The sequence below is a fragment of the Capra hircus genome, chromosome 11, assembly GCF_001704415.2.
Source record: "Capra hircus breed San Clemente chromosome 11, ASM170441v1, whole genome shotgun sequence".
NCBI lineage: Eukaryota > Metazoa > Chordata > Mammalia > Artiodactyla > Bovidae > Capra > Capra hircus.
This window is the reverse complement of record NC_030818.1, coordinates 102,479,564-102,535,409: the sequence shown is the minus strand read 5'-3', so window position 1 is coordinate 102,535,409 and position 55,846 is coordinate 102,479,564. Positions and strand designations below refer to the sequence as shown.

The 55,846-nt window shown below is 51.8% G+C and overlaps 2 protein-coding genes across 5 annotated transcripts; both read right to left on the bottom strand.

Moving 5' to 3' along the window:
• Positions 19,605-28,929, bottom strand: CEL (carboxyl ester lipase). Its single transcript, XM_005687291.3, has 11 exons — positions 28,848-28,929; positions 26,738-26,888; positions 26,538-26,660; positions 26,132-26,329; positions 25,459-25,589; positions 25,198-25,305; positions 24,979-25,096; positions 22,393-22,579; positions 21,698-21,901; positions 20,296-20,493; positions 19,605-20,005 (listed from the first exon to the last, which is right to left on the bottom strand). The coding sequence occupies exons 1-11, from the start codon at positions 28,911-28,913 to the stop codon at positions 19,690-19,692; spliced, it is 1,800 nt and encodes a 599-aa protein (XP_005687348.3). The 5' UTR covers positions 28,914-28,929; the 3' UTR covers positions 19,605-19,689.
• On the bottom strand, positions 31,544-52,002 carry GTF3C5 (general transcription factor IIIC subunit 5). Of its 4 annotated transcripts, none has more exons than XM_018056047.1 (12): positions 51,605-52,002; positions 43,377-43,596; positions 41,986-42,184; positions 37,912-38,107; positions 36,990-37,094; positions 35,678-35,792; positions 35,406-35,465; positions 35,157-35,237; positions 34,867-34,988; positions 33,780-33,862; positions 32,847-32,989; positions 31,544-32,133 (listed from the first exon to the last, which is right to left on the bottom strand). In XM_018056047.1, exons 1-12 carry the CDS (start codon positions 51,755-51,757, stop codon positions 31,973-31,975), a joined length of 1,638 nt encoding a protein of 545 aa, XP_017911536.1. In that variant the 5' UTR covers positions 51,758-52,002; the 3' UTR covers positions 31,544-31,972. The 4 variants fall into 4 exon arrangements, with proteins under 4 accessions (XP_017911536.1, XP_017911537.1, XP_017911538.1 ...); XM_018056048.1 differs by having other exon boundaries at positions 34,867-34,964; XM_018056049.1 differs by lacking the exon at positions 35,406-35,465.

The following is a 55,846-nucleotide window of genomic DNA, read 5'->3' as shown; positions in this document are numbered from 1 at the left end:
AGAGGACAATGTAAGAATATGTGGGGATTTAGTAAAAAGGTAGAAATGATAGGGACTTCCCTGGTGGTACAGTGGGTAAGAGTCCGCCTGCTGATGCAGAGGACACAGGTTTGATCCCTGACCCAGGAAGCTCCCACGTGCTGCGGAGCAACCAAGTTCATGTGCTACAACTGCCGAGGCCACGCTCTGGAGCCCACAAGTCGCAGCCACAGAGCCTGTGTGCCGAAACCCCCGCGCCCCTGTGCTGAAGCCCACACTCCTAGAGTCTGTGCTCGGCAACGGGCGCAGCTGCTGCAGTGGGTGGCTCGAGCCCCACAGCGGACAGGAACCCAAGCTCGCCACAGTGGGAGAAAGGCCCAAGCAAGCGAAGAAGGCCCAGCGCAGCCAAAAATTAAATGCATGCAATTTTACAGTAGAAATTCCAAAGAGAAACCAGATGGAGATTCTGGAGCTGAAAAGTACAGTAACTGAAGGAGATCGGCCCTGGGGTTTCTTTGGAAGGAATGATGCTAAAGCTGAAACTTCCGTACTTTGACCACCTCATGCGAAGAGTTGACTCATTGGAAAAGACTCACTAGAGGGGTTCACTGGCAGATTTGAGCAGGCAGAAGAAAGAGTCCGTGAGCTTGAAGTCAACAACTTGTGACCAGAGAAGTATTCATATATTTTTTGTTACCTGAACATTTATTGACCGGAGACATTTCAGTACACACTTACATGACAAGTCGCCGGCCAAGGGTGTTCATTTCGGCAAAAATCGCCTGGTCAGTAATGTGTTACCGCAATTGAAGTTATTCTGTCTGAGGAGCAGAAAGGAGAAAGAGGGAAGAAAATGGAACAGACTCAAAGGACTTTGGCAACGCCATCAAATGTAACAACATATGCATAATGAGAGTCCCAGAATAAGAGATTATTTGAAGAAATAACGGCTGAAAACATCTCAGATTTAATGAAAGACGTAAATCTACACACTAAGAAGCTCAGTGAACTCCAAGCAAGATAAACTCAGCCACACAAAACATATCACAACACAGTTGTTGAAAGACAAAGAGGAGATCTTGAAAGCAGCAAGAAAGAAAACAGTCCTGTGGAAGGGCTGTCCCCAGTAAGATTAACAGCTGATTTTTTTTTCATCAGAAACCATGGCAACCAGGTGGCAGTGAAATCGTTGGGGTCCTTTAATGGACCGGAACCTGGCGGTCCGGAGTCGACAGTAAGAAAGTGAAAGAGAGAGAGAGAAAGAAAGAAAGACACGGGGACCCAAGCTCTGATGGAGCAGAGGTATTTTATTAGCAGAAATGCAGGCATATATCTTTAGTAAGATGATTACTCAGCTGTTACACAGGATGAAATTTTATCTATAGCCACAATATGGATAGTCTAATACATACAAGGTCGCTGACGCTGAAAAGAGTCATTGAAGGGAGTTACTGAAAGGAATCCAAGTAGATACTGTTTCTCATGATCTCAGTCCCGAGAGCTGCGTGCAGCTCTACTTGTTCTTGGAATAGGAATTGATAAGGAACAGAGAATTTATAAGAAACAGCACATAGGAATCCTCCTGTTAAACATTCCCTGACAGTTCCCCCTTATTTATTTATAATATTTGTAAAAAAACAGTTCTGACCATTTGAGTTTGTTTTAACAATCTTTGCATGAAGGCAATGGTAAACGACAAATATAGTTGTCGAGACAATCACCAAAATTACAGTTCCAGACCCGATGCTGTGAGTGCTGTTTTGAAACCATCCTCATGGGTCTAGCCTAGATAATTGATCAGCTAGTTGTTCAGCTAAAGTTTTCAAATTAGTGGAAGAGGACAGATTTTTAGAAAAGGTTTCAGATATTTCTTTTTGTAAGCATTGTACATTCAGAAAGGCATTATCATATATGCTTTGTAAATGAGATTTGATTTCTTCCCAGCTGTAGGCACTATTATTGAATTGAACAGGAGACACACAAAACTGAGTTGAACTCCAATCACATTTTACATCACCTGTTTTTGTACATCTATTAATTGATCTCCAACCCATTTGATGGCTGTTTTTAGTTCCTGTATTTCATCTTGAATACCCTCATCTATTGGAGCCTGAGAGGCCCGCATAGTATGAGCATCTTTAGTCCAATTTTGGATAAAATTATGTGTTTGGATTTAGGTTTGTAAAGCAACGCCAGTGACGGCAGCAGTGGTGCAAATAGTTATTAATCCCAAAATGCCAAGAACCAGCCATCCAACGAATCGTTTAGATCACCGGAGCAGTTTAGTAAGTAACTCGGAAGCAAGTCCAGCCGTGGGGCCTTCTTCCCAGGGCCGCTGGAGATTTATTGGTAACCACAGACTACGTCGAGACTGAAGAATCAAAAGGGAATCATTTCTTAAGGAAACAGAAGAGTTAAGTATATAATTTGCAATTTATACAAGTTACAGAACGTAAAGTCTTATTGAATTATAAACTTCCTATAGCTAGAACAAAAGCAAGTGGAACATAGGCATGTATAAAATATGATTGATTATAGCGAAAGAAATAATGACGACGATTGGTCCCTGTGAAATGTCCGGGCCAAGTCCCAAGTTCTTTGGTGCTCGCAGCAAGTTTCCAGGTGTCCCATTGTTCAGGCCCAATCTGTTTATCTAGGACGATTCGAGGATGAGGGGGGCCATTCCACCATCAAGCCACCCAAGAAGTCCTCTGTCACGGTAATGCTCCATTGTAGTGTTAGTAACCTTCTATGCTATTTGAGTAGCATAGTCACACACTGTGCTGTTAATATCATCTGAGCAGTTAGATAACCACATACCATGGGCTCCCCAATCGACAACTGTATGATTAGCCACAAACGTTAATTTTCCTGATTTGGCCTGACATTTGTCCCAAAGAACAGGAGTATATTTAAAGTTCTCATTAGTAAACCCTCTGCATACTGTTCTTTGCTCTTTCCCTAATTCTTTCCCTAAAGTTTCAGTAGCATAAACATGGTTCACGGACAAAGAAAGGGCAATAGATAATCCAAGCAATGTGTGGAAGTTCCTTTTTGGAGGCAGGACGAAAGCTCATGTTTGTCGACTGACATGAATACATCATTTTTTTGGGCCAGTGCATAAAGGAAGGATTCCGTAGCCTACAGAAATGTTAATTAGTCTTCCTTCTTCCTCAGGATGAGAGGGGCCCTCCAAGCTCCAAGGAGCGGGCGTATATGTTGAGTCATGAGTGGATATGATTGGTCCTCTATCTGTCCATTCTATAACCTGCAATAGAAGGGAGGGGGGTTAGGTATATAAGCCCAATAAGTGTGATCAATCACATCAGCCTGAGCGGGGGACGCAAAAGCAAGCAAAGCAAGCGTAGCGACAAAAATGTTTTCAGGATTCTGAGGCATTCCCTGTTGAGAAATCAGATTTTCGGCTTGATTAGTAAGGGTTTTTATCTGTCCCCAAGTAGGGGGATCATGAGGTCGAGGACACTGAGTGCGGCGTTTTTTGGAAATTTTTAAAGTCGCCACGGCTTGTATTGGAATTTCTCCCTCTTGGGGTTTTTGTTGTTTCGTCTCTAGTTTGAACACCGGGGGCCCCCTTAGGTCAAATCTTCCAAAGAGGAAGCCGCGTGAGTCCGTTGGATCCACCTGGAGAAATACAAGCATACCCTTTTCCCTGAAAGATTAGTTTCCTAGATTTCCATTGATTAGTTAACCCTTCTTGATACCAAATGGGCAAAGGAAGGGAGGTGTCCTGCACTGTCTTGAAATGTTTTCCTGCTTTTGTCAAAATATCTCCTTGCGGTACGTTTAAAAAATTTTAAACAAATAAAGCTATATTAACAATAGTTATATGGAGAAGGAAGTGGCAGCCCACTCCAGTATTCTTGCCTGGAGAATCCCAGGGACAGAGGAGCCTGGTGGGCTGCCGTCTGTGGGGTCGCACAGAGTCAGACATGACCGAGCGACTTCGCAGCAGCAGCAGCAAGTCTCCCGTATTAGCAGTCGGGTTCTTTACCACTAGTGCCACCGAGGAAGCCCTCCTTCTAAGTGTTGTTCAGGTGCTCACTTGTGTCTCTTTGTGACCCCATGGAGTGCAGCGTGCCAGGCCTCCGTGTCCTTCACCATCTAGTATACTCTAAGATAATTTTATCTGATACAACCTAAATAAAATTGTACTGAAATTAAAAAAAAAACAATAGTTATAGGCTTAAAAAATATATTGTGTTAGAATCTAGTAAAGTCTGCTCTGGGTAAGGAAGATGAACATGTTCCTGGGCATTCCCCCGTATTTAATTTTTCATTTGTAGTTTCAGTGTGTAACGTGTTTGCTTAATTATGTCTTGTGTTTGTGGATTATAAGGAATGTCTATAATCTGTTTAATAGAGAATGAATATAAAAATTTTTTGAACTGCTTAGAAATATAGGCAGTGCCATTGTCTGTTTTTATAGAATTAGGTGTTCTCATTATTGCAAAGTAAGCTAACAGGTGGGTTATAACATATCGTGTAGTTTCACCTCGGAGAGGTGTGGCCCATTTACAAGAAGAATTTGTATCGACATGGAAGAAGGAAGAGGAAGAAAATTCAGGGCAATGAGTTACATCCATGTGCCATAAAATTTTCTCTCATTTGTTATAAACCTTTTTTATATTTTTGTATTTATCATTTTATTTGTTATACCTTATACCTTTTTATTAAAAATATACACCTTATTTTTCTTTAGCAACCATGAAGTGTCTTGTATATTAGCATTTTATAGATTGGTGAATATGTTTATTATATTATATATTTATTTTAATAAATATATTATATAAAATATAGTATATATTATATAATTTATTTATTAATAGTCTAAAATCTCTGTAAGAAAAACTTTCTGTAACAGGAAGTTAATGTTCAGTAATTAATGTTTTAAAATCTTATTTTATTTGGGAATGACCTAGCTATTTAATAAACATTTATTATTTAGTTTAGTACAATTCTAAAAATTTAAGTTACCCCAATCCTAAGAGATTATTTTAGATTATAATAATAGATTATAATAGATTATTTTATTAAAATATAATTATTTCTAATAGTTTATCTAAAGTTTTCATCTCATTTATATATTTATATATAAAGAGTTACCTTTTTGTTGACAAATTTAGTTTACCTTAGGTGAATAGGTGAAGTTGCTCAGTCGTGTCCGACTCTTTGCGATCCCATAGATTGTAGCCTACCAGGCTCCTCCGTCCATGGGATTTTCCAGGCAAGAGTGCTGGAATGGGTTGCCATTTCCTTCTCCAGAGGATCTTCCCAACCCAGGGATTGAACCTGGGTCTCCCACATTGTAGGCAGACGCTTTACCACCTGAGCCACCAGGGAAGCCTTAAGCTTACCTTAAACCTAGGCATAATAAAAGTAGTACATAATATTGATGACTTAAGACATGTCTTAATTAGATTAGTAAACAATTATATTTAAATATATTTATATTTAAATAAACATGCTAAAGCTGAAACTCCAGTACTTTGGCCACCTCATGTGAAGAGTTGACTCATTGGAAAAGACTCTGATGCTGGGAGGGATTGGGGGCAGGAGGAGAAGGGGCCGACAGAGGATGAGATGGCTGGATGGCATCACTGACTCGATGGATATGAGTCTGAGTGAACTCTGGGAGATGGTGATGGACAGGGAGGCGTGGCATGCTGCGATTCATGGGGTCGCAAAGAGTTGGACATGACTGAGCGACTGAACTGAACTGAACTGAAACATTGTATTTAATATTGAATATATTTCAGTTCACATGACCTGAATTTAAATAGAGCTCATTAATTTCATATTATTTAAAAACAAAGACAGACATTGAGACATAGATAAATTTAGATAGACAGGCATAGTTTTCCGCTTGAAATTTAAAATATCTTTTTGCCTTATTTTTGGAGTTGCACCAATTTGTTTAAGGCTGGAGTCCCAGATACAGTGGGCTGTGTATCCCAAGGACATGATAAGAGTTAACTTTAGGTCTTTTTCTTAGACCTGTTTTTGTTTCCCAGGGAGAATTGGAGCTCCAAAAAACTATTTTAACAAGTTAACCTTTTCCTAACTGCATGTGAAGAAGAACCGGTTTTGCAATTTCAAAAAAGATTTTATTTTGATCAGTTTTCTCTGGAGTCTAAAGAATATCATGGCCATTCAGGGTCAAAAATATCGTTTCTCCCATTTGTAGTCACAGTATATTAACGATACAAGCATAAGGGAATTGCCGTCACATTGGATGTAAAGCCTTGGCTACAAAATTTTGACGAAGAGTAGGACTGTTAAGCATACCTTGAGGTAACATAGTCTATTGAAATCTTTTATGAGGCCCGATATGATTAAGCAAAGGGAGAGAGAAAGTGAATCTCTCCCGGTCTAAAGGGTGTTCAGTTCAGTTCAGTTCAGTCACTCAGTCGTGTCCGACTCTGCGACCCCGTGAATCGCAGCACGCCAGGCCACCCTGTTCATCACCAACTCCCAGAGTTTACTCAAACTCATGTGTATCGAGTCGGTGATGCCATCCAGCCATCTCATCCTCTGTCGGCCCCTTCTCCTCCTGCCCCCAATCCCTCCCAGCATCAGAGTCTTTTCCAATGAGTCAACTCTTCACATGAGGTGGCCAAAGTACTGGAGTTTCAGCTTTAGCATCATTCCTTTCAAAGAACACCCAGGACTGATCTCCTTTAGAATGGACTGGTTGGATCTCCTTGCAGTCCAAGGGACTCTCAAGAGTCTTCTCCAACATCACAGTTCAAAAGCATCAATTCTTTGGTGCTCAGCTTTCTTCACAGTCCAACTCTCACATCCACACATGACCACTGGAAAAACCATAGCCTTGACTAGATGGACCTTTGTTGGCAAAGTAATGTCTCTGCTTTTCAATATGCTGTCTAGGTTGGTCATAACTTTCCTTCCAAAGAGTAAGCATATTTTAATTTCATGGCTAAAGGGTGTAAAGGTATATTTAAAAAGCAATCTTGTAAATCATTAATAATAATGTGCCAATTTTGAGGAATAGTAGTAGGTGATGGGATCCCTGGTTGTAATGCACCCATGGGTTTCATAGATGCGTTAATTTTTCTAAGGTCTGTTAAGAGATGCTATTTGTTAGATTTCTTTTTACAACACAAATAGAGTTCCAAGGAGAGCAAGATTCCTCAATATATTTTAATTCTAATTATGTGTCTATAAGTTCTTTCAGTTCAGTTCAGTCACTCAGTTGTGTCCGACTCTGCAACCCCATGAATTGCAGCATGCCAGGCCTCCCTGTCCATCACCAACTCCCAGAGTTTACTCAAATTCAAGTGCATCGAATCGGTGATGCCATCCAGCCATCTCATCCTCTGTCCGCCCCTTCTCCTCTGGCCCCAAATCCCTCCCAGCATCAGAGTCTTTTTCAATGAGTCAACTCTTTGCATGAGGTGGCTAAAGTACTGGAGTTTCAGCTTTAGCATCAGTCCTTTCAAAGAACACCCAGGACTGATCTCCTTTAGAATAGACTGGTTGGGTCTCCTTGCAGTCCAAGGGACTCTCAAGAGTCTTCTCCAACACCATAGTTCAAAAGCATCAATTCTTTGGTGCTCAGCTTTCTTCACAGTCCAATTCTCACATCCATACATGACTACTGGAAAAACCATAGCCTTGACTAGACGGACCTTTGTTGGCAAAGTAATGTCTCTGCTTTTCAATATGCTATTTAGGTTGGTCATAACTTTCCTTCCAAGGAGTAAGCGTCTTTTAATTTCATGGCTGCAATCACCGTCTGCAGTGATTTTGGAGCCCCCCAAAATAAAGTCTGACACTGTTTCCACTGTTTCCCCATCTATTTGCCATGAAGTGATGGGACCAGATGTTCTTTAGTAGCCTGTAATTTTTCTTTCATAAGGGGCCATTGCTCTGTCTAAATAGGCTCGTCATTCTTCTAAGTTATTTTAATCATTGCTTTGTTTGTTAAATGAGCAGTGGCCCCTAGAAAAATGTGGAGTGTATATCTGAATTTGCCATTGCATAGTAAGTTCTTACTGTTAAATTAAGGGGTGCATCTATCACATAAAGTCTTAATGTTGTAGGCTGGCCTTTTGGTCCTTCATATGGGTAGATTTGAGCATTTTGATAAATTTCTTGTACTTTGGTTTGAGAAATTTCTGCAATTTGGCAAGAGATTTTTTGTATAGGCCAGGATTTGGGCCATAAGTGTTTGGAAATAATAGTAATATTAGATCCAGTGCCGAGGAGACCAGACAATATTTTACCATCAATTTTGATAGCTGTGTTTGGTCGGGCATATTCAGACACCCACGATGTCCCTAAGGACTGGCTTTGATCTGTGCTGCTGAATCTGCCCGTGTGTGCATCATTAGAGGAGCTGATAGAAATGTAAGGCAGAAGTCACTGAGCGATTTTGTCCCCCTTTCTGAATTGCCATAGAATCTGAGATGACATCATGGTTTGAATCTTTCCTTTATAATCTGAATTAATTACTTCAGGGTGAACAGCAATTTCTTTAGAAGTCAAAATAGATTGGCCGAGTAAAAGACCGATGGTTTGTGGGGTCAGGGGCCCCAAAAGTCTGGTAGGTATTCTAGAAGGGACTGCTTGAGGGTAAAGGAAAAAATCATTTAGGGCTGGTATACCGACGGCAGCACTACCGGATGTTGAGGGTTTGAGGGAAAAGATAGAATCTGCCCCCGGTTTTTGTTGTAGGGTTCCTGGGGGCGTCCCCTGTTTGGAGTTTCCTGGAATAGGTTTTCCTTCAGTATCAAATTTAGATTTACAGTCTTTGGCCCAATGCATTCCTCTACATCAGCGAGGGCAGATTCTTGGAGGTTTTTTATTAGCCTTCTTAAATGGTTTTTATCTCCACATGTAAAGCATCCTTCATTTCCCTTTCTAAAGGCAATAGCCATTGTCTCAGCTAGCATTTGCATCTTTTGAGATTCTGATCCTAGATTGCGACAAGCCTTCAAATAATCAACAATAGTCCCAGTCTCACAAAGTGGAGCATAGCTCTTTGACATTCCTGATTTGCCTTCTCATAAGCAAGTAATTTCTCTAGCTGTTTTTTGGCTTCTTCTCCGATTACAGTACAGGAAATAGCAGTTTCTAATCTAGCTAAGAAACCAACATAACTTTTATTGCTGCTGCTGCTACTGCTGCTGCATCACTTCCGACTCTGTGCGACCCCATGGACTGCAGCCCACCAGGCTCCGCCATCCCTGGGATTCTCCGGGCAAGAACACTGGAGTGGGTTGCCATTTCCTTCTCCAATGCAGGAAAGTGAAAACCAGCATAACTTTCTTTGGGTCTTTGTGATACTTTAGTGTAGCTACCTGTAGGCTCTCCTTGAGGAGTAATTCGATCCCAAGCTTGAAGGGCCACTGTTTTTAATTGTTCATATAATAACAGAGGGCATTGGATTTGAGCTTCTTTGGTATCAAATTGCTTGGCACCAGGTAACGTTTCAAAAGTAATCTGGTTTGGGGGAGTGCCAGCTTGAGCATTCTTGTTAGCATGATCTCTGGCTTTATCATGAAACCACATGGTCCACTGAAGATATTCTCCTGGCTTAAGGGGAGCTTTGATTAAAGTTCGCCAATCATAGGGAGTAAAGTTTCCAATAGAAGATGCCACAGCATTTAGAAGCTCTTTAGTAAAAGGCGAATGTAGGCCATACATAATTATAGCCCTTTTCATTTGTTGCGTGTGAAGAAGATTAATACTGCCATATTGAGGTATTATGTGTCCTTGAGCATCAGGATTTCTTAAAACTGGAAAGGCAGAGAAACCATCGACTTCAGAGATTTGTGATTGCAAAGCCAGTAATTCAGGGAGCCTCTGCCATGGAGGAGAGTGAGTAAGTGCTGATTTTTTGGCAAATATGAGTCTGTGTTGAGGACTTCCTGTTATGTAAAAAAGTATTGCCGGTTTTGGTGTCAAAAGGTGTCTCAGGAGAGTTGTTATCAGAACTATTAGGTTCTAGCAAAGGAGAGACTTTTGGAGATGTGCTTGTTGGCAGAGGAGGAGAATTTGGAGTAGCCAGGATAGGATTAGTGAGAAAATTTTGAAATATTTTATGTTGTTTTAATTGGGCTTTTTGTAAAGTTTTATCATTTAAATTATATTCATGTAATAGGTGTTCTGTCTGTCGTTGAATATTGAGAGGGTTAGAATTTACCCTGAAATGGCAGAATTACAGCTTTAATGAGAGCCCATAGGGGCCAGAAATCAACTGGAATATTTTTTCCCTGTTTGGTGGCTCGTTCAACATTTCCTTTGACCCGGTGCCAAATTTCTAAATCAAAATTGACCACTGTTTGAAAGCAAGTCTCTATTCATTGGCACGAAACCAAGAGTCCCTGAGCTTTAAACAAATGGTGAAGTAAAGTAGAGAAATGATGGGGCTTTTCAGCCGTTTGACCCGTGTCTTAGTACTTAACGACCTCAATAGGTCGGTGAGTCACTCCGGCCAAAATGCCACGTATGCCAGGGTCCCTGTTTCTGGGTGCCACTTGTTGGGGTCCTTTAATGGACTGGAACCTGGCGGTCCGGAGTTGACAATAAGAAAGTGAAAGAGAGAGAGAGAGAGAAAGAAAGGCATGGGGACCCAAGCTCTGATGGAGCAGAGGTATTTTATTAGCAGAAATGCAGGCTTATATATCTTTAGTAAGATGATTACTCAGCTATTACACAGGATGAAATTTTATCAATAGCCACAATATGGATAGTCTAATACATACAAGGTCGCTGACGCTGAAAAGAGTCATTGAAGGGAGTTACTGAAAGGAATCCACGCAGATACTGTTTCTCATGATCTCAGTCCTGAGAGCTGCGAGCAGCTCTACTTGTTCTTGGAATAGGAACTGATAAGGAACAGAGAGTTTTTGAGAAACAGCACATAGGAATCCTTCTGTTAAACATTCCCTGACATAACATAACATATTTCAAATGTTGGAAGAAAAAGAATTCTATATCCAGTAAACTATCCTTTAAGGATGAAAGGAAATCAAGCTGTTGCCAGATAAACAAAGTTAAGGGAGTCTGTTATGAATAGTTGTGCCTACAAGAAATTCTGAAGGGAGCCCTTTAGGCCAAATGAAAAAGCCCTCGACGGTAACTCAAAGCCACGTGAAAAAGTAAAGAACACTAGGAGAAGTAACGGATTGGGAATTCTAAAAGCCTCTATTGTTGTACTTTTGTTTGTACCTTTTTTCCCTGCGTGACTTAAAATGCAAATTCAGAGACTTTCCTGGTGGTCCAGTGGTTAAGACTCCACGCTCGCAATGCAGGGGGTCCAGGTTTGATCCCTGGTCAGGGAGTTAGCTCCCACACATCTCAAGGGAAGATCAAAGAATCTGAGGGCTGCAGCCAAGACCTGGCACAGCCAAAGAAACAAATATTTTTTTAAAAAAGAAAGAAAATGCCTTGAGACAAATGAAAACAAGAGCAAAGCATAACAAAACTTACCGGATACAGAAAAAGTAGGGCAAAGAGGGAATTTTACAGCTTTCCACACCCACATTAAAAAATAAGTCTTCAAATCAGTAACCTGACTATACACTTAAAGAATTAGAAAAAGAGCAAACGAAACTCCAAGCTAACTGAAGGAAGAAAACGATAAAATGTCAGTGGAGAGAAACAAAATGGAACATAGGAAAATAGAGAAAAGTCAACAAAACCAAACCTTGATTCTTTGGGGAAAAAATTGACAAAATCGGCATTCAAATTACTAAAATCTGAAATGAAAGTGGGAATATCATCACTGACTTTACAGAAATAAGGGTTATAAGAGAATACTAGGACTTGCCCGGCAGTCCAGTGGTTAAGAATCTGCCTGCCAATGCCGGGGACATAGGTTCGATCCTCGGTCCAGGAAGATCCCACATGGCGCGGGGCAACTTAAGTTTTTGTGCTCCACCACTGCTAAGCCTGAGCTCCAGAGCACACAAGCTGCAACTTTGGAGCCCACGTGCTGCAACTGCTGAAGCCAGGTGTGCCTAGAGCCTGTGTTTGGCAACAAGAGAAGACACCGCAATGAGAAACCCACGCACCACAGCTGGAGAGTAGGCTCTGCTCTCTGCAACTAGAGAGAGCTCACGTGCAGCAACAGAAGACCCAGCACAGCCAAAAATAATCGATAAATCTTTAAAGAAGAAAGACTTGAAAAAAGAATTGCACGCACAATTGTATGCCAACAATATGCGTGGGAATATTATTCAGCGTAAAAAGGAATGGAGTTCTGACTCATGCTACAACATGGATGGGCCTTGAAAACACAGGTTCCACTTGTAAGAAACATCTGGAATAAGCAAATTGATTGGAACAGAAACGAGAATAGATTACTAAGGGTGGGGGCGGAGGGAAGATGGGGAGTTAATGCTTAATGAGTATAAAGTTTCTGTTCGGGGTGAGGGTTGCTCAACAGTGTGAGTGGAATTAATGGCACTGAATCATCCTTTTAAAAATATAATACTGATTTATTATCTAATTAATATTTCAATAAATGTCTATAAAATTAGCATTTTATGTTGTGAAAGTGATGTCATTCAGTAGTGTCCGACTCTTTGCGACCCCATGGACTGTAGCCTATAGGCTCCTCCATCCATGGGATTTTCCAGGAACAAATACTGGTGTGGGTTGCCTTTTCCTTCTCCAGGAGATCTTCCCAACCCAGGAACTGAACGCGGGTCTCCCACATTGTAGGCGGACGCTTTACCATCTGAGCCACCAGGGAAGTCACAAAACCATACCTTCCCTGACTGGGAATCGAACCTGGGCCACAGTGGTGAAAGTGACGAATCCTAGCCCCTAGACCACCAGGTCGTGGGGTAGCTCCTCTTGGCCGTTCCTGCACCATCACAGCTCCCTTCGGGCATGGGGTCCTCCCAGCTTCTGCCCCTGACCTCGGATGTGGGGTAGCTCCACTTGGCTGCAGCGGCTGGGAGGAGCTACCCCGCGTCTGAGGTCAGGGGTGGCAGCCAAGAGTGCCAGGCTGCAACAGCACAGGAGCAGCCAAGAGAAGCTACCCCCCACCCGAGGTCAGGGCCGGCGGCTGGGAGGAGCTACCCCCTGCCCGAGGCCAGGGTTGGTGGCCAGGAGGAGCTACCCCACGTCCAAGGAGTGGTGGCTGCGCGGGTGCAGGATGGCCTAGAGGAGCTATCCCAAGTTCAAGGTCAGAAGGGGCGGTGGTGAGGAGATACCCCTCGTCCAAGGTAAGGAGCAGCGGGTGTGCTTTGCTGGAGCAGCCTGGAGCAGCTGTGAAGAGATACCTCACGTCCAAGGTAAGAGAAACCCAAGTAAGATGGTAGGTGTTGCAAGAGGGCATCAGAGGGCAGACACACTGAAACCATACTCACAGAAAACTAATCACAGCCTTGTCAAGCTCAAAGAAACTAAGCCATGCCCGCGGGGCAACCCAAGATGGGTGGGTCATAAAGGGAATGGCAAGCCACTTCAGTATTCTTGCCTTGAGAACCCCATGAACAGTATGAAAAGGCAAAATGATGGGATTCTGAAAGAGGAACACCCCACATCAGTAGGTGCCCAGTATGCTACCGGAGATCAGTAGAGAAATAACTCCAGAAAGAATGAAGGGATGGAGCCAAAGCAAAAACAATACCCAGCTGTGGATGTGACTGGTGATAGAAGCAAGATCCGATGCTGTAAAGAGCAATATTGCATAGGAACCTGGAATGTCAGGTCCATGAATCAAGGCAAACTGGAAGTGGTCACACAGGAGATGGCAAGAGTGAATGTTGACATTCTAGGAATCAGCGAACTAAAATGGACTGGGATGGGTGAATTTAACTCAGATGACCATTATATCTACTACTGTGGGCAGGAATCCCTCAGAAGAAATGGAGTAGCCATCATGGTCAACAAGAGTCCAAAATGCAGTACTTGGATGCAATCTCAAAAATGACAGAATGATCTCTGTTTATCTCCAAGGCAAACCATTCAATATCACGGTAATCCAAGTCTATGCCCCAACCAGTAACGCTGAAGAAGCTGAAGTTGAACGGTTCTATGAAGACCTACAAGACCTTTTAGAACTAACACCCAAAAAAGATGTCTTTTTCATGATAGGGGACTGGAATGCAAAAGTAGGAAGTCAAGAAACACCTGGAGTAACAGGCAAATTTGGCCTTGGAACGCGGAATGAAGCAGGGCAAAGACTAATAGAGTTTTGCCAAAAAAATGCACTGGTCATAGCAAACACCCTCTTCCAACAACACAAGAGAAGACTCTACACATGAACTTCACCAGATGGTCAACACCGAAATCAGATTGATTATATTCTTTGCAGCCAAAGATGGAGAAGCTCTATACAGTCAGCAGAAGCAAGACCAGGAGCTAACTATGGCTCAGACCATGAACTCCTTATTGCCAAATTCAGACTTAAATTGAAGAAAGTAGGGGAAACCACTAGACCATTCAGGTATGATCTAAATCAAATCCCTTATGATTCTACAGTGGAAGAGAGAAATAAATTTAAGGGCCTAGATCTGATAGATAGAGTGCCTGATGGACTATGGAATGAGGTTCGTGACATTGTGCAGGAGACAGGGATCAAGACCATTCCCATGGAAAAGAAATGCAGAAAAGCAAAATGGCTGTCTGGGGAGGCCTTACAAATAGCTGTGAAAAGAAGAGAGGGGAAAAGCAAAGGAGAAAAGGAAAGATATAAGCATCTGAATGCAGAGTTCCAAAGAATAGCAAGATGAGATAAGAAACACTTCCTCAGCAATCAATGCAAAGAAATAGAGGAAAAGAACAGAATGGGAAAGACTAGAGATCTCCTCAAGAAAATTAGAGATACCAAAGGAACATTTCATGCAAAGATGGTCTTGATAAAGGACAGAAATGGTCTGGACCTAACAGAAGCAGAAGATATTAAGAAGAGGTGGCAAGAATACACAGAAGAATTGTACAAAAAGATCTTCATGACCCAGATAATCATGATGGTGTGATCACTCATCTAGAGCCAGACATCCTGGAATGTGAAGTCAAGTGGGCCTTAGAAAGCATCACTACGAACAAAGCTAGTGGAGGTGATGGAATTCCAGTTGAGCTGTTTCAAATCCTGAAAGATGATGCTGTGAAAGTGCTGCACTCAATATGCCAGCAAATTTGGAAGACTCAGCAGTGGCCACAGGACTGGAAAAGGTCAGTTTTCATTCCAATCCCAAAGAAAGGCAATGCCAAAGAATGCTCAAACTGCCACACAATTGCACTCATCTCACATGCTAATAAAGTAATACTCAAATTCTCCAAGCCAGGCTTCAGCAATACGTGAACTGTGAACTTCCTGATGTTCAAGCTGGTTTTAGTAAAGGCAGAGGAACCAGAGATCAAATTGCCAGCATCCACTGGATCATGGAAAAAGCAAGAGAGTTCCAGAAAAACATCTATTTCTGCTTTATTGATTATGCCAAAGCCTTTGACTGTGTGGATCACAATAAACTGTGGAAAATTCTTCAAGAAATGGGAATACCAGACCACCTGACCTGCCTCTTGAGAAACCTATATGCAGGTCAGGAAGCAACAGTTAGAACTGGACATGGAACAACAGACTGGTTCCAAATAGGAAAAGGAGTGTATCAAGGCTGTATCTTGTCACCCTGCTTATTTAACTTATATGCAAAGTATATCATGAGAAATGCTGGACTGGAAGAAACACAAACTGGAATCAAGATTGCCGGGAGAAATATCAAGAACCTCAGATATGCAGATGACACCACCCTTATGGCAGAAAGTGAAGACGAACTAAAAAGCCTCTTGATGAAAGTGAAAGAAGAGAGTCAAAAAGTTGGCTTAAAGCTCAACTTTCAGAAAACGAAGATCATGGCATCCGGTCCCATCACTTCATGGGAAATAGATGGGAAAACAGTGGAAACAGTGTCAGACTTTATTTTTTGAGGCTCCAAAATCACTGCAGATGGTGATTGAGCCATGAAATTAAAAGACGCTTACTCCTTGGAAGGAAAGTTATGACCAACCTAGACAGCATATTGAAAAGCAGAGACATTACTTTGCCAGCAAAGGTCGGTCTAGTCAAGGCTAAGGTTTTTCCAGTGGTTATGTATGGATGTGAGAGTTGGACTGTGAAGAAAGCTGAGCGCTGAAGAATTGATGCTTTTGAACTGTGGTGTTGGAGAAGACTCTTGAGAGTCCCTTGGACTGCAAGGAGACCCAACCAGTCCATTCTAAAGGAGATCAGTCCTGGGTGTTCTTTGAAAGGAATGATGCTAAAGCTGAAACTCCAATACTTTGGCCACCTCATGTGAAGAGCTGACTCCTTGGAAATGACTCTGATGCTGGGAGGGATTTGGGGTGGAGGAAAAGGAGACGACAGAGGATGAGATGGCTGGATGGCATCACTGACTTGATGCACGTGAATCTGAGTGAACTCCGGGAGTTGGTGTTGGACAGGGAGGCCTGGCGTGCTGCGATTCATGGGGTCACAAAGAGTCGGACACAACTAAGAGACTGAACTGAACTGAACTGAGGCCACCAGGAGACCATTTTATGTTATATGTATCCCAATTAAAAAATAGAAAACTTCCTCAAAAGCTGCTCTTCTACAGAGGAAGACAGAACATTTTATGCTTATCTCATTGGAGTTTCTTTTGACCAACAGTACAACTTGTTGATAAGTTGGATGGCATCACTGACTCAATGGACATGAGTTTGGGCAAGCTCTGGGAGATGGTGAAGGACAGGGAAGCCTGGTGTGCTGCAGTCCATGGGGTTGCAAAGAGTCAGACAAGATTTAGTGACTGAACCAGAACAATGGAAACCACTTGTAGATTTCCAGGTCAAAGTCTGGAATTCCATCAACACTAAGTGGGGAGAAATTGTAAACATCAAAAAGTGAGAGGAAGCAGGCCAGGGGGGCGATTATAAGCTAGGGAATATGGACAGGGGGAGATCTGCACTCACCCAATTCTGGGGCCCCATGATTGACCCTTGACCTCCTGGAATCCCTGTCTCTCACTTCGGAATTCCTTTTCCTGCTCACTTCACATCTGGGGCAAGTATTTATGATGCAGCTCTTAGAGCCACAGCTGGACCTTATTCCTTAAGCATTTTGGCTCCTTGTGAGCTGGGATTTCCAGCAACTCTAGGGTTTCTGCAACTTCGAAAATTTTTTTATTTATTTTTAATTGAAGGATAGTTGCTTTGCAATATTGCTTTGATTTCTGCCATACATCACCATGAATTAACCATAGATGTGCGTATGTCCTCTGCGACTCTTCAGACAATTGTTTTCACCTAGGATCTCGCTAGGAGGCCACGTGCCTCTCCATGTCAGGCACGTGCAGGCCACTCATCAAGGCTGTCATCTGACAAATCCCGGGTGAGCGCCGGTTCTCAAGGATAATGGGGCTCATTCCTGCCAGTGAAGGACCCCTGCGCTGCCCTTCTCTGGCTGAGACAGAGTCAGAGATCGTGTAGTTCAGAGGTCCACCGTCTCGCACAATCACCAGTTTACAAATGCTATCGTGTTGATACCAACTTTATCCTGAGGGGCAGTTGGACTGAAGCCCTTCGAGCTGCAGCCCCTAGGATGGCTGCATTCTTTGTCCAAGTCTGTGTTGTGGTTATGCCGCGGGGAGATGGGAGGCTTGACCCTTTTCTGTGGGGAAGACTGAAAGGTGAGGCATAGGGGGCAGGGGATGCCCCCGAGACTGCCGACAGACAGGCACGCTCGGGGACAGTCTTGCCCACGAGATATCGAAGCGCCGCGTCCCATCAGGGCGGTGCACAGGCTCTGACCGGAGCTGCCCCGCGTGCCCCCTCCAGGCTTCACCCTAACAGGAGCTAAAGGGTCCTCTCTTGGCCCAGCAGGGAGGCTCCAGGACCCGGGACTGGCCTCTAGCCTGCACTTCGGTAGGTATTTTCTGCTTCACGGCCTGGAAAAGGCCTGGAAAGCAAGAGCCCGATGAATTACAAGGTGTCCCCACGGCTGCAGGCGTGTCACCCAGACACATGGCCAGGCTCGCTTCTGCCTGGCCATGTCTGTGCAGCGCGGGGGCTGAGCACACACCCTGATGTGGCCCAGCCCTCCGGGAACGTGAGTTCCTGCACAACAGGCACAGCTGAGCTGTCCCCTAGCGAGGGAGGGAAGTGCCACGTCGCAGGAGCCCGACGAGGCTCCTGAGAACAGACCCCGCAGGTACAAACACTTTGTTTGTGGCAGAGGGCGGGTAGATGGCATCCTTGGCTCCATCGGCTGAGAGTAGGGACGGGCCTCAGGAGAGCCCATGCTGGGGGCATCTCAGTCTTTCATACCTGAGAGCCCTGGACTGACCAGGGAGCCCAGTGCAGACAAGGTGGTCACAGGCCAGGCTGGTGTGGCCCCTGCTCCTCGGGGGGCCAGGTTTGCCCCTTGTTCAGCTCTGCTGCCTGGGGCCACAGGACTCACAGCCCAGGCTCAGCCCGCCATCTGTGGCTGGCGAGTATTGAGGCGGTCTGAGCGCAGGTTGGAAAATAATTTCCCGACACAGAGCATTTCCGAAGGGAGTGGATTTATTAAGAACGAGGAGCAGAGATCAAGTGGGCACAGTGAGTGCAGTGACCTCCTGACAGATCAGGGAAGAGTCGACAGCTTTCCTGAGTTAATAGCCAATTCTTAGAGCCTCAAGACAAAATTCCTGCCGGAAGGTTGGCATTAGGTGGTTCTGGTGCTAAAGGGCTCTCACCGGAGAGGGCATCTTTGCCTAAGGGGGAGCCAGGAAGAAGCTTGTTAGCTCAGTCGGCTTCAGAGCTGATCTTGGTCCTGGGCTCCGCTTCTGTGGCCTCGATACAAGGTGTCGCACCTGTGGCCTCGGGGGCAGAACTCACCAGGGAAGGAGCCTGGGGCTGGCAGCTGGTCCTGCTGCCCCACACACCCGCCCAGTACCCTAGACCCGCTGGGCCCTCACCCCCACCCCACAGTGACCACAGAATGGTCGAGGGGAGGGGAGAGAGGGAGCCCCCGGCCTTGTTGCGAGCACTGGCTTTGGAGCCTCTGGGTGTGACTCTTGCTCTGATGTCCTCGGGCACGTACCCAGGCTGGATTCCCAGCGGCGGGGACGGCCCTGACCCTGCCCTCTGCCTCTCGCGCCCTCACGGGGCACAGCCCCACGTGGGCTCCTCTTGCAACCTTTGCTCCTGTCCTTCCAGTGCGATGCTCTGTCCTCGTGGACGTGGAGCCGCCTGGAGGCAGAATCCGATTCTCTCCCCCAGACTGTAGTTGGAACAGTGGTCTCTCCCCACGCCCCAGAGGACCTGGGCGTGGCTGGGCTCCCGGGGTCCAGAGGTGGCCGCCCCCTGCAGAACCCAGTTTTTCTCTTGGCTGCGGCCCTGCCCACCCTCAGTAGCAGAGCCCAGCATCTGGGAGCCGAGGGCCTTTCATGGGAGCGGTCCACACCTGAGTCCCAGTCCTAGCCTGACACTTCACTGCTATGGACCTGTTTCCTCCTCTTTAAAGAGGATGGTCCTGTTGGCTTCCTGGGCTTGAGGGCTGACGGATGGAGGGAAACACCTTGGGCTGGGCGCCTGGGGCTCGTGATAACTGAAGACCCCTTTTTCCACCAGCTGGGTCTTGGGAGCAAAAAGAGACCCCAGAGAGAGATGGTTGAGGCTTTATTCAGGAGGCACTTGGGAGGGAAGGTGGGTCCTGGGGTCTCCTGTGGCCCCTGGAGGCCAAGGACATTAGAAGCCAATGACGACAGGCATCTGAGCCACCTCAGAGTCACCCGCAGAGGGTTCAGTGGTGGCCTCAGAGCTGTCCGCGGGGGGCACGGGGCTGGCCTCAGAGCTGTCCGCGGGGGGCACCGAGCTGGCCCCCTCGCCGGTCACCGTGGGCAGTGCCTGGTAGGTCTGGGTCCAGAACTGCAGGTAGTTGGTCCTCAGGTGCAGCTTCATAGAGTTGCTATCCATCTGCTTGTTGATTTCCAGGTAGTTACCGTCTTCTAGGGTGTAGGGATCCCAGTTTGTGGGCACTGTCGAGTGGCCCGTGTTAGGGTCCCTGCAGAGTGAGAAAAAAGGCTGGGTGGCTAGGTGGGGTCAGGGGGCTCACAGGAGGCTGGAGACCCCCATCCCCTGCTCACCTGAGCAGTCTTCCACCCTCTGCCCCTTAGGCACTTCCACATCTCCCAGGCACTGGTTGGGCACATGAACATCCTAGGGCCCAGCCGGGAGCCCTTGGCCTCACACGGAGTGCTCAGGCTCAGGGAGGGTAAGTGTTTAAGGGAACAGGGACTGAACCCCCAGCCTGCAGGGTGATGTGGACAGAGGCCGTCCCCACCCCTGTCTTACCCAGTTCTGGCAAAGTTGGTCCAGTAGGCAATCATGGCCTTGGAGACAGTCCTGTCTTGGGCCCGGTAGCCCAGGGGGGTGGCGAAGGGCTTCCCAAAGACATACTGGAGGTCATCGGCATGGTCAGCCCCCATCCACTTGGGGTAAAGGGGCATCCGAGACGGTTGGGAGAACAGGTAGGTGTAGGTGTTGGCACTCCTGAGGAGGGAGGGATGACCGCCCAGGTTGGCAGGATGCCCACCTGGGGCTGCCCACTCCAGAGATGGGCCCCAGGGGAAGGCCATGGGGGAGTAGGGAAGGGTCTGGGCAATTCCCACAAGACTCAGGAAGGGGAATTCCCTGGCAGCCCAGTGGTTGGGAATCAGTGCTTTCACTACAAAGGGCACAGGTTCAATACCTGGTTGGGGAACTGAATCCCACAAACTATGCAGCAAGTTCAAAATAAATACATTAAAATAAAAAAAAGACTCAGGAAGGATCTGGATCTCTTCACCCAGGAGAAGGAAAACTGTGGCCAAATTTTTGACTTCATGGATTCTACAATTTCAAGTGCATTTACGCTTGGCCTCCACCAATGGTATAGAGGCATCTTCATAATTCAGTATCAAGAGACATTGTTTTTCTCTGCACATGAATCTGTATTCTTGATTTGATGGGACAAGGTAGTATGCATCCTCAGTTATTTCCTTTTGGCCTCGACTGACAGGAAGCTCCAACCAAATTTATTGCCGAATTTTCATCCTAGATTTCTGCGTGTGTGCTCAGTCACGTCTGACTCTGTGACCCCACGGACTCCTCTGTCCATGGGGATTCTGCAGGCAAGAATGCTGGAGAGGGTTGCCATTCTCTCCTCCCGGGGATCTTCCCGACCCAGGGATGGAACCTGTGTCTCCTGTATTGGCAGGGAGATTCTTTACCACTCTGCCACCTGGGTTCTAGGTGAAATTTTATCTTCCTACGTTTTAAGCATCCCTTGCTTATTTTTCATTTTCATTGGCTATTATCACATGGAAGGTTTGAAATTGGCTGCAGGCTTGTTCTGAAAGTTGTCAAATTTGAAACCCACTGCAGAGAATATCACCCAGTGGTGCCGCCTTCCAGACAGCTTGCGGATAGAAGGCCAACTCAAGGACTTTCTGACGGGGAGGGCCGAGGGGTGTGGGAGAGGGTGCAGGCCTGGCCTGGGCCGGGAGTCACAGGAGGGTTCAGTAAAGCCCCCGAGCTGAGGCTGGGAGGACGGGCCCTCTCAAGGCCCATCAGGCCTGGCAGACAGCGCAGACACAGGTGGGAACTGAGCCTGGCTTTCCCGGGCCTCCTGGACTCCTGGGAGCTGCCTGCCTCAAGGCCTCACTGGGAAGGTGTTTGGGATCCCTGGTGGGCCACCCCCGCCCGCCCTCCTCACTTGGCATGGCTCTTGTGCTGGGCCACAGCGATCTTCGTGGGGATCAGGAAGAGGATATCAGTTTCCAGGTCCACCATGGTCTTCTTCCTGGTCTCCTGGGATGAGTCCTGGGCCCAGGGCTCGGTGTACACCTCGTACGTGGCATTGGCACCTCTGAGCCCCTTGGTCACAGTGAGCCCGCTGACCAGCTTATAGAAGTCTTCCCTGCAGACACCAAAACGGGCACTGGACCCTCCACCCCCTGCCCACGGGAGGGTATCTGCCGCCCTGTGACTGCAAGATCAAACCAGTCAGGAAATCAACCCTGAATATTCACTGGAAGGACTGATGCTGAAGCTGAAGCTCCAGTACTTTGGCCACCTAAGGTGAAGAGCCGACTCACTGGCAAAGACCCTGATGCTGGGAAAGATCGAGAGCAGGAGGAGAAGGCAGCGACAGAGGATGAGATGATTGGATGGCATCACCGACACGATGGACATGCGTTTGAGCAAGCTCTGGGAGATGGTGAAGGACAGGGAAGCCTGGCGCGCAGCAGTCCATGGGGTTGCAAAGAGTCAGACGTGGCCGAGCAACCGAGCACCAGTAACACCGATGCAACAGACGGTCACGGACGACCCCTCACCGCCGTCATGGCGCCGACTTCCTCATTCGGCTGATGCCACCCCCTCCGCACCCCCTCCACTTCCCCAGCTTACTCCGTGACGTCCCGTTTGTTGCTGTTGATGGCTGGCACATCCAGCCCGACGAAGAGGTGGCCGTCCATGTCGTTGGTGCCGGCTATGTAGTCGATGTCCGCAGCGTTGGCGTACAGGTTGACGGGGTCATCAGGGATGAAGTCTCCATCGATGACGGGGACAAAGGACAGATAGTGCAGCTTGGGGTCTGGGGGCGAACAGCAGCATGTTCTCAAACCTTCTGGTACCCACCGGCGCCTCCCCCAGACCTCCGGGGCAGGAGCTGACTCCATCCTGAGGCCACCAAGGAGCTGCACCTCCTTTGATGGAGAGAGAGGTTCCTCGGCTTCAGCATTATTGACCTTCTGACCCCTTCATTCTATGTCGTGGGAGCGCCATCCTGCACAGTGTATAGTGTTAGCAGCCTCCCTGACCTCAACCCACTAGACTCCAGTGGTGCCCTGTCCCCGACTGCAACCACTAGAACCGCCTGCAACCACTAGAACCGCCTGCAGGCTCTGCCACGCATTCCCTGGGCGCAAAATCACCCAGGACGACAAGAACTGGTCCAGGTGCCAGACCTGCTCCCTCTCTGCAACCTGATGCCCTCTCCCTATTCTCTCTCTCTCTTTTTGTTTTTTGGTCCCTGTTCTCTTGCTCTCTTAAATCAAGGAGGAAAGTCTAGAAATCCTGGAGGGGACCGTTGGAGAAAGAGGTGCCCCCTCTCTGTTGGGGGGCACTGGAACCCACCTCTGTGGCGGATTCCAGTGTGTCAGCCAGAAATGGTGTGAGACCCCTGAACTGGCCCCAAAGGACCATATGCCCTGCCCCCATTAGGCCTGTCCCGTTTCCCCTCCAATTCAGCTCAAAACAAAACACAGTCACATTTCTGCAAATCCGTGACTGTTGCTACCAAGACACCAACATCCAAGTGCTCAAATCTCTTATATAAAATGGTGCACTATTTGCATACAACCTACCGACATCTCCCCATATACATATGCGTGTGTGGCTCCTCTGTCCCTGGGATTCACCAGGCAGGAATACTGGAGTGGGTTGCTATTTCCTTCTCCAGGGGACCTTCCCAACCCAGGGATTGAACCTGTCTCCTGCATTGGCACACAGATTCTTTACCAGTAAGCTACCTGGGAAACCCCCATCCTCCCATATACTTTAAATCATTTCTAGATGACTTTTAATACCTAGTGCAAAATAAATGCTATGTAAATAATTGTAAATGCTATACAAACATTATGTAAATAGTTACAGGGCATTCTAGCATAGTGATGGAGAAGGGTATGGCACCCCACCCCAGTACTCTTGCCTGGGAAATCCCATGGACGGCGGAGCCTGGAAGGCTGCAGTCCATGGGTTCACTGAATGTCGGGCATGACTAAGTGACTTCACTTTCACTTTTCATTTTCCTGCATTGGAGAAGGAAATGGCAACCCACTCCAGTGTTCTTGCCTGGAGAATCCCAGGGATGGGGGAGCCTGGTGGGCTGCCGTCTATGGGGTCGCACAGAGTTGGACAGGACTGAAGTGACTTAGCAGCTTAGCAGCTAGGGTAGTGAAAGTGAAAGTCTCTCAGTTGTGTACGACTCTGCGTGTCTGACCCTTTGCAACCCCATGGACTATACAGTCCATGGAATTCTCCAGGCCAGAATACTGGAGTGGGTAGCCGTTCCCTTCTCTAGCAGATCTGCCCAACCCAGGGATCGAACCCAAGGCTCCCACATCACGGGCAGATTCTTTACCAGCTGAGCCACCAGGGAAGCCCAAGAATGCTGGAGTGGGTAGTCTATCCCTCCTCCATCAGGTCTTCCTGACCCAGGAATCGAAGCAGGATCTCCTGCATTGCAGGCGGATTCTTTACTGAGCTATCAGGGAAGCCCTGCAGTGGGGTGGGGGGTGGGCAGGGCGTTTCGGGGAGGGCAAATTTTGCTTTTTGGAACTTCCTGGAATTTTTTTTTAATGTTTTCAATCTGCAGTTGCTCGACTCCCCAGATGCGGAACTCTCAGATATGAAGTTGGTCTGCGTCTTGGGCCAAGATGTTTACGTAGCACTTATGATTTACTTCACATTAGCTCCAGATGCAAACGATGGCGTTTGCATTGCACTTTGCCTTAGAAGGAGTGAGAGAGAATGATAGCTTCCTGCGTTGATGAAACTGACACCTGCAGGATTCTGCCAGTGGGCCCCTGGCCTTCCTGGGATACAGAGTAGCAGAGCTAGAAGGGGAACGCTGCTGCAGGTGTTCAGGAGATGTTTGCTGAACTCGTGAGCGGAGGAAAGAATGAATGCGTATCTATGTGCAGAGGCTTTCTTGATCTGGGGTCCATAAATCTGCTGAAAATCATGTACGAATGGTCGCCTAAGTGTGCGTGGTTGGGGATGGGGCCAAACTGTTCTCCAAGGGGTCATGACCCACCGAAGACAAGAGGAAAGACCCCTCCCCCACTTCCAGCTGTGGCCACAGAGGGCTGCCAGGGCAGGGCTGGCAACGAGCTGCCCGGGGATGCCAGCGAGCTGGCGACAGAGCCAGGATGAGATCCAGCGCCCAGTGGGGAGCCCCCGGGTCCCCAGCCCCCAGCAGCCCCTACTCACATTCCGTGCTTCCCAGGGGCAGCTTATAGGCCAGCGTCAGGGCACGGGGGTCGGTGATCTTCAGACACCCAGCCATCTTGCTGGTGTCGTCCACGGGGCATCCCACCTTCTCTGCAATCTGGGGGTTGGGGACAGAGAGGCAGTGCTCAGGGTGTCAGACACAGGGTCCAGAAGAGAGTGAAAAGGAGGGAGGCCCCGCCCCCTAGAGCCCCCCCTTACCCTTTTAGCCCAGAAAAGGGGATTCTCCTGGATGGCCCATGGGCACAGACCCACGCCACTCTGGCTGATGGCTCGCTTGATGAGGCCCTTGTTGTAGGGAGAGAGGGTCTGCAATACAGAGGTCCAGTCACCCCCTGCGCCCGCCTGTCTGCAGGGCTCAGCCAGGGACACCCCCACGGCGGCGCCTGTCAGCCTTGCTTCTCCCCATCACCATTGACTGCCTCCCACTCCTCTGAGCAACCCCTTTAGGGGCCCCCAGACCTGCAGAGAGACACTGGCACCTCCGGCCGACTCCCCAAAGAGGGTGATGTTGTTGGGGTCTCCTCCGAAGGCCTCAATGTTCCTCTTCACCCAGGCAATGGCCATGTGCTGATCCCAAAGGCCATAGTTACCTGTGGGCGGGGTGAGGGGGCTTCCTCAGGGGGCTTGGCCCACATTAGGCACACAGTCCATGTGAGTGGGATGAGATTGTCCCTGACAGCGTGGAGACCCTGTCCAGCCCCAGGGTGGTGCGTGGTGTGTCCCCGGGAGGCTGGGTGGGCGGGTGCTGGGGGAGGGGCATCTCAGGCTGGGGGAAGGGGAGCTGGAGGCCCTGGGCTCAGCTCTCTCCTGGCCAGAGTCCCTCCTGTCTGTCCAGGGACTTCTGTGTCCTTCCCCGCCCCGCCCCGAGGTGCCGCCTGGGTGTGCCAGCTCCTGTGTCTCTCAGTGGCTCCCACCCCCACGTCTTTTGGGGTCTGGCCAGCTGGCCGGCAGCCTCTTCTCTTTCGCTTCAGCTGCCAAGCGGCTCCTGTGTCTCACGGTCCAGCTCCAGCCCCCCTCATTTAGCAGATGGGAGGCTGGGCCCTTTCGGGGGGGCTGTAGGCAGCTATCTGGGGATGAGGGACGCTCAGGGGCCCGGCACACTGGCTCCCCCCGCCTGGTGCCCCCGGCAGACCTGGCAGGTTGGAGTCCCCAGTGCTGAGAAAGCCCAGGGGCCCAACGCGGTAGTTGAAAGTGACCACGATGACGTTGCCCCGCGTGGCGATCTCCTCCCCGTCGTAGAGGTAGTTGCTGAGAAAGTTGGCCCCCTGGCTGGACCCCATGAGGAAGGCACCTCCGTAGATCCAGATCATGACGGGCAGGTCGTGGGAGACTGAGGGGGAGGGGAGCAGGCTCCGTGATGCCAGATACACCCCTCCGACACGCCCACACCCCTCCCATGTCCTGCCCATCCCCCCCACCCCATCCGATCTGTGCTGATGTCAGGAAGTTCAGCTCTGGAGCCCCCAGACACAACCCAGGGGCCGGAGCCAGGCCTCTGGCTGTTTGGGGAGCTGGAGGGCGTAGGGGGGAAAACAGACCTTCCTTCCCGCCCTGGGGGACCCAGATGTTGAGGTAGAGGCAGTCCTCATTTCCGTAGGTGCTGTCCTGGGTGAGCGTGGCCTGCAGGCACCGTTTCTTGAAGCTTTTGGCCTTCAGGATCCCTGTGGGCGGCCGGAAGAGCTGGCGTGAGGGTGGGCCCCCCAGCCTCGGGACCTGGCCCATCCTCACCTGCTCCCACCTTGCCAGCCGGGGTGTCGCTCGGGCTTCTCCAGGGCCTTGGGGGCGGCGGCGAAGGGGATGCCCTTGAAGATGTCGACAGAGTCTCCAAAGAGGCTCAGCTTCTTGTTGACGCCCTCCACGAAGCCACCTTCGGTGTACACGGAGCCCAGCTGGGCAGGGAGGGGAGAGTTCAGGGGGGCTCTGGCTGGTGGGCCCCTGGAGGAGGAGAGCCCCCCTGCAGGCTCCGGGTTCCCAGAGGTTCCCCCGAGACAGCTCCAAGGAAGGGCCCACCTGCATCTGGGACTGAGACCCCTGCCACTTGCTCATATCACTGGAGGAGCCGGTTCAATCCCCATCCCACCCCACCTGTACCCCCAGGGTGTCCTGCTCCCTGAATCTCAGAGGGGGCTGGTTCAAGCCATGTGTCTGCACTCAGGGAAGCATTCCAAGAAGGCTGGGACAGGTGGGGTGGAGGTTTGGCTTCTCATCATGGCTGCCCGTGACCTTGAGCCTCAGTTTACCTGCCTGTAAGATGGGTGACAACACTATCCCCCTCGTGACCTGTTGGCTTGCCCAGCTGCTGGCAGTGGTTGGCGCCTGAGGGATGCCGAATTGTTCACGCCCAGCAGTGAGCTTCCTGATCAGCAGGCCCTTCTTCCTCCTCCCCTCATCTCCCCCTTGACTGAGTCCCCTCAAATCCTCACAACCCCTGTGCTCCAAGCCAGGACAGACCCCTGCTCACCCAAGGTTGCCAGAACTCCCACTGAGCTGGCGCCAGCTGGGCCCTTCTCTCCCAGAGCTTTGCCCCGCTGATCTGGGGGGAAAGCAGGTCCGGGCTTTCTGGATCTCTCCTGAGCTAGGTTCCAGGGGGGTTAGAGTGGGCCAGCCCCACATCCCAGGCCTGCCCAGATCCCAGCTGCCTTCTGATCTAACTCTGGGCTGGGAGGGGCCCCCTGCCTCGCTGGGACAGGGGGATCAAAGTTCCAGGCCGGGCTGGAACTTCAGAGGAAGAAGCCGGGAGCCAGCCCGGCCAGATGCCCTGGGAGCTGGGCCCCTGTCTCTCCCATCCCTCCACGCTCCAGGTGTTTCTTCCTGAACAGCCTCCCTGGCTGCTGGGAGAGGGCACTGGGGGGCTCGGGGTTGACAGCTTTGTGTGACTGAGACCGGCCTGAAGGCCCCTCATGGTGGACAGGGCGTGGGGCCCCTGGCCATGGTGGCAGTGTGGGGAGGGGTGTCGCTGGCTGCTGGAACAGCACAGAGGAAACCCGGGCCCCCACAGCCCCCAGGAAAGAAGCCCCCAGAAGAAGGAGAGTGGCAAAGGGCACCCAGGACCAGGCCTGAAGCTCTGGGCAGCAGGGGTCTGAAGAGCAGGCTGAGGGGTGGAAGGACCAGCCTGGGGGGCGCTTGGGCCCTCGACCAGAGCCCTGCCGGAGCACCCACACCATCTGCATGTGGCTATTGGCTCCGTTCTGGAAATGTCTCCCTGCCTGGGTGCTCATACCCGCAAGAGGTCAGTGAGGGTGGGCAGGGTTGGCTGCCCCAGGAGGGTTGGCTGGACCTCCTGACTTGTGTCTGGGCAGAGAAGCTGTAGCAAGCAGGTGCTGGAGGAGCAGGAGATGGAGGTTACCCCAGGAACTGGACTCCAGTGTTGGACTAACGTGGATTCCAGATTCCTGCTCAGCTACAGTGGCTGTGTGATGTTGGGCAAATCGCTCGTCTGTTCTGGGGCCCCGTCACCCGTTCTGGGAAAGGGGGACCACACTGATGTCTCTAGAGAGACAACAGAGCCAGAGGGGGGTTGTGGGTCAGGTGGTTGACTCAGCAAGGTTGACCAGTTACACTTGAATTTCAAATAAACAATGATATGTATATTTTTAAGTGTATATCCTAATCATTGGGTGAAACATACACCAAAATTGACTCGTGGTTTATGTGAAATTCCCGTTGAATTAGATACTCTGTATTTGGCAGCCTGAGGCGTCCATGCTGTTAACAATGGTGGTCGGGTTCTGCCAGTGACTCTCTGTCTTCCCCCTGCTGGTCCCTGTCCCCAGGTTCCAGGTCTGGCTTAGCAAAGGTGAGAGGGGGCTCCCTCCCATGGCTGACCCCTCAGCTGGTCTCTCGCTTACCTTCACCCCACTCGCGACTGCCAAGCAGCAGGCGAGGCCCAAGACGGCTAGCTCCCAGCGCCCCATGGTGTGCGGCTGCCTCTGTGACACCTGCCCTCGGGGCCTGCAAGTATTTATGGGGCTGGAGCCAGCCCAGAGCCACCTGCGGAGGGACCCTTCCCCTCCTCTTGGCATTGATCCTTCCTCCAGGCTGGCCGCACTCCAAGTGGCGTACCTGCGGCCAGGGGACAGCTGCTGTTTCCAGCGGGGCTCGGGCTGGGCCAAGGTCACACGCACACACGTGCGGGCATGGTCCGTCTTTCCCAGGGTCCGCTGCTCCCGCGTGACCTGGTCCTCACGGGGCATCTGTGCAGGTGACTGCCTACCTGGGAGCCCAGGCAGATGGCAGGGCAGTGGGGAGGGCAGGGGCTCAAGGACTGGGGCTTGGCTGGGTGCACAGTGCCGACAAAGGACTTGCTTTTGCCCTCAGGGAAATGGGCTCCCTGTGACCCCATACCCTGACTGCAGTTCAGCAGAGGCCGTTTACAGGGTCTGGGCCTGTGACTTCTGGGACAGAGCTGGCCATGGGCTACCGGGCGACTAGTGTGGCCCCCGGCTGGTACCCAGGGTGCGCTGGGTGTCTGTACGGTGTAAAGTGGGGGTGAGGGCTGAAGCAGCGCCAGGTCGTCACCGGGCAGCACAGTGGGAGGTGGGGACGAGACTCCAGTCCAACCTGGAGGCTTTCCCCAAGGAAAAGGAAGGGCCGGGCTTTCCAGCCACACAGATGACCCAAGCAAAGACCCCAGGTCCACCAGCTGTGGCCAGGACCCAGAGACCTGCAGAAACACAGTTGGTCCATCTGCCTGTCCGCCTATCATTTCCAGCACCCAGATCTTTCGTGATGCAGAGTGGAGAGAAGCTGGAGAAATGTGGGAGGGCTGCAGGTGGGAGCCAGGAGTTAGGATGCCGGGAAGAGGAACGGTGCAGGCTGGGCTGGGCCGCAGAGGTTTGAAGGATGCCGGCAGTGACAGAAGATGAGCTTGTTGGCTCACACCTTTGCCCAGCCCCTCCAGTTCTAAGAATCTGCTCTAAAGGAAGTGACTCTGATTATGGAGGAGGGGAAGCCTCCTGTGCTTGAAGTTCAGTGGCAGTAAAAACCAAGGAAGGCGGGGGCACCCGAGAGCAAACGGTGGCCTGGGTCTAAGACAGGAAGTGAGGTGGAGGAGCCTGGACCATCACGGTGCCCAGAAGCAAGAAGGCTGGGAAGACCAGATGGTATGTCAGAGGACACAGCAGCCAGCCTGGGGTGTTCTCAGGCCAGAGATGAGATGAGCTGGGCAGCAAAAAGCAAGACTGCGATTGATTGAAACAAATTATCGCCAAGCTAAACAGGTCCTTCTGGTCATCACTAGGGCCAGAAATGAGGCCGGGGGACGAGGGTGACCGCACCCCAAACTGCCGGTCAATCAGTGCTCGTGTCTCTGAAGGGGCCCAGCAGACACTGGGGCCTCCCAACTGCATGGGCACGTCTGAGGCGGAATTGCTGTTGTCAGGTGTGATGACACCATCACTGTGTTTTTAAAACAAAAACCTTGATGTGTTAGAAACATACACTTAAGTACCAATTTCCTTAAAACAGTTCCGGCAAAACACAAATACGAAATAGAACAGAATCACGGAGAGGGATTGCCCTGGCGGTCCAGTGGCTGATTCCATGCTCCCGATGCTGGAGGCCTGGGGTCAGGAAACCAGACCCGCATGCCACCACTAAAGCTCCTGCATGCTGCAACCGAAAGCCACGTGCCACAGCGAAGCCACGGCGCAGCGAAGCTGGAAATGCGGGCTTTGAAATCAGGAATGGATGCAACAGATCTGGTGGAGGGTGACGGCTTCTTATACAAGATGCAGCCTTTTCATGTGTATTTGCTCTTCTCCATAAATAAAACGCTTCTTTAAAGGGGGTGTTGGTGGTGGTGGTGTAGGCATGCAGGTTTCTAAGCTGAGAATCACTGAGCATTTGTCGAGGACCTGGCACATGGCAGGCAGGCTCTGGGAACCGTGGGGCTGAGCTGCAGAGGCACGGTGCTTGCCTGCCCCAGGCATGTCTTTCTCAGCTCTGCACAGTAACTAAGGCGGCTTCTGGGTTGGGGGCCAGAACCCAGACCCTCTCCCCTGAGGTCTGAACTTGGCAGCATGGCTCAGGAGGTGGGACGAGTCCCAGCTGAGCTCCACCGGCCGGGACCGGGGCCTGAGGGAAAGCCTTGCAGAGGTGAGGGGCGGGGAGCAGCCTGGCCTGCCACTGGGAAGAGCTGCTTCTGGTCTTCTGGCTGAGGCAGGGCGACGGGCTCCCCTCTGGCTGGGGCAGCGTGTGGGGTGCGCCCCCCAGGAGCATAGGTTCAGCCCCACCCAGGGACCTGCTTGCCCTCTGGTTTCCCACTAGGCAGTGCTGAGACCATGGTGTCGTCTCCAGGAACCCCTCTGCAACACATCCTTGTGGAACAGGAAGGGTGAGCGTGCGGCTGGAGTGCCCTCCAAGGCTGCTCTCACCTGGCCCACTTGCTGAGGGGCACCCGGCCTGTTCTCAGCCATCCCAGCATCACCAGCATCAGGGCACCGACAAGCAACTGAAGGGACAGATGACGTCCAGCTGGAGCCCAAGCCCCGAGGCCAGAGAAAACCCCTCTCGGGTTCTGACACCCACACTGAGACACTGAGACTCCTTGGGGAAATGTCTTTAATGAGGACAGTTCCAGCTTGGCCTGCCCTTTGCCAGGTCACACCAACAGATGGGGTCTAACCCTAAGGACAGTCTTCACCACCGTGACCTGGACCAGAGTCCTTGCCCCGCCCTCACCTCCAGTCTGACCCCAGCCAGGCCGGCCCCTCCCGGGCCAAACCATCCCCACCGCCAGCTCCCGCTGGTCTCAGCCACAGGCAGGGCAGGGTGCTGGGCTGGCGAGGCCAGGCACAGGCACCCGGGGCCAGGGGGCAGCCTGGGCAGGACCAGGGGCAACGCACCCAGCTGCTCTCCTCAGACAGGCTGCCTAGGGCCGTGCTGGCTGCTGCAGGCAGCGCTGGGGTCCCTGGCGCATCCCGGCCCCCTCTTCGGGCCTGCGCAGGGGCCTGGCCAAGGGCCCAGGGCTGCATTACACGTAGTCCAGGATCTCCGTCTCCATCTCGTTCTCGCTCCCGTCGGACGGCTTGAACTCCTCCTCCTCCTCGTCTTCCTCCTCCTCCTCGTCTTCCCCGGACTCACCGGTCAGCTGCTCTTTCCCACTGTCCGCTTTGGTTGGGCTGGAGAAGAGAGCTGGGCCCAGAGACCAGGCCGGGTGTGTCCCGACGATGGCCCGGCCATCCCTGGGCTCAGCCCCGGGGGGCCTGTCTACAAATTCAGGGGCTGGGGCTCCAGTCTGAAGCTGCTCCAGGAATTAAGATGGCTGGTGGACCTGGACTCATTTAACCAGCACCCTCAGAGAAACACTGATGCCCAGGGCCCTGGGAACCTCCCCGGAGCAGCCCCAGGCAGCTCGGGAGTCCAGGGGACCCCACAGGAGTGGGCCCAGGCTGCCTTTCCCCAACTGGGTGCTCAGAGGGGCCTGTGTCCTGGAAGCTGAGAGCCCCGGCTCCCGGCAGCTCTGTGGGGGTCAGTGGTCTGGGATGCCCCCACCCCAAGCCTGGCCTGGAAGGAACCCCAGAGAGGGAAGGGGCGGGCAGGGCATGGCGACAGGGCCCCTGCCCCCCAGGAGAGACAGGAGCAACCTGCCCACACGTGGCCGCAGGACGCAGGGTGAGGTCTGGGCATGAAGTGGCAGCCCCAAGGGCAGCCCCAGCCCCTCTTCTGGGCCCAGCTCCTACCTGGAACCCCAGGGCTGAGCGCCTCAGGGAACCGCCGGGGGCAGGGGTGGGGGGGATGCTGGCTCTTGGCTCAAACCAGGTGAGGTTTCCTGTGGAGCAGGTCCTTGAGGGATGCCTGCTCCGGCCCTGGGGGCGCCCATAGCACGTGGGGTGAGCGGCTCTCACCAGGCCTCTTAGAGCGGATGGTCTGCCGGATCATGAGGGACATGGTGTCCCTCAGCTCGTCGGTGGTCTTGGGGAGGCACCAGCCGTCCCGCTCAGTGCACGAGCTCTCTGCCCCGTCATTGCGGTGAATGACTCTCTGCAGGCTGGGTGTCGGAGACAAAGGTTGGGGGTGGGTCTCTGCTCAAAGGCTGTGGGGGGGGGGGGGGAGTCTCTGCTCAAAGGTCCAGGGTGTGGGTCTCTGCTCAAAGTTCTGGGGGGGGTGTCCTCTGCTCAAAGGTTGGGGGGGAGTCTCTGCTCAAAGGTCCAGGATGTGGGTCTCTGCTCAAAGTCCTGGGCGGGGGTGTCTCTGCTCAAAGGTCCGGGGTGGGCGGTGGAGGGGGTCTCTGCTCACAGGTGCCAGTAAGCGGTTTCGGCAGAGCTGGGGTGCTCAGAAAAACAGCACTCAGAGTGCTGTCCTGCATATAAGCACAGTCGCAAAGGGCCTCCTCGAAAGCCACTCGCCAGACTCCAACCTGGGGTAAGCTGCCCCTCCAGCCCAGCACCCCTCCCCCAGCTTTCTAAACATCACTGGGAACAGCTGAGTTAAAAATGTCTGGGATTCTGTCAGCTCTGGGGACTGGGAACCATGTCAGGAACCCCAGTGCGGGCCACGGAGGAGGAAGACAAAGACCCGAGCCCAGCGCCATGCTCTGCGCCCAGCATGGCTGGCTGCTTGGGGGCAGGGTGGCCCACAGGGGACCCAGGAAGCCGCTGCTGGGTGCCACGCGAGCCCGGGCGAGGGCTGGCAGCACTCACTCCCAGGGCCCAGCCGTCCCGAGGGGTCACGGCGGACATGAGAGGGAGGAGAGGCGGGACACACTTTGGTCCCTGGCAGTCCCTCTGCTCTGCGCCCGAGTGCCCCGGTCCCCGCCTCGGCACCCCTCAGGTACATACTCCTCCACATTCAGGTCACAGAACTGGTAGAACATCTGTCGGTACGGCGGCAAGGCCCCCTCCTGGAAGATGTAGACCGAGTCCTGGAAAGGAGGGCCGAGACGAGCCGGGAGGGTCAGGGGAGCGGCCCAGGGTGGGCGGTGCTCGAGTCCCCACAGGGGGCAGCTCCCCGGGGCTCTTCCAGGGCAGCGGCCTGTGCCAGCCCTGAGACCTGGCAGGCTTGGCTCTCCTCTCTGGATTCAGGCGGGCGGATGGGTCAGAGGCCGGGGAGGTCAGTAGGACATAACCTGTGATTCCCCCGGTGCTGATAGGCATGGAAGCAGCCAGGCCTCCAGGTACCCTAGAGCTGCCCGCAAGACCAGCCAGGCACGTCTAGTGGGGAGGCCCCACTGGGGTTGGGCTCTGCCTTGGCGCCTCCCTGAAGGGAGGCCTCCTCACTTCTCCTAAATGGTCATCTTAGGGAGAGCTGCAGACCAGTTCCAGAGGTGGAGACTACGGCCTAAAATGAGGTTCCTGAAGGCGGCTTTCCACCCTGAGGAGAGAGGAGATGGACCCTGCGGGCATATAGCTGGCCCCAGCCCTCTGTGGCTGGGGACTCCTGCCCAGGCCTGGAGCAACTCACAACAGGCCTTGGGACGTCGCTGCCCTGCTGGGTGGCTGTGCTAAGGAGGCCCAGGCCTGGGAGGGCGGCCCTCGTCCAGCCCATGGCTGGGTGCAGGTGGTCTGCTGTGGCTCTGGGCTCACAGCCCTCAGTCTCACCCTGCCCGGGGGGCCACAGGGGCCTCAGGGCCCGACTCAGAGGGCAGTGCACGCGGCTGTTGGTGTCTAAGACCCTCCCTGAGATGGACGTGCCCTGGTGGTCAATACCCTCGCCCCAGGGGCTCACATCCTGAGTTGTGTTTGGAGGCAGTGCTGGGAAGTGGTAGTAGGGTGAAGGGACTGGAAGGGAAGGGCAGCCTCCATCAGAGCCTCCCCATGTCACAGGCGAGGCCCAGCGTGGGTAGCGGGGCCCGGCCTGCCCAGGGGAGGGGCTGCTGCTCCACCCACCCCTCACTCTTGCCCAGACAGGCTGCCCGCGGACGCCCACCTTGAGCTTGTACTTGTTGGGACTCGACTTCTGTGCAGTGGCCGACCCTGAGGGACCCAGGCCTTGCTTCAGGTCATGCATGGTGACGAGCTGGCTGGCTGCGAGGGGACCACGGCAGGGGTCTGGAATACAGGGGGGTATTTCTCCTGCCCCCCGACCGCCCCCTCCCACCCTGGGGTGCGCTGGCCAGCAGGGCCCTGGAGTGACCCTTCGGGAGGCCCCTGCCCTCCCACAGTCTGGATGCCCCTCTTTCCCGGCGCCTGCTCTGCAAGGGAGCCCGAGGCCCTTACTGGTCTTTTTGACGGTGATGGGGAGGCTGTAGTTGTAGGTGCTGCGCTTGGCCTTGACGGGCATGTCGCTGGGGGCGTAACCTGCCGGAGAGGGCGGGCACATCAGGCTAGGGGGTGCAGAGCCCCTGACAGCGCGGCCTGCACCACGGGTGCACCAGGGCTCCCAGGGGCAGCTCCTGAGAGAGGGCACAGGGCCCTGAGCTGGACAGGAGCCGCCGTGTCTCGCTGCTTGGTGTGCGGGGGACTCACCGCAGGCGGGGGACGGACACTGACCGGACGCCTGGCCTGCACGGCAGGAGCCGCAAGTAACTGTGGAAGAACAGAAGGACCACTAGAGCGGCACCACGGGGCCAGGACGGGAGCTCGGGTCCTCGGGTCTGCGCTAGCCCGCCTCCAACAAGCCCGCTGAGGGCGGAAGGCGCTCACCCTCTCCGTGAGGATCTACTCTCATTACCCAGAGAATGCTGCAAATGCAAAGCTAGGAAGGGAAAAGGAAAGCCAAGGTTTTAGCAACTGTTTACCGTATTTCATTCCACATCGGATTCGGAAGTCAAGCACTTGATAAATCTTGGCCTCTGGGCGTTTTCGGGGGTCATATCCAAATCGAATCCACAGGCTTCTCCAGGGGCCTGTTATCTGGAGACAGAAAGGGTGGAGGTACGAAGTGAGGTTCAGGCTGATTCTCAGCTCCCCTGGGATGCAGGCCCAGGTAGGGCTCTGCAGCCCCTGCCCCGCAAGCTCGCACATGTGGCTCTGTTTCCTGGGATGGGTCACTTGACCCTTCCAAACCTTGGTCTTCCAATCAGAGGGCATTTTCGGGAGGATTAAAGGAGTATTAAAGCTGAAGCTTCAATACTTTGTCCACCTGATGCGAAAAGCCGACTCACTGGAAAAGACCCTGATGCTGGGAAAGATTGAAGGCAGGAGAAGGGGAAGACAGAGGATGAGATGGTTGGAGGGCATCACTGACTCAATGGACACGAGTCTGAGCAAGCTCTGGGGGATGGTAAAGTACAGGGAAGCCTGGCGTGCTGCGGTCCGTGGGGCTGCAAACAGTCGGACGCAACTGAGCGACTGAGCAGCAGCGACAGAAGGAGACGGGGACCCTGGCGCCCTTGGCACAGAGCCTGGCACAGAGGAAGAGCCTGAGAACCGTCACAACTGTCTCGACAGGCGGGAGGCTCTGAGGCCCCGTGTCCAGAGCGCCCAGGCTGAAAGGCAGCGCCGTGAGGCCGGGTCTAGGCCCCCCACCCCACCTGCCATCACAGTCACATCGTCTGCCTGCCCCCCAGGGCCCCACGTTCAACCCCTGGCCAGCAGAGCGCCTCCTCGTGGCCCCTTGGGGAATCTTGACAATGACACCCCCATCTCCAGCCCCTCTTGGACTCAGTCTGAGGCATGTCTGCTGCGCACGGAAGCCCACTCAACCCGGGGAGAACGAGTGAGCGCAGGCGGCACCGTGGTCAGGGCCCCCAGGAGCTCTGCTACATGCTGGCTGCAGGACGCTGGCACGTTGAGCCCCCAGGCCGAGCCTAGCAGCCTCACCAGAGCAACGCCCCTGCTGCTGCGCCAGCAGAGAAGAGGCTGTGCACACAGCACTTACCCCAGCCCCTGGTCCTGGAAAGCTCTCAGCTCAAGGCCGTTAAAACAGGTACAATCCCTTTATTTGCAAGTTATGTAATCAGTCTTGAATCCCAGTCACCCCAATGTGGCTGACATGTGACCGCGGAGGCCGAGGAGGGCCTCTGCTGGGGCGGTAACGAGCTGTCCAGCGGGTGCTGAGATCAGGACAACCGTGGCGGGAACCCAGGGGGGCAGCAGGCAGACCCTTACCATGTAATAGGCCACGAAGGGCAGCAAGATCTTGAGCTTGTCGGGGTGGACACTGATGTTGGCCTTGAGGGCGTTGCGTGACCAGATAGGACGGATGTCAAACAGCTGGAGGGTCAAAGCAGAGGCTGAGATGAAAGGCAGGCAGCTTGCCCGCCAGCCCCAGGGCCCCCTGCAGGGTCCGGCCCCAGAGGAGGGGCAGCCGCGGGGAGCTGCCTCGTGCTTGCTTGTCCCTCCCTTGGAAGTGGCCTGTGCACCCAGCACGTGCCAGTGCAGCTGAGCCTGGGTGTCCTGGAAGGACCACGAGGGGCACCGTCAAAGGGTAACGGGGGAGGCAGAGGACCAAAGGCCAGAGTGGGCCAGGCCAGAGCTCCAGGACCCTGAGCAGCCCAAGGGCAGAGGCCTGAGCTGGGACGTGAGGAAGCCCTGGGGACGGCCCAGCCCAAGGGAGGGCTGTGGAAGGCTAGGGGGTGGAGGAGGGCCAGGGCAGGAGTGGCCCCAAGCCACAGGGAGGCTGGGCTGCGCACAGAAGAGTGGCCCCATGTCCCCTGACCCAGTGACTCGGGCCAGGCAGAAGGCTTCTTCCTCCCAGGGCCGCCTGGCCAGCTGACTCTAACGGGGAGGAAGGGCCGGGCCTGGCACACAGCAGGTGCCCCAGCTGATGTGTGCCCTGGCCAACGACTAGAGGAAGGAAGTTTCTGGGACCCCGGAACTCCGGGCTGCAGTCACGCCTGGACCGCGCTGACCCCCTGGGAACCTCAGGGGAGGCTGAAGAACACTTCCAGCCTTGGGGAGGCAGGGCGTGCACTGGCAGAGCTTGAGACATGGCATCTGGAGGTGATGGGTCCCGCGAGTTAATAAGCAAGTCTGAGACAAGCGCAGGGTCCAGCAGGTGAACAGGGGGCGGCCGAGGGGCAAGGCACACCTTCCTCAGCTCCTCCTCCACTCTGTGGTCCACGGGGTTGGTGCAGACCTTCTTCCATGTCTGGACTGCAGCCTCCATCGGCCGCTCGGGCACCTCGTCCCCCTCAAAGTTGACAAAGATGGCGTTGTGGGGGCGCCGGGCCCTGCTCAGGCCGATCAGGTTCTCGCCCGAGACGGCAGGATTGTTGTAGCCTTCCCTGGGGGCAGAGAGAGGGCTGAGGGCAGCGCGCCAGGCATGGGCCCAGCTGGACACTGGCAGCCCACGTTTGGGTGCTTCCCCTGGAAGCTGGGAGAGGGGAGGACCTCGGTGCCAGCCGGGGGCGAAGGGGCAGCGAGTCAGAGAGCTCAGGGAGGCTCTGAAGCTGGGCCCAACATCCCAGAGGCTGGTGACCTCACAGCCACATCGAGTTGTCATGGCACTGTCCAGCCAGCGAGAAGCTGGGAACAGCCCAGCGTCTGTCAGGCGTAGCGGGGGAATCAGCCAAGGTGCGGCTACACAGGAACCACGGATCCTCTGCCGGCTGTGCTTACTGACATCACAGATCACTCATCGAACCCTCGAAACAGTCCTTCCATCTTCCCATAACAAGGACCCAACTTCCACAAGTCCCTGAGGCCACGGGGGTTGGAGACCTGCTTGGGCCAGAGCTCGAGGTGACAGAGCTGGGATCCCAGACCAGGGAGGCTGGGCGGGGGCCTGGGGGCGGGTGGTGATGGCACTGACTACTATCTGGCCGCCTGCGATGGAGCCTGAGTCCCTGACTTGAAGCATCTCAACGATACTGCAGTGAAGGGAGGAAGGATACTACCGAACAGTCTCATCACAGGCTAACAGGACTCTGCTTCCACTTCAGGGGCACACGTCCCATCTCTGGTCAGGGAACTAAGACCCCGCAAACCACGTGGCGCGGCCAAGAATAAAAATAAGTTTTTAAAAAAGGGCTCCGTTTTTATAGCAGAAATCAAGACAATATTGTAAAGCAATTATCCTTCAACTAGAAACAAAGTAGAAAAAGCGCTCTGTTGCCGGCAACCTTTATGAGCACCGAACACAGGGGCCAACACTTCCCAGGAGGCTCTGAGTGCCTCCCTCTGTGGTGGGAGTCGGAGCGTCCAGCCTTGCTGAAGCAGGGGAGCAGCCCCAGGGACCCCCAGATGCCCCCCATCAGCTCCCACAACTGCCATCACATGGCCACTTCCACACCATCCAGGCTCCACCCCAACCCACTCTATTATTCTGAAGTACTTTTCAAAGTACATCCTGGATGTCACACAGGGGATTATTCCCTTTTAAATCTGTTTCCATTTCACCTTCATTTTCCATGAGTACACACCATCTGCATATTTACAAAGAACAACAAAGTGATTTTTCACATTGGGAAACAGAATTATAAAGACGGGATCGAAGCTGTGGCTTTTTTCAAAAGCATGACGCCATCTGAAACCCCCCGAATTTGTCCAGTTTTAAAGACACATCCCTGAAGCCCCAGACACCCGAGCAGGAGAGCCCCTGGTGGCCCCTCCGGGCCCAGCGGCAACTGCAGGGAGGGGGGCCCTGCCTGGCTCTCTGCTGGCTTCCCCCACCTCAACTCCCTCAAGGTGGAGGGTCCACAGGTCATCTAGGAAGTTGAACCTCCCTGGACCAGGGCAGGCCAGTGAGGCGGACGCCAGGCCTCCTCGGCCAGTCCTCGGTACCCAGGAAGGTCAGCAGAGCAGAAAAATCAATTGCAGCCCTGGGAGACCAGGCAGGCTCTTTCCATGTGCCAGAAAATCAATAAACCACATAAGAGAAAAACAGGGCCCGTGGGTCCCAGGGCAGCTGGCTTCCCACCCCAGGCCCCTCCCAGAGGCGCGAGGACAGAGGCGTGACTGCAGTCACTGCTGCCAGCCAGCGCCAGGGCCAGCAGTGTCGGGGGAAGGGAGGGTGCGCTCTCGTTTCTTCCTGGACGTATTTGTGTCTGTTTCTGACTTAGGAGTAAAATGTTTGTGGGAGGAAAATAATTAAAACACTTTAGAAATATGCACATTTTAAAAATTAAAACCCTTGTATCTAGTATAATATAAGCACAGAAAACTGTCACTGCACAGGCTAGAGTTTTCGGCGGGAGGGGATGGATTTGATTCTTTTTAGTTAAACACATCTATAAGGTTTGGTCTTTTCTAACAAGCACAGTTTACTCCTGTGATCAGAAAAAAAGGTGAGGGGGTGGGATGATGGGCTCAACAGGCCTGAGAGTTGGTGACGTCCCCTGGCTCTCAAGTCGCCTTGGAGACAACGGGGCAGACATCCTGGGCCAGGATGACGTAAGGATGCTGTCGCATTCGCTCGATCTGCGGCCGGTGCCGTGGCTGCCTTAGCTCTTCCCGGTGCAGATGCACACCAACTTGTTTCTGGAGGGTGCGCTGTGATGCTGGGGTGGCCGAGGGGAGAGGAAGCCAGCAGCAGAAGGCTGCTAATGGCTGAAGCTGGTGACGTGGGTGGGGGGTCCAGACAGGCCCCTCTCCTTTTGGAACACCTCAGAATGCATTTTTTAAAGGAAGAGAACAATTCCCCTCTCTCTTCAGGGCAGAATCTAAGCTCCTCCGTGGGGTCTGCAGGACCCTCACCCACCAGTCTCTTGGCTTCAGGGACAATCCCCTAGACCAGTCCTCTGCACATGCCAGCAGCAGCACCCAGGTCTGGTACGCCCTCCCTCCCTCCCCGGACCTTCACCTGTTTCAAAGGTCACACCCCCAAGAGTCCTCCCTATGCCCCACTCACGGTCCACAACAGCCCAGTCCCCACTTGTCTCCTTTAAGACACACGCCTGCCCACTGGCCCCCGCCGCCCACTTACTCACCCACGTGCCCTGCCGGATCCCCAGCTGGGCCCATAGAGAGCCACCTGTCATGCCCCCTCCAACCCCAGCTCCAAGGGGAGGCCTGGGCCCTGCCAGGCGGACAGGGCTCGTTGATGCAAATATTTGATGAGGGAAAAGAAGGTTCTCGTCCTTCCACCCCTCCAGAGATGACTGTCTGGGCCCAATCTTCCCGGTTTTCCCAGGCTTCTGTCATCGCTCAGTTTATTTTTACAGCGTGCAGTCTGCTCTAGTGAGGTTCTCTAGACATGAGCCACGTCGGCCCATGGAGCTGGGCTCTGGTACAGGCGGTGTGGTCTTCCCTGGCACAGACAGGCCATCATTTAAGTAACTGCATGGCACCTATTCACAGACTGGTCGCCACCTGCTTATCCACTGTACCACACTCTGCCGGCATGCACTGTGCTGAGTATTCCCAGGGGCTTCAGGCGTGCAGTTCTCTAACGATGCAGAGAGACGGGACTGTCACTATTGCTACCAGGTGGACAGGCTGGAGCAGGAGGTCGGGGCTCCTGTGGGATCACAGGCCCCCGCCGGCCCGGGCTCTCCCACTACACCAGGTTCTCCCAGCTTCCTGCCCACAACCAGCCAGGAAACGCTCTTGTCAGTGTATCTTGGAGCACTGAGGTGGGAATCACTGTGGGATAAATTCCTACAGGAGGAACCACTCGGTCGACTGGAAAGAACATTTAACACCATAGCAGGGGAACTCCCTGGTGGTCTAGTGGTTTGGACTCCGTACTTCCACTACAGGGAACATGGGTTCGATCCCTGGTCAGGGAACTAAGATCCCCTAAGCCACGTGGTATGGCCAAACTTAAAACAAAACTGTAATAAATCCTGCCAGATGGCTCTCCAAAAAAGTCAACCAACCTCGTTCTCAGTGCCCCCAGTTAGGAGGTGTCTGTCTCTCCACACTTTCACATACACACTTTTGGCAATGGGCCCTCCAGTCCTGAGGCAACATCTTGATCGACATTCCATGGTGTGGGGACAGCTCTAAGCAAGGGCTCTGGGTGGGATGCAGGGACCAGGGCAGGCTCCTGACTATCCTGGTCACCAGCTGCTCTGCTTTTGGAGGCACTGGGGCCATGGGCCTGAGCAGAGCCGGCTGCCCTGGCCCCCTGACCCATGGGGGGCAGAGTCCAGCCTTCTGAGCACAGGCCCCCCCCCCCCCGATCCCGATGCTGCGGGGCGGCGGCCGAGGGGGCGCTCACCGGTGCTGTGTCTCTGGGCGGTAGTAGTAGTCCACCGGCGTGTCCAGCCTGGAGAAGATGGGCGGGGGGATGTAGAGTGGCAGGTCCTGGTGGAAGAAGCTCTCCTTCTGGGGCTTGAGCATGAGCACCTTGTCGTACATGGACACCTGCCCGCCGTCTGCCTCTGTGTGCACCGCCAGGTACTGGAAGTCGGACATCCCTGGGGAGAGAGGCGGACAGGCGGCGGACGCCCTTTAACACCGCCCAGGCGCTGGCAGCTGCCACACAAGGCCCACATCTGCTTGGGGGCGCTGAGGGGGCCTCGCAGGAGAGGCTGCTGGGCAAGAGTGGCAGGAGCTGAAACCAACCCCCTTGAGTCACTTCTGGGAGCTCGGCCCTGGGTGCTCCGAGTCATCTGGAGGGACGTTATTTGTCTGGGCGGGGGCAGGGGGGGTTCATGACACTGAGGATGGAGTCCAGGTTGGGAACATATGAGCTGCACCGTGCGCGTGCTGAGACATGCCGCAGGTGAGGCTGATGCTGCCAGCCCAGGACACACACTGAGCGGGGAACTGCCGGCTCAGTTAGAGAGGGGAAAATGCATCATGGGGAGAGCCCCGTCCCGGGAAGGACAGCCCTCCCTGGTGGAGACACATTCCACCAGCGATGGACGTTCAGAACACCCACCGTGCGGGGATCCCAAGGCCTGTTTCAGTCTTCGCTCACTTTTTATTCTTCATTCCCAGCCTTTCGTGTTTTGTTTCTGCCTTAGGCCTGCAGCGGCTTCCGCAGACACGCTCCAGACTTAGTAGTCATTTGCCAAGTGCTCCCCGTGCGCGTGGATGGGCCCTCTAAGAGCACCACCTCCCGAATCCCCATGGGGGGCCACGGGCTCAGGGGCCCCACTGTCAGACAAGCAGACCCAGGGAGGCTCAGGCAGGCATGACTCCCCGCCCTACCCCACGCCTCACCCCTGTGAGGACCCCGCAGGAGACATCTAGTTGGCTGAGAGGTCAAAGGACATGAGGTTCCAAGGGGTTGAGGTGATCTGGGAAGGATTCAGACGGGAGACAAGACCAGCAGTGGTCAAGACTCACAGGTCCCAAAATACGAGGGAGGGGGTGGGGTTGAAAATTGGAGGCCTGTGGACTTTTTCCTTTGGCCCTGCAAAATGGCTTTAAACATGAGATGTCTCAGAGAACTCCAGCGGCCAAGAGCCCAGGGCCCACAGGGAGCTGCTGGCTGGAGTGAGGGCACCCTGCCTCCTGGACAGGGCCCACGCTCTGCCCTCCCCTCACGCCTGGGCACAGCCCGGGCCCCTTCACAGGCGGATGATCCACGTAGCCCCTGCAGGCACGAGGGACACAGGCCCGGAAATGACCCAGCACAGGAAGAATGCATTTCGCAGTTACCTTGAAATTTGAAGACGGTGGAGACGACTCCAAGGCTCTCTATGTCGTACGTGACCTGAGGGCGAGCCTCAGGCCCCAGTGCCCCACTCTGTCGCCTGGTCTTCCGCTTGATCCGGAGCAGCAGGCTGTTGGTACTGAAGCGGTTGGCACACACAGGGTGGCAGTAGGGGTCCTTGGGCCGGAAGTAAAGCTCCAGCCTCTTGGTGGCATCTGCGTAGATCTGCGGTGAGACCAAAGGAGAGAGTGACACGGAGGTCGGCCGAGCAGTGGCAGCTCCTCCCTCAGTGAAGGCCCGCTAGGGACCCAGGAGGCTTTTTCTGTTTTGTGTTCTAGGCTTTTAATTCCCAAAGACTCATTTTCCAAACCCAAGGATCTCAGCTTTTATCTGGTAGAGAACATGAGGACAGCCTCTTCCTTTCTAAAGCTTCCCTGGTGGCTCAGATGGTAAAGAGTCTGCCCGCAATGTGGGAGACCGGGGTTCATTCCTGAGTCGGGAAGATCCCCTAGAGAAGGGAATGGCTACCCACTCCAGTATTCGTGCCTGGAGCTCTCATGGACTGAGAAGTCTGGTGGGCTACTATCCATGGGGTTGCAAAGATTTGGACACGACTGTGCGACTAACACCTTCTTTCTTCTAAAAGGTTATAAAGCAGCAAAGTTGGAGACAATAACTGCCAGTTAAGCAAAGCCTGGTCAGTACAGGGAACCGCCATTCTTCCGGCAGCAGTTTGTGGTGGTGTTACCCCCGCGTCTGTCATGGAGAGTCTGAGTGGGAGCCGCGTGACTTGTCTACGGTTAGGAACTACCCGCCCCAGAAAGGTCCTAGGATTCAGCCTCATGTACAAATGTTTCAAGGTCGGAAGGAGATGAAATCAGTAACAAGCACTTGGCCCTGACTCGTGTGACTCCTCCTTTCCAGGCCTTGGCTCCTTCTCCTTAAAATGGTAATAGGAGGACCCACTGATCAGATTCTTATGATGACTAAGAGAACATAACACAAGGCGCTTAGCCTGGCTCGTAAGGCATGGCAAACACGCTACCTGTGTCATCCATGCAGGAGCCTGTCCACACAGGCTAAGAAGCAACAGTGTCAGCCGTGTGCATGTGAAAGCACGAGCAACGTCCCCTAGGCCAAGGTCACCTACCTGCTGGCGCCCCAACACCCAGGACACAACATGGCCCTTAGCAGGCATCCAGGAAGCGTCTAGGGAAAGAAGGTTAAAAAGAGCCCCTATCACCAGGGAACAGGTCTATTAGACTGCTGTGCTGGAAATGGCCCTAAATGTGGGCCTGGCTCACAATAGGTACACAAGAAGCAGGAATGGAATGAATGACTGACCGGTCTTTTCCCCAAAGGGCTCACCCTGTACCTGGGTACAAACATCCCTGGGGTTAGCAGCAGTACAGATCCTGTCAAAGCCACAGTAAAGTCAGTAAGTCAGGGTAAAAGAACAAGACGTGAATGACTGGGCCTCTACGAGCCTCCTGTGCTCAATGACAGGTTCAAGGCTTTTCAATATTCATAAAGGATAAGGAAACAGAATTAAGAGTTCAGACTTCAGAGGGAGGCATGTACGTGTTTAAATTCCCTCTGTACTATGTACGGGCTTGTTTGACCCAACTTTTCTTCCTGTGTCTTTACCAAAAAAATGGGCATAATAGAGGTACCTAACTCACAGAACTGTGTTTGGGTGTCTCCGGGTCAGCAGTGGCCTGCCGCAGGGGCAGGGGCTCTGGGTGCCGCAGACCTGGGTGTGGCATAAGCCCTCTGGGAGGAGGTCGCCATTAACCCCACCATAGAGCCATGAGAACTTACCCAGGACTGGGAAATGGACTCTGGGAGGGCACAGACAAACCTTGTGCACCAGGACCCAGGAGAAAGGAGCCGGGACCCCACGAGACCGACCCAGACTCGCCCGGGAGTGTCCAGGAGTCTCCGGGGGAGGCATGGATCGGTGGCGGCCTGCTGCAGGGTCGGGGCACTGAGTGGGGCAGTGTGTGCACGGGACCTTTGGAAGGAGGTCACCATCATCTTCATCATCTGCACCATAGTTTGGCCTCAGGTCAACAACGGGTTGGGGGGAACACAGCCCTGCCCATCAACAGAAAACTGGATTAAAGATTTACTGAACATGGCCCCACTTGACTTCACATTTCAAGATGTCTGGCTCTAGATTAGTGATCACATCATCATGATTATCTGGGTCGTGAAGATCTTTTTTGTACAGTTCTTCCGTGTATTCTTGCCACCTCTTCTTAATATCTTCTGCTTCTGTTAGGTCCAGACCATTTCTGTCCTTTATCGAGCCCATCTTTGCATGAAATGTTCCCTTGGTATCTCCAATTTTCTTGAAGAGATCTCTAGTCTTTCCAATTCTGTTCTTTTCCTCTATTTCTTTGCATTCATCGCTGAAGAAGGCTTTCTTATCTCTTCTTGCTATTCTTTGGAACTCTGCATTCAGATGCCTATATCTTTCCTTTTCTCCTTGGTTTTTTGCCTCTCTTCTTTTCACAGCTATTTGTAAGGCCTCCCCAGACAACCACTTTGCTTTTTTGCTTTTCTTTTCCATGGGGATGGTCTTGATCCCTGTCTCCTGTACAATGTCACGAACCTCCGTCCATAGTCCATCAGGCACTCCATCTATCAGATCTAGGCCCTTAAATCTATTTCTCACTTCCACTGTAGAATCATAAGGGATTTGATTTAGGTCACACCTGAATGGTCTAGCAGTTTTCCCTACTTTCTTCAATTTAAGTCTGAATTTGGCAATAAGGAGTTCATGATCTGAGCCACAGTCAGCTCCTGGTCTTGTTTTTGTTGACTGTATAGAGCTTCTCCATCTTTGGCTGCAAAGAATATAATCAATCTGATTTCGGTGTTGACCATCTGGTGATGTCCATGTATAGAGTCTTCTTTTGTGTTGTTAGAAGAGGGTGTTTGCTATGACCAGTGCATTTTCTTGGCAAAACTCTATAAGTGGGCCTTAGAAAGCATCACTACGAACAAAGCTAGTGGAGGTGACGGAATTCCAGTGGAGCTGTTTCAAATCCTGAAAGATGATGCTGTGAAAGTGCTGCACTCAATATGCCAGCAAATTTGGAAAACTCAACAGTGGCCATAGGACTGGAAAAGGTCAGTTTTCATTCCAATCCCAAAGAAAGGCAATGCCAAAGAATGCTCAAACTACCACACAATTGCACTCATCTCACATGCTAGTAAAGTAATACTCAAAATTCTCCAAGTCAGGCTTCAGCAATACGTGAACCATGAACTCCCTGATGTTCAAGCTGGTTTTAGAAAAGACAGACAAACCAGAGATCAAATTGCCAACATCCGCTGGATCATGGAAAAAGCAAGAGAGTTCCAGAAAAACATCTATTTCTGCTTTATTGACTATGCCAAAGCCTTTGACTGCATGGATCACAATAAACTGTGGAAAATTCTGAAAGAGATGGGAATACCAGACCACCTGACCTGCCTCTTGAAAAATCTGTATGCAGGTCAGGAAGCAACAGTTAGATCTGGACATGGAACAACAGACTGGTTCCAAATAGGAAAAGGAGTACATCAAGGCTGTATATTGTCACCCTGCTTATTTAACTTCTATGAAGAGTACATCATGAGAAACGCTGGACTGGAAGAAACACAAGCTGGAATCAAGATTGCCGGGAGAAATATCAATAACCTCAGATATGCAGATGACACCACCCTTATGGCAGAAAGTGAAGAGGAACTAAAAAGCCTCTTGATGAAAGTGAAAGAGGAGAGTGAAAAAGTTGGCTTAAAGTTCAACATTCAGAAAACGAAGATCATGGCATCTGGTCCCATCACTTCACGGGAAATGGATGGGGAAACAGTAGAAACAGTGTCAGACTTTATTTTTGGGGGCTCCAAAATCACTGCAGATGGTGACTGCAGCCATGAAATTAAAAGATGCTTACTCCTTGGAAGAAAAGTTATGACCAACCTAGATAGTATATTCAAAAGCAGAGACATTACTTTGCTGACTAAGGTCCATCTGGTCAAGGCTATGGTTTTTCCGTGGTCAGGTATGGATGTGAGAGTTGGACTGTGAAGAAGGCTGAGCGCCGAAGAATTGATGCTTTTGAACTGTGGTGTTGGAGAAGACTCTTGAGAGTCCCTGGGACTGCAAGGAGATCCAACCAGTCCATTCTGAAGGAGATCAGCCCTGGGATTTCTTTGGAAGGAATGATGCTAAAGCTGAAGCTCTAGTACTTTGGCCACCTCATGCAAGGAGTTGACTCATTGGAAAAGACTCTGATGCTGGGAGGGATCGGGGGCAGGAGAAGGGGACGACCGAGGATGAGATGGCTGGATGGCATCACGGACTCGATGGATGTGAGTCTGAGTGAACTCCGGAAGATGGTGATGGACAGGGAGGCCTGGTGTGCTGCAGTTCATGGGGTCGCAGAGTCAGACACGACTGAGCGACTGAAGTGAACTGAGCATGGCCCCACCCATCAGAACAAGACCCAGTTTCCCCCTCAGACAGTCTCTCCCATCAGGAAGCTTCCATAAGCCTCTTATCCTTCTCCATCAGAGGGCAGACAGAATGAAAATCACAGTCACAGAAAACTAACCAATCTGATCACATGGACCACAGCCTTGTCTAACTCAATGAAACTATGACTCATGCTGCGTAGGCCACCCAAGATGGACAGGTCATTGTGGAGAGTTCTGACAAAATGTAGTCCACTGGAGAAGGGAATGGCAAAGCACTTCAGTATTCTTGCCTTGAGAACCTCATGAGCAGTTCAGTTCAGTTCAGTTGCTTAGTCATGTCTGACTTTTTGCAACCCCATGGACCACAGCATGCCAGGCCTCCCTGTCCATCACAAACTCCCAGAGTTTACCCAAACTCATGTCCATTGAGTCGGTGATGCCATCCAACCATCTCATCCTCTGTTGCCCCCTTCTCCTCCTGCCTTCAATCTTTCCTAGCATCAGGGTCTTTTCAAATGAGTCAGCTCTTCACAACAGGTGGCCACAGTACTGGAGTTTCAGCTTCAACATCATTCCTTCCAATGAACAGTCAAGACCGATCTCCTTTAGGATGGACTGGCTGGATCTCCTTGCAGTCCAAAGGACTCTCAAGAGTCTTCTCCAACACCACAGTATGAACAATATGAAAAGGCAAAAAGATAAATTCCACTGAAAGATAAATTCCACAGGTCAGTAGGTGCCCAATATGCTATTGGAGATCAGAAATAACTCCAGAAAGAATGAAGAGATGGAGCCAAAGCAAAAACAACACCCAGTTGTAGATGTGACTGGTGATGGAAGCAAAGTCCAAAGCTGTAGAGCAATATTGCACAGGAACCTAGAATGTCAGGTCCATGAATCAAGGCAAATTGGAAGTGATCAAACAGGAGATGGCAAGAGTGAACGTCGACATTTTAGGAATCAGAGAACTAGAATGGACTGGAATGGATGAATTTAACTCAGATGACTGTTATATTTACTACTGTGGGCAAGAATCCCTTAGAAGAAATGGGGTAAGCATCATAGTCAACAAAAGAGTCCAAAATGCAGTACTTGGATGCAATCTCAGAAACGACAGAATGATCTCTGTTCATTTCCAAGGCAAACCATCCAGTATCACAGTAATCCAAGTCTATGCCCCGACCTGTAAGGCTGAAGTTGAAGCTGAAGTTGAACGGTTCTATGAAGACCTACAAGACCTTTTAGAACTAACACCCAAAAAAGATGTCCTTTTCATGATAGGGGACTGCAATGCAAAATAGGAAGTCAAGAAATACCTGGAGTAACAGGCAAATTTGGCCTTGGAGCATAGAATGAAGCAAGGCAAAGGCTAATAGAGTTGCCAAGAGAAGGCACTAGTCATAGCAAACACCCTCTTCCAACAACACAAGAGAAGACTCTACACAAGAACTTCACCAGATGGTCAACACCAAAATCAGATTGATTATATTCTTTGCAGCCAAGATGGAGAAGCTCTACACAGTCAGCAAAAACAAGACCGGGAGCTGACTGTGGCTCAGATCATGAGCTCCTTATTGCCAAATTCAGACTTAAAATGAAGAAAGTGGGGAAAACTGCTAGACCATTCAGGTATGACCCAAATCAAATCCTAAAGTAAATCCCTTATAATTATACAGTGGATGTGAAAAACAGGTTCAAGGGATTAGATCTGATAGAGTGCCTTGAAGAAGTATGGACAGAGGTTCGTGACACTGCACAGGAGACAGGGATCAAGACCATCCCCAAGAAAAAGAAATGCAAAAAAGCAAAGTGGCTGTCTGGGGAGGCCTTACAAATAGCTGTGAAAAGAAGAGAGGGGAAAAGGAAAGAAACACCCATTTGAATGCAGAGTTCCAAAGTATAGCAAGGAGAGATAAGAAAGCCTCCCTCAGTGATCAATGCAAAGAAATGGAGGAAAACAATAGAATGGGAAAGACTAGAGATCTCTTCAAGAAAATTAAAGATACCAAGGGAACATGTCATGCAAAGACAGGCACAATAAAGGACAGAAATGGTATGGACCTAACAGAAACAGAAGATATTAAGAGGTGGCAAGAATACATAGAAGAACTATACAAAAAAGATCTTCGCGACCCAGATAATCATGATGGTATGATCACTCACCTAGAGCCAGACATCCTGGAATGTGAAGTCAAGTGGGCCTTAGAAAGCATCACTATGAACAAAGCTAGTGGAGGTGATGGCATTCCAGTTGAGCTATTTCAAATCCTGAAAGATGATGCTATGAAAGTGCTGCACTCAATATGTCAGCAAATTTGGAAAACTCAGCAGTGGCCACAGGACTGGAAAAGGTCAGTTTTCATTCCAATCCCTAAGAAAGGCAATGCCAAAGAATGCTCAAACTACCGCACAATTGCACTCATTTCACATGCTAGTAAAGTAATGCTCAAAATTCTCCAAGCCAGGCTTCAACAGTACATGAACCGTGAACTTCCAGATGTTCAAGCTGGATTTAGAAAAGTCAGAGGAATCAGAGATCAAATTGCCACCGTTCGGTGGATCATCAAAAAAGCGAGTTCCAGAAAAACATCTACTTCTGCTCTATTGACTGCCAAAGGGTTTGACTGTGTGGTTCACAAAGAGTCGGACACGACTGAGCGACTGAACTGAACTGAACTGAACTCACTAGATGGTTTTGAAGATTCAATCATGCATTCAAACAATATTTTGGAAGCAGGCACAATTAGGGATGTTCAGATTATAAGAGCGATCAAGAGAGACCAGGACCCACAAGAGCTGATCGTCTCAGAACCAAGGGTCCAAGACAGACAATAAAGACTCTAAAACACAGCTTCAGATTGGAATTAGCAGGTGAACTGCTAGCAGCCACTTTAGTAAGGGCAGTCAGGGAAGGACTCTCTAAAACAGAGACACTTCAAGACCTGGTGCATTTAAGTCACTGACATACAGCTTTGCACCAGGTAAAGAATTCATCCCAGCTCCACTGTTTGCTGGGTGAACTTGAACAAGCTGTTTTTCAGTTTTCCTGTAAAATCTGGACAACCCCAGTCCCTACCTGGCAGGGTTCTGATGCGATGCTAATGCAGGTAAAGAACCTAGAAATATAGCTGGTGCAGAACAAAGTTGCAGGAGACCAGGGTTCAATCCCGGGGTTGGAAAGTTCTCTGGAGAAGGGAATGGCAATCCACTCCAGTATTCTTGCCTGGAGAATTCCATGGACAGAAGAGTAGCCTGGCGGGCTACAGTCCGTGGGGTCGCAAAGAGTCGGACACGACTGTGTGCCTAACACACATACATTACTACTCTTTAACTCGAGTGACATAATCCTTCTTCCCCTCCTCATGTAGGTCTGTTGTTGTGTCGCTCGTTCGGTCCGACTCCAAAGGGTCGGTGCGACCCCCATGGACTGCAGCCCTCCGGGCTCTTCTGTTCCAGGGACTTTCCAGGCAAGAACACTGGAGTGGGTTGCCATTTCCTTCTCCAGAGATCTTCGAAAGGCGCGTCTCCTGCTCTGCAGGCGGATTCTTTGCCACTGGGCCACCAAGGAAGCCCCTCTTCCCTCAGATACTAGGGGAAATCAATCTACGCCCGGCAGCCCCAAAATCAGACCCCCGCCCCCTGGCCGCTCCAGAACCGACTGGAACTCCGTTGCCAAGGCAACCTCAGCTCCCTCCCGGCTGGTCTCGCCCCTCAGCCGCAGTCCCGAGACTCAGTGTTCCCCTGGGGACTCCCCGCTCCTCACCCGGGAGACGCCTTCCTCGCCGCCCAGGGTCCGCAGCATCTTGGACACGTCGCGCACCACACCCGGGTACTCCACACACACCATGCGCCTCTCGCGCCGCAGCTCCACCGGGATGGCGGCGCCCGGCCGAGCGTCTACCGCCGCCGCCGCCATCCCTGCCAGTCCAGTCAGGCCCACCGGGGGTGTGAGGGGAGAACGTCCCCTCCACACGCTCCTGGAAGCCTTGTCTCAATGGTTCCGGGAAGGAATCGTTCCGGGGTCCCCTCCCCGCTCGCGTGTAGTCTATATCCCTGAGTTCCGTCAGGCTCGAAGGCTTCGAGCAGGACGGCGCTAAGGAGAACACCCGAGGCTGGGCGGCAAACGACCGCGCGGATCCCCACCTCTGTGTGTAAAATAATAAGCTGAGGCGCCCGAGGGGCGGGGTAGAGGCCAATCTCATCAACCAACCCGCGAGGGACCCGGAGGACGTGTAAGATTCGCCCAGTGAGTCTTTAACCAATGAGAACCCGAGGGCCCCAGTCTTTTAACCAATGAGGAGTCGAGAGGAAGCCGGGTTTCGACCCCCTCCTTCCGGTTTCCTTTCCGCCAATAACAAACCACTCGTAGGCGGGTTCCCGCCCCTTCCTCGAATTCCGCCCACTGACAGCTCGAGGGCGGGTTGGAGGCGGACTTCCTGTGTGTCTTCTTTGGCGGGCTGCTGCTGCCGCTGCCGCTGCCGCTGCATGACCCCATAGACGGCAGCCTACCAGGCTCCCCCGTCCCTGGGATTCTCCAGGCAAGAACACTGGAGTGGGTTGCCATTGCCTTCTCCAATGCATGAAAGTGAAAAGTGAAAGGGAAGTCGCTCAGTCGTGTCTGACTCTTTGCTACCCCATGGACCGCAGCCTACCAGGCTCCTCTGTCCTTGGGATTTTCCTACTGGAGTGGGGTGCCGTCCCCTTCTCCGTCTTTGGCGGGCAGGTCCCAGTAATGAATTGGTTTCCAGACGTTCACCTCAAGAGGTTTCTTGAGGGGCTGGGACCCCCACCCCCACCCCTCATCCCCAACCCTACCCCATTCCTGATGGCCCTCCGAAGACAGAGGCCACAAGGAGTTCAATCTGGAAATGGCGAGAGCCAGAGAATTGTGCTTTAAATTTTTTTTTTTTTTTTTGCCATTCTGCGCGCCTTTCAGGATCTCAGTATTCATGTGAAAGCCCAGAAGAAGCCTAAGGTCGCCACTAGATCTCCAGGGAACTCCCAGGAATTGCACCTTGAGTGCTCGTCCACCTCCACACAGGGAAAACCTGGAAGTGCCCCCCCACTCACCCCCCCAGCTGGGGCAGAATGCAGGCGTCTGTCCTTTGTTTCTTAAGAGTTATTTAGCGCCCGTTGTGAAGCGTTAAGTGAGCAGCTGTGTGGAAGAACCCGAACCAAGGGGCCAGGGGCCATTCTAGAAAATTACGAGGACAAAAACTATAGGGAGAAAAGTGTGTGTGGTGGGGAGATGAAGGGTCAGAGGTAGACATAGGCCAGACAGATCCAGAAGAGGATGTAATAACAGATTGGCTTTTTCTGAGTGCGATGGAGAACCCTTGAGGGCTTTTATGCAGGACGTACCAGAATCTGACATACGCCTATAAAAGACTATGGCTGCTGTGTAGAGAATAGACCAGAAAAAGCAAAAGTGGATTCAGATAAACTAACGAACAGCTCTTTGTGATCAGTCCATTCTCCGAGCCAGAATACTGGCGTGGGTAGCCTTTCCCTTCTCCAGAGGATCTTCCTGACCCAGGGATCAAACTCAGGTCTCCCACATTGCAGGCAGATTCTTTACCAGCAGAGCCACAAAGGAAACCCAAGAATACTGAAGTGGGTACCCTATCCCTTCTCCAGAGGATCTTCTCAACCCAGGAATGGAACTGGGGTCTCCTGCATTGCAAGTGGATTCTTTACCAACTGAGCTATCAGGGAAGCCCAAACTAACAGAGAGGCTGTATAATCCAGGCAAGGGATACTTCTTGGGACCAAGAAAGTGGCAGTGAGGTTGGAAAGAAGGGACTGGATTTGAGGATGTTAAAGGAGATAAAAATCAGAGCACGGGGCCCCTTGGATATGGATACCCCAAGTTTCTGAAGTGACTTCTCAGTCAAAAGACTACCTTTTTACTCTAGATGGATTTAAGAAGGCCAAATAAATACCACGAAAATATGTTTTTAAAAGAAATGTGTAATCCAAGAGAGAGACATATGTCATTGGCTGGGAGCACCGAGACTTTCTCTAAGAGCACAGGAATCAACCAAAAGAACGTGGCAGATGAGCCAGAGGAGGGTGGACGTGAGGACTTGCAGTCCCTGACCTACCTTGTTCTGTGAGAACTTGCATATTCTGTCACCAAAGAAGGTTCGATGCTGTGAGGCCAGGATAATACTCCAGACTTTCCCATGCCTTTGATAGGGACAGAATTCCCCATTAGGGAACTGTAGATAGACAGGGAACTTTGGGAGGATTTGGGAGACCACAGTAAGACTAATGATCACTCAGGGAAGTAATGGGAAAATTCTGAAACAATATGGGCTTGCTTCACTCATGAAGCAAAATGGGTCACTTAGCATCAAAGTCAGATTGGCCTGCTTAACGACAAAATCAAGCTAACTTGCTTAGCAACAGAACCATGCAACAGAAGCAGAAGACACGTCCCCAAACAAACAAAAACAACAGTGGCATGAAGACCACATCCTCCCCAGTGAGCTCAGTGAGTTAGTAACCCCTCAAAACATGTTCTTTGACCCATAAGACATGTTCTTTGCACTGTGCCCCCAAGACAATTTAAAAAAATGTTGAAAATAAGGCCTACAACATGCCCAGGGGGGTCATCAAGTTAATGACCCCAAATCAGGCTCTGTGCACACAAGAAACAATCATTTATGGGAAGGTGACTCTTCAAAATGAAAGACCCTCATTGTACTGAGACCTGAAACTATTTTTCCAAGGTGCTATGACAGTCCTATGCCAAATAGTCCTATGCCAGAAGACTATGCCAAAGCCTTTGACTGTATGGATCACCACAAACTGTGGAAAATTCTTAAAGAGATGGGAATACCAGACCTCCTGACCTGCCTCTTAAGAAACCAGTATGCAGGTTAGGAAGCAACAGTTAGAACTGGACATGGAACAACAGATTGGTTCCAAATAGGAAAAGGAGTACGCCAAGGCTATATATTGTCACCCTGCGTATTTAACTTCTATGCAGAGTACATCACGGGAAACACTGGGCTGGAGGAAGCACAGGCTGGAATCAAGATTGCCGGGAGAAATATCAATAACCTTCGATATGCAGATGACACCACCCTTATGGCAGAAAGTCAAGAGGAACTAAAGAGCCTCTTGATGAAAGTGAAAGAGGAGCATGAAAAAATTGGCTTAAAACTCAACATTCAGGAAACTAAGATCATGGCATCTGGTCCCATCACTTCATGGGAAATAGATGGGGGAACAGTGGAAACTGTCAGACTATTTTGGGGGCTCCAAAATCACTGTAGCTGGTGACTGCAGCCATGAAATTAAAAGACCCTTGCTCCTTGGAAGAAAAACTATTACCAACCTAGACAGTGTATTAAAAAACAGAGACATTACTTTGCCAACAAAAATCCGTCTAGTCAAGACTATGGTTTTTCCAGTAGTCATGGGTGGATGTGAGAGCTGGACTATAAATTAAGCTGAGCACCAAAGAACAGATGCTTTTGAACTGCGGTGTTGGAGAAGACTCTTGAGAGTCCCTTGGACTGCAAGGAGATCCAACCAATCCATCCTAAAGGAGATCAGTCCTGGGTGTTCATTGGAGGACTGATGTTGAAGTTGAAACTCCAGTACTTTGGCCACCTGATGTGAAGAACTGACTTGTTTGAAAAGACCCTGATGCTGGGAAAGATTGAAGGCGGGAGTAGAAGTGGGCGACAGAGGATGAGATGGTTGGATGGCATCACCGACTCAATGGACATGAGTTTGAGTAAACTCCGGGAGTTGGGGATGGACAGGGAGGCTTGGCGTGCTGCAGTCCGTGGGGTTGCAAAAAGCTGGACATGACTGAGCGACTGAACTGAACTGATGTCAGTCCTGGCCTGACCATATTGGGAAGGACAAGTAAACATCCCTGCCCTACCTGGGGGAGGAACTGATGATAGAGACATGGTGTCTACTCAAGAAAGACAAAAAAGGTCTTCTCCTCCTCCCCTCTCTTCCTCTGATTATAAAAGTGTAACGC

Excerpts from the sequence above, each read along its gene's own strand:
- CEL (XM_005687291.3), bottom strand. The coding sequence starts at position 28,913 with ATGGGGCGCTGGGAGCTAGCCGTCTTGGGCCTCGCCTGCTGCTTGGCA. Across the intron at positions 26,889-28,847 it reads CAGTCGCGAGTGGGGTGAAG|CTGGGCTCCGTGTACACCGA; the intron begins GTAAGCGAGAGA and ends CTCCCTGCCCAG. Across the intron at positions 26,330-26,537 it reads CCCCCAGGGCGGGAAGGAAG|TCTCCCACGACCTGCCCGTC; the intron begins GTCTGTTTTCCC and ends CCTCCCCCTCAG.
- GTF3C5 (XM_018056047.1), bottom strand. The coding sequence starts at position 51,757 with ATGGCGGCGGCGGCGGTAGACGCTCGGCCGGGCGCCGCCATCCCGGTG. Across the intron at positions 43,597-51,604 it reads GCGAGGAAGGCGTCTCCCGG|ATCTACGCAGATGCCACCAA; the intron begins GTGAGGAGCGGG and ends GTCTCACCGCAG. Across the intron at positions 32,134-32,846 it reads CATCCGCTCTAAGAGGCCTG|CTCTCTTCTCCAGCCCAACC; the intron begins GTGAGAGCCGCT and ends CTCTGGGCCCAG.